The 72,089-nt window shown below is 39.5% G+C and overlaps 1 protein-coding gene and 2 long non-coding RNA genes across 3 annotated transcripts; 2 read left to right on the top strand and 1 right to left on the bottom strand.

Annotated features, from left to right (window-relative positions):
* The first annotated feature begins 12,259 nt into the window (after window positions 1–12,259).
* On the top strand, window positions 12,260–14,034 carry LOC147474417 (uncharacterized). Its single transcript, XR_015208094.1, has 3 exons — window positions 12,260–12,694; window positions 13,124–13,169; window positions 13,626–14,034. It is a non-coding gene; the product is annotated as an uncharacterized LOC147474417 (long non-coding RNA).
* Window positions 14,035–23,415: 9,381 nt separating this feature from the next.
* On the bottom strand, window positions 23,416–35,726 carry PEX5 (peroxin 5). The gene is made up of 15 exons (XM_086585448.1): window positions 35,549–35,726; window positions 35,330–35,464; window positions 35,090–35,255; window positions 34,090–34,283; window positions 32,899–33,153; window positions 31,719–31,841; window positions 30,719–30,889; window positions 30,315–30,508; window positions 29,008–29,254; window positions 27,151–27,235; window positions 26,792–26,901; window positions 26,442–26,666; window positions 24,491–24,556; window positions 23,938–24,032; window positions 23,416–23,832 (listed from the first exon to the last, which is right to left on the bottom strand). The coding sequence occupies exons 1-15, from the start codon at window positions 35,666–35,668 to the stop codon at window positions 23,754–23,756; spliced, it is 2,265 nt and encodes a 754-aa protein (XP_086441574.1). The 5' UTR covers window positions 35,669–35,726; the 3' UTR covers window positions 23,416–23,753.
* Window positions 35,727–38,085: 2,359 nt separating this feature from the next.
* LOC147474415 (uncharacterized) lies at window positions 38,086–40,426 on the top strand. The gene is made up of 4 exons (XR_015207234.1): window positions 38,086–38,400; window positions 38,530–38,611; window positions 39,690–39,789; window positions 40,176–40,426. It is a non-coding gene; the product is annotated as an uncharacterized LOC147474415 (long non-coding RNA).
* The last annotated feature ends 31,663 nt before the right edge of the window (window positions 40,427–72,089 follow it).

Below are 72,089 nucleotides of genomic sequence, written 5' to 3'. Positions count from 1 at the left end.
AATCCGCTATTGCATTCCGTGATCGAACACATTTGGCGGTTATCCTTCTCGCCATGAACAATCTTGTGGTGGTCATTTTAGTGGTAAGAAAACAGCCGCCAAGGTTCTACAATGTGGATTTTATTGTGGCCAACTGTTTAGAGATGCACATGAGCATTGCAAAGCAACCGCCTGCGGCAGCTAGGACTCATTACTCAACACAATATGATGCCCTTAAATCCCATTTTAATTGTGGAAATCTTTGATGTATGGGGCACGACTTCATGGGTCCCTTTCCAAATTCTCATGGTTTCCTTTACATACTCGGGTAGCAGTTGACTACGTGTCAAAATGGATCGAGGCATTGGCATGTCGCGGCTAATGATCATAAAATTGTCATTTTTCAGAAAAGAAAATATTTTCTCGATTTGGCGCTCCAAAAGCTATTATTAGTGATGGGGAAAATATTTCGTAATAAAATTTTGAATCATTATTAAATAAATATGGAGTCACGCACAAAGTGGCAACTCCGCGATCATCCTCAAACCAAGAGCCAAGTAGAAGTCTCTAATAGAGAGTTCAAATCCATTTTGGAAAAACTGTTAATCCATCTAGAAAAGATCGGGTTCTATGATTATCGATGCCTTTTGGGCATACAATGCCTTTTAAGACACCTATAGGGATGTCTCCTTATCGCCTGCTTTTGAAAACCTTGTCACCGCGGGTTAAACTTGAGCATCGCGGCTCTATGGGCCATCGAAAGCCTCAATTATAATACTAATGCGGCAGGCGCAAAGAGAAAATTGCAGTTAAATGAGCTCGAGGAAATTCAGAGTGCATGGAGCCTATGATCTCTCGAAATCTTATAAAGCCAACATGAAAAGAGTGCATGACAAGCACATATTGAGAAAAGATTTCAAAGTTGGTCAAAAAGTTTTGTTGTACAACTCAAGATTACACATTTTTCCAGGAAAATTAAAAACTCGATGGTCTGGTCCTTTCATTGTCTCTGCTATCACCCCTTATGGGGCTATATCTTTGAAAAATGTAAATGATGATAACGAATTTCAAGTAAATGGCCAATGCGTTAAATATTATCATGAGTTGCGCTCTCCAGATGTCTAAGAGACTCTTCTCAAAGATCCAGTCTACACAGACTAATAGATTCACTGGTGTACTTCTTTCCATGTGATATAAACAGGGGAAAGTATGCCATTAGGTAGCCGGCCCTCTTTTATTTTCTTTTCTAAAAATCCCTAGAGTGTGTGGTTGCAAGCGCCGGAACCTTAGTCCACAAAAACTCTACTTCAGAACTGAGTATAAATGTCTTCTGTTAATCGAGTAAACGTGCCTTCTAGTAAACAATGGGTACCAAAATTTTCAACTCCTTCTTTCTCTTCCCTTTTCTATTATCTTCCTCATGAACTTCAGCTTATCATTTGGTGTAAATCTCATCCATCTCGAATAGGTAATGGTCGTAATACTTTTGCTCGAAAGCGACGGGCGAAAAGGATGGGGTGGTGTATGAATTGTCAAACACCTTTCTGTCCAGGTATTGATCTACTATTCGATATGAGCCGGTATAAGGTATATTATTGTCTGACACCAGCTTCGATGGGATAAACTTGATGCTGCCGATCCGCGTTCCCTATTGGGTTGGGATTTGTCTTGAGGATCTGACGTTAAAAGACTCACATCGTCTTGAGGATCTGACGTTAAAAGACTCACATCGTCTTGAGGATCTGACGTTAAAAGACTCACATTCATCTTAAGGATCTGACGTTAAAAGACTCAACTTGTTTATACTCGTGTCTTTTATTTTCACCTTTGCACTAAGTGTTGTGCACAAAGAGAGTCGTGATATGCAACATCGGATGGTCCCTCATTCGCACGGGCAATGGATTTCACCAGGCCAACCCTGAATAGTTTTCTATTTGATTATAGTTCGGGGCGGTTTGAGGCTATACCATATGTACTAAGGGTAATATTATTATTAGACCATTACACATTGGTCAGGGATGGTACCGTCCTGAACCCTAGGCCCCCAAAATATAAAGGTTAAGCCACAGTCTGGCTGGATTGGGTTCGACCCAGAGCCGACATAACAGTTGCCTCATATTACAGTAATGATTTTCTTCTTGAAATCCGGTGTTGTTAACACATTCATCTCCCCTTGTACATTTGTATATATAATTTGTAAATAAATAAACTTCCTTTTAAAAAAAATAAAAGTGGGGGTTTGCGTTCTGTTTTTACAAGATTCAAACCCCCCCCCCCCCCAAAAAAAATGTTTGAATGTGATTTTGTCATTTCCCAGTGGATGGCATTTTTAATGTCGATCGTTTTGATATCTCATTCGTTCAATTTGGAGTTAAAACGAATCGAAATTCCACGTTTGACATTTCGGGACATAAGGGGAATTTCTGGAAATTATTTGGGCTTGGGCCAAAAATTGGACCTGATCCAAAATCACGGATCCCATCACAAAACACAACCCGCGGGCCACACCACGTATCAACCACTCACTTTTCTTCCCCCCTAGATTACGGATCTTGGTCCTCCACACAAACAACTCACGTACGCGACTACACAGCCTTTATTTGGACCCGCGCACGCAGGCTAAACACCCCCAATTCGAACCTCCTCGCTCCAGCACCATCTCCTCCATCACTCAAACCAATTTCCACCTTCAGAAAAACAGCTAGACCTCTCTATGGTAGCACGTCGCCGAATCATAGTTGAGAGGAATTTTCAAAATCTATTTGATTTGGGCATGTTTCATCCCTTTTTCGACGAAGAAATTGCAAATAGGGAGTTGGAGTATCTATTGCACAAAGTGCCGGCTAATTACTCGGAAGATTTAGTTTTAAAGTTTTACAACAATGGTGGTTTCCGAGGTGATAAATTTTGGATTACGGCAGATGGGTTGGAACGTGAACTCACGCTGGAGTTAATATCGAATACAGCACAAATTCTGATAAAATCAGATAGTCCGACCCTATTGTTGTCAGAGTATCCGACTACGATGGACTTAATGTTTGACACGCTTCTCGAGAGAGAGTACAATAATGGCTCGAACTGCGTGTACCAGCACTCGCTCAGACGAAACCAACTATCCGTCACTCAGTGGCTGGCTTACAACGTCATTGGAACTTCTAAGAGGTCTGACGTGAACAAGACATTCTTGCACCTACTGTGGATCCTCCAGGAGAAGAAGAATACTTTCTGTATGGTCCATTTCCTGGGCCATGTTCTTACGACTGCGTCAAACAGGCAGCTCCTCTTGTTGTACTTGTTACTCAGCTTATGCTTAACTTAGGATTCCAGTCTGCTACTCCTTTCATTCCAACAAGGTCTTTCGAGAATTTTGGAATTTTCGAGACTTGTGTTCTGGACCACTGGGACCCAGTAGCTAAAGATGATATTGAGCGTGATAACGTACCTCCTCCTCCTTCTTCACCACCCAACTGTTTTAATGAGGATATCATGCACCGAATCAGCACTCCCATGGAAGCTTTGAGACACATGAACACTACAATGCGCAGGATGTTTCTTCATCGGGGAAGAGATACTTACTTCCCAAAATGACTTCCAAAGAAGAAATGCGTGTCGCCAAGGCCGTTTCCAGGAGAATGATGATGGCAAATCAAGAAGAATTCAAGAACAACTGCTAGAGTCTTTGGGCCACATTCGGACCGGTCCTCGGCCCAGGGAGTTCATCGAAGTTTATTTAAGTAGAAACCCTGGTTCATCCTCTGCTAACCCTGAGGATTCCTAGTAGTTGTTTATTTTCCTTGGTTTAGAAATGACTATGTCATTTATTTCCCTTATTTTTATTTTTCTAGTGATAAAAAAAAATTATATATCGTTTGATTTCTCATAATTTTGTATCTCCAGACGGTTTGAATGAGAAATTGTTTATGATATGAAATTATTGTACTTTGTAATATTTTAGTTGTTCCTTAATGCACTGGGCCTACTCTCAAAGCCCAACGATCAAAACTGAACGGACTGATCCAAACGGTCAGATGCCCAACGGTCAAATTTCTAATTATAAATCCAACTCTCCTCTTCCACTTTTACTCATCCCTTTCGCTCACTCTTCACAAATTTCTCTTCACAAATTCTCATTTTCTTCAACATAATGAATCAACTTGAGCGATGGGAAAAGGAGCAACGCGAATGGGCTGTAACAATATTCATGATAACCGTGTTTATCATTGTTCTACTGTCGCTCATGCATAACATGCTCCAGAATATCTAGATATATGTAACCGACATCTTTCTTTCCCTTTGTCGCTTTGTATATTACTATGGTGTGTTAAATAATTCTCCATCATTTGTACGGGTTACGTATTAAATGGAGAAGTCCATATTAAATATTTGTGTGTATTAGTTGTATTTTTACCTATTAAAAAAAAAAAAAAAAAAAAAAAACAACAACAACAACAACAACAACAACAACAACTAAGAAAACCATAACAAAGAAATTACCATCTAATTCTATCTCTACTCATGGTGTTCAGAGAAGATCGCGCACGCTACACGATACGCATAATACTTGTCACACACGCAACTCAATTATTCTATCCATATTTTATTCTTCATCGGGGCATGATCATTAATTCTGAAATTATGGGTAGGTCTATCTGCCATGTGAAACCTTCCCCCATACTTTCTATCATTTTAACATCTCATTAATTGTTTGTGGAAATCTGACATGAAAAGAGTTACTATGGATAGCCATTGTTGCCGTTCATAAAGGTCGATTGCGGTCACAACAACACATGAGTCACTTGTGTTTTTCATATATTAATTTTGGATTTACCTAAACTTGGAATCCTCGATTAGTACTGGACTCATAGATTGCCTATAAATCTCTTCTTTTCAGCCATTCTCTTTCAAAGCGTTCTTCACTATACTTCCTCCGTAATACTTCCAAATGGATCAACTAAGAAAAATAACCCGAGAAAGACTACCTGAAATTTTTGAAGATGGCGGTTTTCTCCTTATTTTGATGACGAAATTGTGCGTCGAGGATGGGCCTCTTCTATATCATTCAAAGAACTAGTTATTCCCAAGAATTGGTTATGATGTTCTACCAATTTAGCGGAACTGAAAATGGAAAATGCTATTTCAATGCCTATGGACGACGATTGGAATTGACTAGGGAAATTATCTCCGACATACTTCAAATCCCAATGAATACCCAAGAGTTCCTTTTTCCAGAGTCATCATTTGATTCCGTCAAAACTTTACTACGAGCTACCGTATCCCATGGCGAAATCGGAAATAGACATCACGTTGTTCTTCAACGCTCTTTGAAACAGAATCAACAAGTTGTGCTCCACTGGTTAGGACACAATGTGGTAGGTACATCATACCAATCAGAAGTCACAAAGTCTCAACTTCACCTACTTTGGGTTTTGTAGACTCAAAGGGATGATTTTTGTCTAATCCAACACCTCTGGAACGCGATCACCAAGAAAACAAAAAGGTCAGCACCTCTACCTACTTTAGTCAAGCAGATTATGATGCGTTGGGGTTATCCAATAATTTCTCCAGAGACACCCCTTCAAAGAGCAAATATTAGTGTGCTCCAAACAGATGAACAGAACGACCCAAGCTCAAACTCTGAACTTTTCTTTGATGAAAATGCCATGATAAACATTTTTAATCCCATGGAAGGCATTCAATTTCTTCATCACGGCATGCGGGAACTATACGCTCGTCAGAATATCATCATTACAACTCTTAAGGAATTCCAAGAACGTCAAGCAATACATGATGTTGAACAGGAGGAAATCCTTGAAAAATCACGCTCTCCTAATGGAAAATCAAACTACACTCTCTGCCAGCCAAGGGGACATTCAGATGCAGCTCAGATAACAAATTTAAGAACTAAACATTGTGGTGCACGATATGCGGTCTCCAGTAGCATCATAATAATCCATGATTTTCTTATTGAATAAAAATGGAATAATAATACTAAGTGAATAAATAAATAATTATATAATTTTATTACGTTTTTCATCGTATTATTAATTTTGTTCTTATCTTTGTGTCTTCTTTTTGTAAGAAATGCTTGCTAGAATCATTTACGTTGTGACTAACTAATTTTAACATATGATTTTCAATGTCATTACAGGAGGGTTTATTTTCTTCCATACTCATTTATCCATCCAAATTGCCTTTCTCATTGCCCATTTCTTTACTTCATCCACCATGGCATCTTTATCAAACATTGCATCTTCATCAAACATGACACCTCCAAAACTCATTCCTGAGCAATCCTTTCAGTCTATGACGGATTCCAATACTTATGGCCATCTCTTCCGTGACTACATCACTAACATTGGGTGGTCTTCCCTAGTTCTTCAATCTGACCAAACTTATTCTCCGAGTTTGGTCGCATACTTTTATGCCAATATGGAGGACACACCAGCATTCAATCATGCGCATGGCTTCTACTTAGACGGGTTCACAATCCTAGTTGGTGACACACATCATATTTTTTCTGAACAACAGCTTGCCCTAACTTTGGATCTTCCATATCACGAACCGGCCGCATCATGGCACTACATCTATCATAATTCTTATCGTTCCTTTCAGTGGCAAGTGTTTTGCAAAACTTACGGTGATGGTCTTGAGATTAAACGAGAAGGAGATGGCCATGTACCATGGCGCGACATCACCATTCCCTTAGCAAGCATGACCATGAACATGGGGACTGCAATGTTGTTTGTACTCCTGAACATCATGGGAGATTGGCATTTTTCTCTCGCCAATGAGGGCTGCCGCGTGAGTATTCAGCAAGTAATGGCTCAAGGTCATACATTATTTAACATCTTAGGTTGTGTTATCTCCAACTGAAACGAGCTCGCACTTTTGGGGATCAAGATATTCTTTTACTCAGAACGCTTGCGAATCATGAAGACACATTTCCCACAGTTTGCAACTACTTTTCATGACTGGGTCAAGGTAGATTCTATGTGCCCAGCAAACAAAATCATTCGTTCATTAAGGTTTAGGCAATGGAAGCGTCCCGCTCGGTACCTGAGGCATGTTCGTTGTTACCCGACAGATGAAAATATGAAGAAACATTTGAGGAAATCCGGAGACAAAGAATGGGCAGAAATTTGGCAGACTATTATCTTTTGGCACGATGCTAAGGAAATGCATTTCCTTATTGAGGACGCCAGACCTACACATCCTGTTGGATGGTAAATTTAAGCTTGTCATTGTACATATATCTAGCTAAAAATTATGTTTCGTGTGCTATTGTCTTTCATTATTTCGTGTGCTATGTTTCGTGTGCTATTGAACATTTTATTGTTTCTTTCTGAATAATATGTTATGTTATCCAACCTTTCTGTTCCAGCAATCTAGCCCTAATTTTGCTCACGGTTCTCAGGTAATTTCTCTCTTTATTTATTGATACTTCGAGGACTAAGCATCATTCTGTTTGGGGGTGCTTTTAACCGGTAGCAAAAAAATTAGGCAAATTTGTTTGATATATAGTTTTATTTTCTTGTTAATAATTGTACTTAGTGACAAAGTATGGTTTCCTTTTCAATGATGAAAATTGTCTAGAAATCTCACATTAGTATCCAAATTAGGATTTGTTTTAAGAAACTTAAGATAATACGTATGCAATAATTTATACATCTTTTCATGAACATTCATGCAGTGAGTATCATTGATTGTACATAGCAGTAAGTTTCTGGAACCAACGGTTAGTTACTTAAACTATAAATCCTGTGAGAATCTAACCAAAAGCCTTGACATGAGTGATTTGTGTGTGATGACATAGAGGAGTAGTTTTTTCGATTAGAGAAAATCACGCGTCTACTTACTTGATCACCACTCGAACCCTAGGCGAGAATTTAGGCCTTCTTTGGATCGACATAGCTAAAAATTCTTACCTGTTACAAATTTTACCGCTAGTCACTCCACTGAACTTTTCATCAAACCTTTCACTTTCACCAAAAATTCCTTACCCATCTATTAAACCAAATAAAAGAACATACCTAAGTGAGGATGAGAAATAGGATGAAATGTGGAAAAATAAAGAGAAAGACTTTGTCCCAAATAAAAGTGGGTTACTTGCTTTTTAGGAAAGAAAAATAGAATCATGTTCTAAAAAAAAAAAAAAAAAAAAAAAAAAAAAAAAAAAAAAAAAAAAAAAAAAAAGATCCGCGAGGCTTAAGAACAAGGTTGGAAAATTCAGTTAGAAGAAGAAAAGAAAACAAGGAATTGTCTAGTATAAATATCTTAAAGACCCTATTCTCTCATACTAAGTAAATTTTGATTATCCATTTCCATTTTCTTGTACACTATCACTTAAGCCCCACAATACTATACCTAATAAAGACATCTAGCTCAATTAGGAGTAGGGTGGTGTGATAATAAGTAGTAGACGTGATTGATCGACATCGGCTCCTCTGACTGTCATTAAGATGTGAGGAAACATGTGCCCACTGCACACTGGAGTTAACAAAACCTGAGTGGTAAAATTTTGAGTGGAATTGTGTTTCGACACATACCTGTGAGAACCCATTTAGGTACGCTCTCCAAAGGATCCAGAAACGGCCCTGCTAGTACATTTCAATGCAAAGTTCACTGTATGCATTATCATATATAGATGTTTTAATTATTGGATGCATATTAACTTGAGTTTCAAAGAAATCAATCCTCGTTCCCTGCTAATGAGATGTATGGATATCTGAGATTAATTCACTCGCTGCCTCTAGTCGGCTGGTGCCATAGCTTGTGTTAGGAGAGCGTCCTCTGGTGGTTTGATCTCTGTGGCTGCACTATTGGTCGGAGGATTGATTGGACTTGCTGTAGGAGTTGGAGCGTTTTCTGTGGTTACGACCACAGAGTCTAGGATGACGTCTGTGGTTATGACAACATAAGCTGGATCATGCTACCCAAGCTGTTTCGGTGGTGGTGGATTTGATGAGGCGACCTCTGTGGTTTGCACAGGTGGAACGCTGGTTACGGAGGCGAGCCCTGGTGTCTTGACGAGTAAGTGAGTAGCTGCATTGACACTTTTCGGAGTCGGTTCAGATGGATAGGTCTTCTTGTTAAAGCCTCCAGCGCTCTGAGTTGGTGCGTGGCCTCTGACTTCGGTGACCAGGTCTTTGGCCATAGTGTAGCTGGTGGGCTCATCTCTTACGCTGATTGGGGCCTCAGCAGTCTTGTGTGCTAAGTGGATTTGATTACAGTGATAGGCTTCCAGCTGGTTGCTACGAAGCTCCATCATGCCCCTGGGGCCTGGAAAACGGAGTACTTGATGTAGTGTAGAAGGTAAGATGACTTAATGTTCAGGACACTGAATCGTGTGTTGAAGCTGACTTTATCCTCTCTTGATCCTATTGATACTGGGAGTATAATGCCACCCATTGGGTCGGCTCTGGAGCCATTGAACCCATAAAGAGGAGCGATAGGATCTATGAATACTAACTTGGGTAGGTTCATCTCTTGGATTGTGTGGTAAAACAAAATGTCGCAGGAGCTGCCCGGGTCAATCAAGATGCGCTTAACTGTCCAGTCGCTGATCCTGACGTGGACGACGAGCGCATCGTTGTGAGGGAGGCAGACCTTGGTGAGGTCGGCTTCTGTGAAGGTGATATCCCCTGAGTGGCGACCTGAATGTCGCAGGGCGTGTGCTGCTTGTGAAGAAAAATGGTAGACTTCTTGGAGAGCACCAACACACCTCCGCTTTTCTCTGAAAGAAGTAACAGAGTCATCTGGGAAAGTGATCATATGGATGGTACGACCATTGGTACGATCTGGCGAGTGGGGGCGACGATCATGCTGGGGACGGTCGACGGGGCGTCCTCTGCTGCGGGAGCGAGCTTGGAGGTCTTGTCGTTCCCTGCGGGGTGGAGATCTGCTCCGCACTCGTCGGGCCATAAGTTTATGGCGCAAGTCGCCGTCAGCAATGTTGGTGTACTGCTTGATTTGTCATGCTTCGATGAGATCTTGGAGATAATGTTTGAGCCCCCAGAAAATGTCGGTTTCGTGACATTTTGCTTTGTGGAACACGCAGTAGGGCATGTCAGGTCGGTCTGCAGGTTGCCGCACGCTAGGCTGGAAGTAAGAGGCCTGCTTGATCTTTTCCAGTATGTAGCTGGGAGAGCGTGTCAGGACAGCGAACTCTCTGTTGTTATCGAGGCAGTTGCCCAATTTAGGTGCTTGTGACCTGGGACGTTTTTTTGCAGGTGGAGTGTCATCAGAGATTGCCGCCACTTCTTGGTCGTCTGATAAACCATGATGTCGCAAACCCTCTTGCTGCTTGATGTACTTGTCGACCTAAGCGTACAGCTCTGATAGGGTTTCTAGGCGCGACCTCATCAGCGACCTAGAGAGGTCGGTGTTGCGCACCCAACAAGCGTTGGAGAATGCCAGTGTGGCAAAAGACTCTTTGAGGCCACTTTCCATGCATAATAGTTCGGCTTTGAACCGACCTAGGAATTGGCATATCGTTTCATTCTCTCCAAATGATAGCTGGAAGAGTTAATCCAGATCTTCTTTTTACGTCATTTGTGCATGTCTTGGTGGCAAAACGGATCGATGGAGCTGCTTTCGAAAGTCTTAATCGAGTCTGATTCGAGTGAAAAGAACCAATCAAGTGGGCCATCTTTGAGGCTGGCGGGGAAGAGCCGACAGTGAAGATGGTCAAACTCCGGGGAGCTGTAAAGGGCCAGGCTTTGAATGTAGTGGGCTATATGCTGGCCGGGGCATGTGCTGCCATCATACATTGGGAAACATGGCTGGACGAAATCTTGAGGAGAGGATTTACTGAGTACCTCTGTGGTGAACGGGGAAGCGCAATACGTTTTGAGCATTTTCTGGACGATCTGGGATGCGTCTTTTCGTACTGCGCTCTGGTCGATCCGTTGCGACAACTCATTAATTTGTTGATTAACTTCGTTGATGCCGTTCTCAGCAACGTTACCAGCTGGCTGTTGTTGAGCGTCAACTTGTGCCCGAAGAGCAACATTTTCTTGCCAGAGCAAGGAAATGCTCTCATTGGTTATGCCTAACTGGTGTGCGAGGCCTTGAACTTGAGCTTCGAGGCTTGCCATGCTTCGTGGGCTTGAGATATGTGGTTTTTGGTGTTTGATTCTTTTGATTTGTGTGAAGAAGATGTCTCAAGTAATCGAGACCACAGACTGCGCCAATGTAAAGCGTGATTGACTTTCCTTTACATATCTGATCGGATGGGAACCGATAAAAGGGATATATGAGGGGACCGAAGTTTGACTTAGGAAGCCGAATCGCCACATTATCTTGCTTGGGGTTTTTCCAGGGAGGCAAGAATCAGGTCTGGCGTAGTTCATGGGAGGGGTATTTATAGATGTTTAGAATGAATCCTCGCCCACCACGTGTAAAGGGTGCCACCAACGTGGGGTCTTGATCAAAGAGACATGTGAGACCTGTCTCTATAGGTCTGCTGTGATGATGGAGTTTAGTAGTCTGGGCAAGTAGCTTGCGGCAGTGGTCGATGGTTGGTGGCGGTGATCCTGCGGTAATGCGTGCTCTATGCTCATGATTGCTTCTAGAAGGCAAGCTGAGTCACGTTATAGCCTGGCTCGCGTACTGGTGCGAACTGTTCTGGAACGTTCTCTTAGCTTATGGGTGCGATCTGGTTCCGCAGGTCGGCGTGATAGTTCCACCTTGCTGAGTACTGATATTCCTAAGGGGGGATATCACTCCCTTACAGGCAAGTAGAGCAAGTTGCATTGTTGTAGGGCAAGACATGTCGGGTTCAAATAGATGAGGAAATTGGTGTATGTCTGAGTAAGTGTCCGTTGTTGTTATCAATTATTATCATAACTTGTGCAAATGAACAAAGTTGTGCACAGACAATATATTCAAGGGAACTCAATGGGAATTCACTATGAATCAAGGACCATTCAATGTCAAAGAGCATGTTCTAATAACTATGGACTTTGGATTTTCATATGCCTTCTTTCAGTTCATAACTATGATTCTTTCTGGTGATTCTGGTGATTGCAATTTGGTGTTTAAGGATAGACATTGAAAAAGTTTTTGCTAAGATGCTCAGTGTTATTGTATAGAATAAATAGATATGGGGAAAAGAGAAAAAGAAGTGAACCTTTCAATGAATCAGCAGGAAGAACGTTGAAGATGAAGATGAGCAGGACGATGAGTAGGAAAAATTATTGTTAATATATAGAAGATGAGTGGCACAATTCGATTGCTAATAGAATTTGTTCTAATCCGTGAGTGTAGCGAACAACCCCCTTCTTTTCTCATTTTCCCCTATCCTCGCCTCCAACCTCTCCCAATCTCTCCTCCATACCTGTTCTCACAATCTAGCCTGGATAAAATGTGTGAAGACCCGTTCTCTGAGCATGTGAAGGGATCTCAATTCCTGTATCTTCCACACTGACAACCAGAGTGACAGTGTATTTGAAGTTTCGTCATTACCCAAGTGATCAAACTGAAGTTTCTCATTTGCAACAAGAAGCTTGAAATTTTTCCAGTAGTTTCGATCATCAGCTGCTTCATAGCCACTCAAACAGCCACATCCGACCTCGTTAGATCTAACTCTCCCGATCGTCTCTCTATTCTCGCTCTCGGATTTCTCAAGGGAAGGTTGTTCCACTGGATTCTTCTTCAATTTCTACGACTCCCCATAGTCAAGACAAGAGATGCAGTTTCATCACAGTCAATTCGGGTATGAAGAATGTTGACTACTAATTTGTTTACCAAGTTGTGTTTGACATAAGATGCTTTATGTAATATCTTCGAAATAGAACTTTTACCGGCTTTTAGTAATGAGAAAAGGCCCATTTTTCCTTTGTTGTGGCGACACACTTGTAATGTTGATGCAGTCAGTCTGGGGCTCTAGGCCCTCTGTTTGAAAATTTTCATTTCAATAAAAAAAAATGTTGGAGAGTTTTTTAAATCTATAAAGATGGTCGCAGCAAAGGGAACTGGTAGTATTTTACTGGAGTTGTGGGGACGGATGGTGAAAAGGGAATCACTGATTCAAATAAACAAAGGAGACATGGTTTAATAGTTTAATGCCTAAATTCCTTTTCCCACACAAACGTTGTGAAAACATGGCACTAAACTAATTGCAAATTCTGTCATATTCTTGTAGGTCGGTATGGCATAAAAAAATCTGACTGACATTAGCACGTAATCAGGTATACCAAACACTGATTTCTTCTACTTGCAGTTTTTGCTTTGCACCATGCATTGCACATTTACATGTCCCTACTGCTTCGTCTATTGTCATGAGAGTCAGAACTTTGGGAAGAAGATGCATCTACAAAGCATATATCCGAGAAACCAACCAATACCAAATTATGTCAAGGGAGTGTTCGCCGTCATCATGAATGCATAATGATTGACCCTCCATTTAGGTGGAGGTCATCAAATATTATCTGTAGAATTCCATGTAGTTGAAAAGAGGAACTAGTGATGCTCAATGTACTCTATATCTTTCACCCCGCCAACGGGAAATGTGGTTCAATATATGGTATATGGATGAAGCTGGAAGTCGAATGTCTTGTGGAGTTCTTTATACATAACATAACAGTTTTTTGCAATGAATAATTTTTTGGTCATAGACTCATACTTATGTTGGATTTGATGTGTAGATCCTCTCGATGTTGCTTATCATGATGAAGAATGGGGAGTTCCTTTTCAAGTGGGTTTTCCTTCAAACCGAACCAATTAAAATCTTTTAAAAAACACATACTATATTTTCTTAAGATATTTCTCGCTCTTGGATTCGCTCTCGGATTATTATTATTATTAAGAAGCTTCACGAATCAGGACTCAAGCATCAATCAATTGAGGCTAAAAATTCTTTATTCAGAAGTCATCAATCACTGTGGATAGGTCAGTTCATTTCAACATCCATAGACGTTTTGACGCACTCCTTTGAAGATATATAAAATTCTGTAGCTAGATTTATGTTTCATGACCTAGCACAACTAGTGATGGAAACAACCCCCCATCCCATTTTCTCCCACGAAGCAAAAATATATAAACAACGGCCTTCTTAATAATTTTTATATGTTTTGTTGAATTCTAACCCTAGATATGTTACGATCGCAGGTATCTTGATTATATGGTCGTGTTCATGGCGTAAAAGTTAGAGTCTTTGTCTCCAGATTGCAGATACATAAGAGAGAATATAAAGAGACTTGGTGTACACCCTAAGATGTTAATCTAATTATAAATAATTAGGATGTTACTTAATAACTTTTCGCTTTTGAGGAATTTATCGATTGATTTTTCCAATAAGCCTTTCTTTTTGGTGAGGAGATCTTCTCTGAAAGTGACCCTGGATCATCTTTAGATGAGCATTAAGTTTTGTATTGCATTCTAATTTGTATAACCCTTTGTTTCTGCTTATCAAGTCGATTGTCTTCATGTTTTCAATGCCTTTAGGTCTCTTTGTTCTTGTTATTCCATTGAAATGTGTATGTTATCATAACTTTTTAATGTATATGTTCAATAGTTCATAAATAACAACTGACCTTAGTAGTTGTAATGCATCTTAAGCTTTCTAAACTAAATAAGTAAATAATATTTATTGACGAAGAAAATGGAATAAATGCATTGAGATATTGAAGAAGAAAAACTCTGTCTATGTAGGGAAATGTTTCAAATAACGGATGTTTTATTATCTTAACCTTTCTGACGTGTGAGATTTACAGATTGATCATTGGTTAGGTTGCCCGCAATCCCTGAAAATATTAATTTTCCTTTATTTTAAATTATTAGATCCGATATGAAGAGGAGAAAAGGAAGAGCAGTTCAATGAGCTTCTAAAGATTCATCTCATTTCCTTAGTGATCAGCCCCGGATCAAGCGAGAACTTCTTGAAACCTAAAGCCACTCCTCTGTTTTAAGCTTTGATTTGCATCACCGTAACCTAGCCCTCATTTTATTTTTTTTTTTTTTGTTTGATTGGCAAACCTGTTTTAAATGTGGTCAAGAACTAGGATCTTTGGCGAATTGAACCCAAGACCTCATATTCGGATGTATAGGTCCCGAAGTCAAATAATGGACATTGTGTGTCTATACTCAATACTCCTTGTGTTTCAAATGCTTGATGCATATGCCAAAGGAAGATATTCTCAGAAAATTACAAACTTGGATCGAGAACTCTTATCTCGTGTTTTGTCCCATGATCACTGTCTTTGCTTTATGTAATAGCACTTGAGGTCGGGTACATATCTTTTAATTGTTGACAAGGTCCTTACTAAGAGGCCATGTTTTACTTCTTCTGAGGTTCGATCGGATAACAATAACGATAAGGTGAGGGCCTTAAGGTTTCACAATTTCTGTCTTACTGTATATGCTTCCCTTTCCAGTCTTCAATAATTTTTTATCCTGAACATCACTCATTTGCTATGTGCAGAACTACTATTAATGGAATATGCTATCTCGCAACATTTGTTTTCAGCATCAACTCTGTTGGTCTAATTCTTTATTCGGGCCAACTTGCACTTAATTCATTCATGGATGGGTCTAAAAGTGAGGCCACATTTAGTCAAGACGAAGGGAAGCTAGGTACAAATTCAGTGACTACTGGTACTGTAGATGACAAGGAATCAAATGGCAGCGGTGATGATAAATCAGATACAACTCAATAATGAAGATATGGTTGCTATGTTCAAGCTGCAATATTTTTGGATTATACAGAACATTTGTTCAAGTCCAAGGTCGTCTAAGTCTAAAGGCATCTCCAAAGATGAGGTATTAGGCGTCTTCTTCTTCACATGGTTATCAGTTATTCAGTTATCACCTATCTTTTGTAGCATAATTTGTCTTGTGAATTGTAAAATATGAGCTACTGCACAATCTTCATTACATTCTCTTATAGATTTGAAATTTTTTTTCTTTTTCGAATATTTAAATTTGTTGATTATGAAACTCTATCCTTACAATCATATAGAATATGATTGATTACAAAAGGTCTGTTTCACCAAGCCAGCTGAATGAGGGTAAACCAGAAAAAAGATGTAACAGCCAAATGACCCTATCACAGTTGTATCCAGGCTACCAGGCTCTTCTCCGTCATAGAATTGATCAATTGAGTGATGGTTTTTATGACTGTTTCTATAGCACCCGTAATCCATACATGTACTAGAAAAAGAAAAGGGTTAACCCCCCGGCTAATTAGGTACCCCCTAGATCGGAAATTAGGGTCTCCCCAAATATACTACGCATCCAAGTCAACTTGAGTTGACTGTTAACTTTGTTGTGTGTAATTTCGGGGGTGGGGTTGGGGGTGGGGGTGTAATAAAGGGACCAAAACAAGGGTGGGGCAATATTAGTTCTGCCATGCCTTTGGGCTTTGCTTGAACCTTGAGGTATCTACCTAGTGTTCCCACTTCTCGAACTGGTTTTGATCTCTTTCGAGTCATCCACATGCAATCTTTTAATCGACACCGTTAAAATTGCTTTTTATCTCCACCATACTCGCCGATGTGAAGGAGGAGTCTTACTCTCATTTCCGATCTGTGAGTTTTAATTTGGGAAATTGATACTCATGCATTGGACATGAATTAGCATCAAGGGCGTATGGGGTGACACCATGATCAATGAGGAAGCAAACATCAGAATTGGGCCAAAAATTCATAATAACAAAGTAACAAACAAAGTAAAGAGCTCCAAGTCCAAGTGACCAAAATTACTTCTCCTTATCACATTCTGCTGCATGTACAATAACCGCACTTCAGGTGTTTGGTGTGCTTATTAAGAAGGTAGAATGAGCGAAATTACCTTGCCGATTGAATGAAAAAGGCAAACGCGACAAGAAAATAGGATGCTAATGTACTTGATGGTCACAATTGTTGAACTTCTATCGCCGTATACATTTGATGCTATTATTGATGAAGTTTTGGTCTGAGCTTGCAACTTGTGCACCAATGAATGAGCTTAGAGTAATGGGTATGTAGCGAAAGGAGGTCATTTGCACCGGTGTTACTTGAGATTCTGAAATAGCAATACTAATCTCTTTCGATCGATCTGGGAAAGATCCATTCAAGTTGTGAGAAAATTTGGCTAAGTTAACAACATTATTAGCATACACAAAAGACGATAAAAATTCTAGTCTTACCTGCATCATCACCCTCTTTACCCAAGCTCTCTTGCTATGATTCTCATAACCTATAGATGTACACCAGGGATGTTATATGATTCTGTAGAGAAGGAAGAAATGGTATCCTAACATGATTAACAAACAACTTGGAACCAACACCATATCGAGGTATTTCTTGTGCCACTCCATTTTCTCTCTTAATTAACTAGCTAAACGAATGCTCTAGGGTTGTTTTCAAAACCGTTGCAACTCTTTTTGGAGGTTTAGGCTGTCTTTCAACTTTAAAGAAGCCAAATCCAACTCAAATTCTTTCTCTTAACTCCATACTTCTAAGACTTTAAACTTATTAATTATGATCTGAGAAAGGCCCTTAGGAGTGTATTAGCTCGATTTAGAGACACTGTTTACTGTTTGTTTAAACAAAGTTTGCCTTAAACTTGATGAAAGCCACCAAGAATAGCTTAAAGTCAGATGGTTTTCTTGTACGGTAAATAATAACCAATTTGCCCACATATATGATAGTTGAAGTGTTGAACTAACTATTTAATATATATAAAAAAGGAGAGCCAAATAAATAATATACTACGCTCAGGCCACACTGCAATGCAGTATACTAGTATATTTAGTAGATTGTGATGTTATCTATGAATTGAGTTGGCTATTGTCTTGTGAAAACTCTATTGTCTCCTGAAAACTCTACAGTGTTTTAGTGGAGAGATGAGTCTATGTGGAAAAAGTCTACAAAGTTTTAGTGGAGAAATGAGTCTACCTGAGTCTACGTGGGAGAGCTCTGTTATAAGAAATTGTCACTTAGGATTGTGATTGCCAATATAGAGAGAGGTGATAGTAGATTGTGTAAAGTATAAATTACCCAATCTAACCACATCGAATATTTCCATCCCCTCGAACCGCTTGAGTACCAAATAGAATATGAAGTGTATAACTACTTGAGAAACCAATTAAATTCAACCTTTTCCCGTTACGGAACCGCTAACTATGCGCGGGCACCCAGAAACTTGTCATGAGTGACTAAGTATTACTTTTGTTAGTAAGGGTAACCTAGTAATTGTAATAACCAAACCTATTAGGATTAGGATGTGAACACGTGTAGGGCAAGAAGGGAAGTAAATCTCTTAGGTCATGTGTAATAAGAGCAGAGAAAAGGAGTGAAGGTGGCTACGTAGAAAATAGTTAAGAACTGAGGCTCTGCTGTATTCTTTGAATCAGAGAGATTGTTTGCTTATTATTCATTTCAAGTTACTGTTCCATTTCATTTGATATTCAGAACTCAGTAGTTTATTACAATTGGTATCAAGAGCGTTCGATTCTGGTGATTATGACGTTGCTAGAGGTAGAGAAATTAGCCAAAGGAACCCAAAACCAACTGACCGAGATGCAAGGTTTAGTGAATCAAGTGAATGACAGGTTGATCAGAGAGACCCAATCAAGAGAAGTGACGAGAGAAGAAGATGGATGCTAGATTTGAACTTGGACGAGAAAGTTTGAAGCCGATTCGAACAACCTTTTAAGTGGTTGGATGAAAAGGAATTAGAAATACAACAAAGAAATGAGCTACCATCTAGTTCCACTATTCGGGCAGAGAACTCCACCTATCATTCACGCCAAGATTTTCAAGTCAACCCGAGGAGGGATCCGGTAAACTTCTCAAGACCCCAAAACTAGATTTCCCTCGTTTTGATGGCTCCAACCCAGAGTTTGGGCAGGAAATGTAGTTATTTTTCCGATTACACCACGATGGACGACATTCAAAAATTCAAATAGCGTCTTTGTACTTTGAGGGTAAGGTGATTCATGGTTCCTTACCTACCAAGAAGGAAAGACACTACTAGATTGGGAGGCGTTAGTAGAAGTCATTTGTGCTAGATTTGAAACTGCCGGGCGGAAAATTATGTAGGAAGTTTCAACAAACTCGTTCAACTGGGTAATTGTGGATGAGTATTTTGAACAATTTGAAGAACTCAAGCCCTTATGGTGACCAAGAATAAGCAGGTTAATGAGGAGGAATACTTTGTGCTTAGTTTTTTGAGTGGGTTGAAAAGAAGAACTAAAAGCTTAGTCCAAATTTTTAAACCAACTCACCTTAGCGATGCTTTATACCTTGCCCGAATCGAGAGAGATGCCTATAGATGCCCAAGGAAAGCAAACCTCCAAACAAATACAGAAACCATTCCAAAACACGACAACTTCCTACTTCCACACCCCACCATTTCCAAATAAACAGACAACTCCTACAAACCCCACCCCAACTGCTCCACCTATTGCTAAGTTCACCAACAACCCCACCAATAACAACCAAAACCAAGCACCTACCAACTTACCCCCCATCAAAATACTCACACCAGCTCAAATGAAATTCAGATGAGAGAAGGGACTCTGTTATAATTGTGATGAAACATACAAACCAGGTCACAAGTGTAAGACTCAATACTTGTATATGCTCGTAGGAACAGAAGATGACAGTGAACTAGAGGAAGCTACTAGTGAAGAGGAACAACTTAATGTTGGACCGACACGACATGGAAATTTCTCTACATGCCTTGGGAATGTGGGCGTGAACACAATACATTATTCAGTGGTATGATAAAAAGAGGCCTATTACTATACTAATAGATACGGCAGATATAATACGGCTTCCTAGATTCTGGAAGTGGCTAGGCAAGCAGGTGTAAAGACGATCCCACACTCACACATGTCCACGTTGCTGGGGGGAGAAGACTATTAGTAAAGCGATATGCAACCATTTAAAATGGGACATGCAAGGTCACACTTTTGAGGAGGACATCTGGATATTACCTTTGGGTGGTTGTGATATGGTACTAGGTGGTGATTGGCTCAAACAATGAGGTGATGTGATAATCAATCTTGAAACTTGAGTTAACCTTTAAAAGAGATGGTAAAAAGATAGTGCTCAAAGGGGGACCAAAGCGGCTTCTCTTAAAATGATCACTGCAAAGGCATTGTCCAAATTTTTGCGGAAAAATACCCATGCACTGGTGGGACAAATTTTCTCTATTACATCCATCGAAGTGGAGTCAAACATGCCAGTGGCAGTAACATCCCTAATCCAAGAATTTGAAGATGTTTTTCAAGAACCAACTAGTCTTCCACCTTCCAGAAGTTTAGACCACCACATTCCACTCAAGGCCAATGCAGAACCTACCAACCAGAGACCCTATAAGCAACCCTACATTCAAAAGGCGGTCCTTGAGTCCTTAATGGCAGAAATGCTTCAAGCTGGATTAATTCAGTCTAGTCACAGCCCCTTTGCTTCACCAGTGTTATTAGTCAAGAAGAAGGATGGTACATGGCATTTTTGCGTAGATTATAGAAAGCTTAGTGACATGACAGTGAAGGACAAGTTTCCGATGCCTATCATAGATGAATTACTCGATGAGTTGCATGGAGCTCGGTTCTTCTCCAAGATTGATCTCCACTCAGGTTATCATCAAATTTTGGTACATCCAGCAGATGTGTACAAGACAGCTTTTCGCACTCATCAAGGACATTATGAGTTTAAGGTAATGCCCTTTGGTCTTACTAATGCGCCAGCTACCTTCCAAGCCTTGATGAATGAGATATTCACACCTTTCCTTCATGAAGCATGTCTTGGTCTTCTTTGATGACATCTTGGTATCTGATACCACCTTCGAGGAACATTTAGTTCACTTAAGACAAGTTCTGACCCTATTGCAAGCACATACACTTTATGCAAAACCTTCCAAGTGTACCTTTGCTAAGTCTCAATTTGGAATACTTGGGTCATCTCATCACTTCAATGGAGTAGCGGTGATCCCACTAAGGTGGAGGCAATGATTAACTGGCCCAAACCTACTACCATCAAGGGCTTGAGAGGATTTCTAGGACTCACGGATACTATAGGCGATATGTCCAAGGCTATGGCACCATCGGTCGACCTCTCACGACATGTTAAAACAAATAGTTTTAAATGGTCACAAGCCCATTTGAACTTGCTTTTATGAACTGAAAAAGGCTATGACAACAACACCGGTTCGGCACTTCCACGATTTCAAGCAACCTTTCATTGTCGAGGACGGATGCTTGTGCACGAGGAGTTAGGGCAGTTTAATGCGGAATGGTTAGCCCTATTGGTTTTTTCAAAAAGCCTTAGGCCCCAAGGCATTGGGATTTTCTACTTATGAAAAAGAACTACTAGCAATTGTGATGGCGGTTACAAGATGGAGATCCTATCTAACGGGACATCATTTCATAATCCACACCTGGTCGCAAAAAGTATTAAGTTTTCATGGAGCAGAGGATTACCACTTTACTCCAACAAAGATGGTGACCAAATTGCTAGGTTTTGATTACGAAATCAAGTACAAAAAGGAAAAGACAATATGCGGTACCGATGCTCTTTCTAGGGTTGTGGAGGAACAAGGAGATTGTCATCTCATTACCACCGCATACATCCACAATGGATAGTTGAAGCTTCATTGAGCTATGCTCGGGATGCCGCTCTCCAACATGTTATTTCACAACTCATGATCTCACCTAATAGTATACCTCCTTATTCTTATGATGCGGGTGTGCCGATACAAGGGCAAACTCCTCATTGGCAGCAAAGACTAACTTGAGATCAAGCTACTAGCAACAATTCATTCATCCTCTGTTGGTGGTCATTCAGGCATACAAGACACATATCTCAGAGCCAAAACTTACTTCTACTGGCAAGGCCTCAAAAAAGATGTGTTACACTTTGTCACTACATGTGATGTATGCCAAAGGTGCAAGGGAGAGCACAACCTTCCTGCAGGACTTCTTCAGCCATTACCTCTTCCTACACAAGCATGGCAACACATTAGTATGGACTTTATTGAAGGGCTACCAAAATCTGAAGGGAAGGAAGTTATTCTCGTAGTCGTGGACAGATTTACTAAGTATAGTCACTTCGTGGCTCTTAGTCATCCTTATACCGCATCCACAGTGGCCAAAGTCTTCATGGATCACATCTACAAATTGCATGGCCTTCCTCAAACCATAGTCTCAGACCGTGACAAGGTATTCATTAGCTCTTTTTGGCAAAGTTTGTTTAAATCACTAGGGACGAGTCGCATCTCAAGATCTGACCTATCACCCTCAAATGGGATGGGCAAACAGAAGCATAAAACGCATGCTTGGAAAACTACCTTAGATGCATGATTTGGAAACACCCCTCAACACCGGGGAAATGGCTCTCTCTTGCGGAATGGTGGTTCAACACTAATTTCCACACAAGCCTCAAAATGTCCCCATTTACAGCTCTCTATGGATACACCCCACCCCACCTTGCCATTCCCAATTACAAATAACACCTCTATGCAAAAGCAGTCGAGGACTACCTAAATGAGAGACAAAGTATAGTCGCAGTTGATCAAAGAGAGTTTAACTAAAGCTCAAGAGCTGTATGAAGTATTTTGCGCATCGTAAACGCATGGACGAGATCATTCCAAGTGGGGAATTTGGGTTTATTTGAAGCTACAACCTTACAGACAGACAACAGTTTCCATTCGGAAGAACCGTAAACTTTCGGCGAAATTCTATGGTCCATTTCAAGTCTCTACCAAAGTGGGGGCAGTAGCCTATAAGCTTCACCTTCCCCAAAGATCAAAAATCCACCCCGTGTTTCATGTTTCACTCAAGAAGAAACTAGGCACCACCACGTACCTATGCCTCAACTTCCACCGGTAGATCATGCGGTCGACTCTTGATGGAACCTCGTTGATGTCCTCTCTCGGAGAATAGTCCCTAGACACAACAAAGCTGTTGCTCAAGTGCTCATACAATGGTCACACACTCCACCAGAAGATGCTACTTGGGAGGATTGGGCAAACATTAGCATGCATTTTCCTCAGTTTAATCCTTGAGGACAAGGATTTTTTTTAGGGATCGGTATTGTCATGAGTGACTAAGTATTACTTTTGTTAGTAAGGATAACCTAGTAATTGTAATAACCAAACCTATTAGGATTAGGATGTGAACACGTGTAGGGCAAGAAGGGAAGTAAATCTCTTAGGTCATGTGTAATAAGAGCAGAGAAAAGGAGTGAAGGTGGCTACGTAGAAAATAGTTAAGAACTGAGGCTCTGCTGTATTCTTTGAATCAGAGAGATTGTTTGCTTATTATTCATTTCAAGTTACTGTTCCATTTCATTTGATATTCAGAACTCAGTAGTTTATTACAAAACTCAATCACATATTTGTTACCAATTACAAAGCTGTGAATGTGACCAGTTTGTTACCCACCTGGAGATGATAATTTTGGATTTTTATGGAATTTCAGTGAAACACACACACACACGCACAGAGAGAGAGGGGGAAAGAGAACTTTTCTATTAAGAGAAACAACTGTAACTTTTCAACAACTTTTCCCCACTACGGAGGTGTACACCATGCTTATTTTTAGTTCAGTGTGTCAATCATCTTCTTTTCGTTCTGTAATGGATGAACCTATAGAACATCCTGCTGACTCTTGGCAGAAACCCAAGGCTTATACAATAAAAGAGTAACCTTGAACCAACTTAGGAGCTCGGTGCACTTGCAGTGTTGTATAACATGAAGGTCCAGGGCAAAAGAACGAAACTTAAGGATTTGTCTTTGTCTCATAACCAACCTCGTCATGGTCCACTGCTCGTTTGTAGAAAATAATATCAGAGGGGGAATTCTTTCTGGAGGACGTCAAGATTCCGTGAGTCGCAAGCTTCCAGCATGTCATTTCGAGAAGCACAACTGCAGAATGACAGGACAGAGAGAGAGAGATGTTAGTCATGGTAATTTTAAATGTACTCAATACTTAAATTGAATAGTTGAAAAGGCAAAAAACTTGACTATAACCTGAGAGAGAGTCTCAAATAACTCCACGCATTATCTGCCTTGGGATTCATCGCAAGTGCTCGGACATAATAACGAATAGACTCTTCATACAAACCCTAAAGATAATGTTTCACAGGTAAATGAGTCATCTAATATATCGGAAAGTAACATGAGGATATAACCATGAATATGTGATCGGAAATAAGAAAAGAAGAAACAGTGAACGTGGTACGATTATCATATACACAAGCACCTCAAGAAAAGGTATTTCAATTTACAAAATATCCCGATTGAAAATCATGTTTTTGTGAAATCTCTCTATGAAAACTGAAAACAAACTTGAGATAAGAGTACTCTCTTTTTTTTCCTCTGAATTATATGTTAATCTTCTCATTATTTTCCAACATTATACAAATGTCCTATCAGGAGTGAAACCTCATTATTATCCATCATTATTTAATCATCCAGAGCACATCCCGTCAAATTGCCCAACATTTGAATTTAGTAAACTTATTCAGAATGAAGTCTAAGAGAAACATAAGCTAGTAAAGTTGGGAAAAAAGAAGAAACAAACCTGATTGGCGTAACTGATTCCCATATTTGCCCAAGCTCGAACATAATTCGGCTTCAAATCTAGTGCCTGGGAACCCAAGGACGAACCAGTAAGGCAGTGAAATAACTAAGTAGTATATATACATGCCATATTAGAGCAGTTAAATCGTGGAGATAATGAGAATATCAACCACAAAATTGCAAGTTTACTTGCACCATCCATAGATTGATGTAATCTTTTGTTCTTGATTCTATCAGTGAAGTTACCTTTTACTGATAAAAAGATACAATTACGTTATTCCTCCGAACACTTTTGTTTTCTATATTATTTTTTTCGACAAGTTAAGTTTTTTGATAAGGATGAAAATGGGATACAAATGTGACAGAATCTCACTAATAGGGTGCAACCAGTTATACACTGGAGGTCCAAACACCTCCCACATCCTAATGCCCATTCTAAAGAACTCATCCAATACAGATATACCCCTATGGCGACCCAATTACAAGCCCCCAACTAACTACATTTCAAATCGTAGACAAGAGACACAATTTTCTACCCAGACGCTAGCAAATATGACATCCCTAGTGATACATTAAGTTAGTCTACATGATCATCTTCATGTTCCCTCTCTTACGATAGGCTGACTATTGTCCAAATCAAGCCTCATTGTTTGCTTGAGCCTGTACTATTTACTGTTATTTCCATGTATTTCCCCTAGAGTATTAGAAGCTTGTTCTCCCCAGAGGCCCAAACCAGATGATATCCCCAAATCGCCTGCTAATGGCATGACCATGCATTTGATCCAATAGCGAGAGTCATCAGTGTTTTGGCAATTGTACATTCTATTCACAATTTCACCAACATTTCCTTCATTAAGGTTTTCATTCTGCAACTTCTGAAGGTGATCACCCAACACGGTGTTGTCAATTGAGCCAGCCTCTGCCCATGCAGTACCAAATCTAAGACCTCTTAATCTCCATATTTCGCATTGTCATCAATCGACATGAGAAAGATTGAAGCTTCTCGGTGTATTGCTCATTATAAATGATTTGGACTTTCATGATGATGATCAATTGATTTGTCATTCATTCACATAATACACAGTTGTAATCTAAAAAAACTAATAAAACATTTCAAATATCAATAGAAGCTACATAACATATAAAACAATAATGGGAAATTGGGAAATAACGTAAACGCGGGGGGGGGGGGGGTCAGATTAGGACATACAAAACATATAAAACAGGGAGTGCTCAACAAATTAGGAGCTGCAGATTGCAACACCTCTTTGTCACTAAACAAACTTAAATGGAAATATATTTGACGTCTTAAGTCGACAATTCCTAAATCTTAATAAATTGGGGGTTCCACCTTGGTCCAATACACAAATTCTTTTGCATCAACATCTTTCTTCGAACATCAAAACAAGTTTATTAAAAATAGAAGTTTGGATTAATACTGAAAATTGAAAAAGTACCAATTATGCAAGTGAGCTGTCAATAGTTAGGGAGGCAGGAGGCTGCTTCCAGGCTTAGCAGTTACTACTGACTTTTCCTAGATATTATTTCAGAATTTGACAAACTTTCAAATGTTTCTGCCAAACTGCCAATAGCTGGAAAATTCTAATGAATATGAAGAGGAGGCTCAGGGATAGAACAAAGGTGTGATACACCTAAAAATGGGGTGAATAATCTAGACACTTCTCGTCAACTTAAACAGGTTGAATATAAACACAGGGCACTTCTCTATTTTTGTTGCCACTGCACCTTGAAAATTTTGAACCCGAGACATCTCATAACCAAAACTCTGATACCATGTTAAATTGACATCTGCTCCACAAGCTCAACCTTGTAGAGCGGGAAAATTCTATGAATATCACGAGGAGGCTCGGGGTTAGAACATAGGTGGGTCATTCCTCGAAATGGGGTGAATAATCTCAACAGTTTCTATAACAGAGGATGGAAAATACTACCTGTTGATAAGCCACTATTGCTTCTGCACTCTGGACACTGTTAGCCTGTGTTGCACCCAGCTTGTTCCAAAGAGAATAATCACGGGGCTTAAGTTTCAATGCAGTCTGAAAAGAAGCTATAGCTTTGTCATACTCTCTTGAAAGGTTGTAAAGGACACCGAGAACTATGTGGACATCAGCATCATCTGGCGATATCTGAGCAGCTTCATTGAATAACCTAGCAACCTAGAAACAAAGTTACTAAAACTTCAGCAACAAATACATATTCCATGACGTGTTTTCTGTAACACAAACCCGTGGTAGAAGATAAAATTGCATCTGTTGAAAACGTAATTGAAAAGTAATCATACATCAGCATAATAAAGTGAGTCAGACTGCCCTGGAGGAGCAAGTGTCCCATACTTCTGGTGATGTTGAAGCCATCCATATAAATATTTCAAAGCTGCTGCCTGCTCCAACTCTGCAATATTATAAACGAGTTTCAATTGACAATAACACAATTTTGCACATGATACATGGGACTTCCCCACATTTAAGATACTGTGAAATTCACAAAATTCTTTCAATACGTACAAATAGATGTTGACACGTGTCTTAATGATCAAAGATCATTTTCGTGTGTGTTTTCACATGTTTTAATGATCAAAATCAATTTTGTGTTTCTGGATCTTCCCGTACATTACAGATTCATGGAGTTTCCTTTACTAACCATTAGTATGACTCACGCCAAGAGCAAGAAGAACTTCTAGATTTGTTGGATCAGCCTCCTGTGCACGCATCATGGATGCAATGGCCTGCGAGATTGACATTCCTCAATTCAGAAGGAAACAGGGAGTACCATTTGATAAAACATCCAATCAAATGTATTTCACTGAAGACATTAATTTAGCAGAAATTTAAAGAACATGCAAAAATTCAGAATCCAGTGGAAAACGTACAATGTAGAAGAGATTTAAAAGTTCACAAACTTCTTGCTTCATATAAATATAGATCTTATACCGTATCCCAGAAAAACCCATCCCAAAGACAGGCCACTCAGCCAAACAGAACTACATAATTTAATTAAAACGGGTCTAAGTTTCCATTCATGGGCATCAAACATGACGCCAACACCACAACCTCCGAGACTTGCTCTTACATTCTGCACCTAATTCCAACTTCATGCAGGTAAAGGCATAAAGAACATATTTAATTGATTTGCGTGAATATTGGTGTTATAGTATATTAGTATGTTCTTATGTCTCTAGTTTTACTTTGAGCAATAGATTGCATAAAAAAAAAAAAAAAATTATTGGTAAAACATGATGCGTATATATATAAAATGAGATGGAGGCCATTGTATAAACTGTTGTATAAACATTGTTGTATATTGATCTTGCCCCTATATATATAGGGGATGGTTATATGAACTCCACCTTATAGTGACTCCAAAGTTACTCCACTCTTAAAAATGAACCGAGGACTAATTTTTTGTGGATGTATATATCTCATGATGGAGAACACCCCCATAAAAAATCAGCTCAATTGAATATGTCTGTCAAAAGTTGTATCGAAATTAAAAAAATATAAACCATTGGATAATTTCATAACTTTCGAAACGATTTTTTATGAGGTTGTACATCTTCAAATGAGCTGATTTTTTGTGAAGATGATCTCTATTGTGTGGAGAACATCTCCACCAAAAATCATCTTTTGATTCAATGAGTTAAGTGGTGGAGTTTGTTTTAGTGGAGTTCATATAACCATCCCCATATATATACTCAGATACAACAAAAGGAAAAACAAATACAAAAGGATGCCATCATTCATGGCCGAGCAAGGAACCCCATCTAAACATAAAGTCCCCGAACGATGTATCTGTCCACTCATCCAAAACTTCGACCATAGAAAGACAAATCCCTTGATTGCTACAATTGGATAAAATACTTAAATAGATACTAAAAGTTTTGGGGCTAATAAATAACTCATTATCATTCTTTTAGCGGTACAAAGTATAATTCATTCATTCAAATAAAGGACAAAAATTACAAGAAGATAATCCCCACTTAGCAGGTTTCTAATTCACAAGATTATGCACACCCCAAAGAAAAAGAAAAACGCTTCTAAGTCACACTACACTGTTACCCAATTACACACAAATAAATAATAAAAAGAAAAATGATATAACTAGCCATATAGACAGAGAATTCCTCCAAGATCAAATAGGTTGATGTTAATCAATAGTTTCATGATCTATTATATATAGGTTTTTCATTCAACTTTCAAGCATCTCCCGTGTTTCTACAAGATACACGGTTGTTTAACATGTACAAGATGGGGGTAGTGGGCCCTAAGCATAATAGTTGGAGATGCTCTTATTTGTTATTGTTCTCTTTTGAAATTGGATCATTTCAGTTTCGATGTCTTCGCCAGAAATCATGCTACTCCACACACTGAATGCAAATTTGAATAATAAAAACGAAAGAAAAACAATAAGGTCCAATGATGGTAATAATGTTTTCCAACTATTTTGCATTCTTAAAATATAAATGAACTTCGGAAACAAATTCAATGGAAATATTAAAACCTGCTGATCATCATCATTCTCTGCATGCGTTATTCCAAGTAATCTCCACCCTTCTGAGTTGTCAGGGTTTTTCAAAACTTCAGCTTCTAAAGCAAGCACCGCTTCACTCAGAAGTCCCCTACGAAAAAGCTCCTGTCCTTCTTTCAGTGGATTAGGATGACCAACATAAGGGTTTACATCAGAAAAGACATAAACGGCCCTTGAAGAATCTGACCGTTGCTTGGCAGCTGCTTGCTCATTCAGAAACCTACCAAATAATGCCAGATCAAATAGATTCATCATCATCCTTCTCCCCGATCGAAAAAAAAACTTCAAACAGATTCACGAAAACATAACCACAACATAGGGAGAAAAGAGAGAGAGATGTACATAAAGAGTCAAGGACATTTACAGAAAACTAGATTAAGACCAGGCCAAAGGTCACTACTAGAAGTTATAGAAAACGCTTGGTTGCTAAGGGTTTGAAGCAATATAATATGGCACAAATTGACATTCCCATCTTTTTAAATTTCTAGGAATTAATCGAACTCAAACCCACCTGTCTGTAAACTCACCATTGGGACAGAGACCAAATCGTAGAAATACACTAGTCCTAGGAGGTTATTTATGAAGTCTCCTTAGGGACACATCTGCTTCTCATAAACTTGAACATCATATCAACTATTGGTACTGACTTTTACTTCCACAAAAACAGTGCTGATGAGAAAATACCACAGGAATACATTGAAATAAAAACCAATCAATGAGAACCTACGACTGAATTCTAGAGCTTTTTAGACAAAGAAAATGACAAAGCATAAACTGCCCTTAACAAATAATAACATCCAACACTTGGTAACACCCATCAAGTAGATGATCTCTTACTACAGCTTTTCAGTCACCCAAAACCCAAATTTCAGAAAATACACAATTAAGAAAAACTACTACATCACCTTTACAGCAAAAAATAGCATCAACTTGAGGAGAAACTGCTTCATTCAAAACTGATGTAGGAGTTCAAGTCAAGCCCATGGGATGCATTAGGTGGCCCCCTTTTAGTTGGTTTATTTTATGTAGTTATTTGCCATGTGGCATATTTTCATTGGTTTACTTTGTTGTCAATTAGTATAAATAAGGGGTTGTAGTTAGGGTTTCAGTAGTTGTTTTTGTGTTTATGAATTATTAAGTGAGATTCAATAAAAGGTGAAACTTTTAGGGTTCTATAAAGTATAAATTTTGATTAAGTGTTGTTTCCGCCGCTTCAATCTACATTAAAAACACTTGTGACCAATTATTTGTTTATTACACAAAGGCTTAGCAAAACTTACTCATCATATGCAGTAGCCCAGTTGTCAGATGAACTCTCCCCAAAAGCTCCTTCACCAACTTGATGCCCAAACTCATCCACCCAATCGTCAACATGCAACTTGGAGAATTCGTTGACCCACTGATCATCATCCATTCCATGTTGCTCACGTCCAGCAGAGAACTCATTCACCCATCTTTCAGTCCCATGAGAAAGCTACAATGATTTAAATATTAGGTAACAGATAAATGTAACAACCTCAAACAACTAAACTAGAAAGCTCGGACCACTTCTCTTTTAAAGTCAAATAAAAAAGGGAAAAATAATCAGTCTTTAGGAATTATATATAACGGCACTAATAGTAGCATTTTCTTAAACGGATATTCAAGCATCTCAGAAAAGAAACCGCTTATTCAGTACACCTACCTCATCACGTACAAACTGATCAGCCCAAGAATTTGGAGCCTCTTTATACTGTTGCTGATACTCTTGAGCCCAATCACCAGGGGCGGATTCCCCAGCTGACTTAACTTGATTGTCGTCAACAATAAGTTCTCCGCGACTCATCTTTGACACAAACTGAAGGAACTTTGAATTCTGAGGCAAGGAAAAACGAAAAAAGGAAATTGAACGAATGGAAATGCTGGAAGACGACGATAACAGAAAAACACCTCAAATTTTTTAATACCATAGTGGATACACATCAGGACTCCTTCAGAGTGGTATTACTGTAGAAACTCGTACATCTTTGTTACGTCTTTCATCTATGCTTATCGTACCCACAATACTCACCATATAGTCTTAAAGATACGCATGACATAAGTTCAATATAAATGTATCAGTATAATGTCGATCCATTATGTCTTGTAACAAGTCTGAACTTACACACAGAAGAAACCCAAATTTTATCAGACTTTTCATCTTCGAAAGGCTACAAAGTCTTTATTCTGGTATATACCCGTGGCTGAGTTTTTGTAGAGCTGGTGGAACTATGAGAACCTCTCGTGGTTTTGATAGGGTGCTTTGTGCATGAGGGTTAGGAAGTTAAGTTTTTATCCTGGTATGGCCATTCTCAGTAAAACCTTCGTTAGGAGGTGTACAAGTCAAAACAATAAAGCGTTAAAGAGTCAAACTTTCGGGCTTCACAGGAATGACTTTGGCTAAACCTCGATCTCGTGAATTACACCTCATGAATTACATGTATTTCTCATATTGGATATTTGCAATAAGAAAACCTGTATTTACAAACTGAAATTTTGCAAAATTTCAGGGCACATGGTTTGATACTCTATATCACAGATAAAATACAGAAATACACCGTAAAAAGATCGAAACTTCTTGTTTCAGTATCTCGTAAAGACATCATAGTCTGGAGTACGCAAAGTTGCAACATGAAAAGTTTAAAATCATGAAAACATACACGAACCTGAAACTTTGGGTCGTCATTTTGAGCCAATGTATGTGCAAGCATACGAGTCTGCTCCATTGCTGCGCTACTTGGAAGATTAGCACCTCTCATTTGTCCGATAGAAGTCATCTGCATTTGCTCCTATACATGGACCACACAACCAGTCAATACAGTTAAAGTTGCACGTACAGTTTGAGCAACAAGAGGCCCTGAGCACAATGGTTTATTAAGTTAAACCACCATATGAAACAGTATGCTTAGCTTGTTGGAAAGAATCCAAAACTCTTATCCCTTATATAGGGGGTTTGAATTTGTTGCCAATCTAACTAGTCAACATGACATAGTGGATGACAATGAAACAGTCTGATACAGTAAGCTGTCAAGACAACTAAAAGCCAGACACTGATCATCAAAGTTGATCAGAATAAACATGCAGAAAAAAGTACAATTTGCAGGAGTTTGTCTTACTCATAGTTACATTATGAAAACACATTTAAAGCTGCATCTTCTGTTAAAGCAACAAGAGGCCCTTAACACAATGCTCTTAGTATAAAACAGTATGGTTGCCATATACAGAACAATCCAAAACTCTTACTCCTTAAATATGGGTTTGAAGTTTGTTGCCAATTTTTTTTACTAGTAATCATGACATAGTGGATGACTGGATAATAGTTTGAAGAAGTCAGATGTCAAGACAAATCCCATGAATATAACAAGACGCTGAGCGGAATAGCAAAGTCTGATCAGCATAGTGTGCAAATTCGTCTTACACTTGACTATACTTTAAAAGAACTAAGTCTCCCCTTACCAAAAAAATTTACCCCACTTTTTTTTTTTTTTTTTTGTATTTAGGGGAGACCCTAATTTTTTGGGGAAATCCTAATGGCTCAAGTGGGGGAAACTAGCTTTAAAAGAATAAGCATTTTTTAGGAAGGAAATGCATAAGCATTCTTTTCACCTCTGTGATTTGGACTGTGACGTGCCTTTTTCACTTTACTTTACAATTATTGTTTTCTTGATTATTTAAAAACATAAAAAGGAAAAAAAGAAAGAAGCTCAACCATAAATTTCAGCACATCTTTATCACAATACTGAAGTTAGGCACTTGATGCCTAAACTCAGCTGTGCTAAGAATATTTGGGGGAAAAAAATAGATAAATTATAAGACTGGAATAAACAAATCAAAAATTATCCTTACCTGTTCAAATTCTGACACCCAACCGTTAGCCCCGTGTTGTTGCTCAAATGAATGGATCCAGGCTTCAGGATTACCCCGTGATGCTGCATGCTGGTTATATTCTGCAACCCATCCATCTGCAGAATGAGGACCTCCGGGTCTTAGGGTTCCTTGGGATTCATTCCAATACTCTTCCAACTCCCGAAATCTCCCAGGTACAGGCCCCTTAGCTCGAAAATCATTATCGATTTCTAAAGAATGTAAAAGCGCATTTACCTAAGAAAATAATCATTTCTGATAAATTCGGCAAACAGTAAACTATATTTATTCACATTACATAGAACTTGGTCACTAAGGAAAAACATGGCTCTGATATCAAATATAGAAATAAACAAAAAGCACATAGCATGACGAGATTGTTTAACGCAAAAACATGGGATTCCTCGTTGAGTTGAGAATACAAGATATATATTGTCTGTAAGCTCAACCTTTACAATGAAATAAACTTGAGCCTTACAACTTTAATGCCAGACAAACAAACATAAGAATGGGAAAGGGATGAAGCCCAAGTCTGTATCTACGACGGTAATCTAACTGTTCCTAAATGACACAGCTTCTGATTGTACATCACTAAATTTTTATTCCTTACAGTGGAAGCTTGAGGCAGGGATAATATCCAGTCAAACTATCAACGCAAAAAAAACAAATTTAACCCTAGTAAGTATGAGAAAAACAGCGTGCCCTCTAAATAATGTGTCTCTGGATAAGCAACTGACAAACAACTTCATTTTCTTTTCCATATTTTATTTTCTTTTTGTACTTTTTTCAGTCTTTACCTTTCAAAAGAGGCAACTCTCGAGAAAAACCGGACAAACTACTAGATCTAAGACGACGGGAAATATGGACTCATTTACCAAAAGGAGAGAAGCCCTCACATCCCATATATGGATCCTTTGAGGGTCTGAACACAACAGTACACAAACTCCCTACAAATATATAAATAAAAACGGACAACTGGAATCTAGTGGATCCCTATAAAAGTACCAATGGGGTCATTATAAAGGTGGGAGAAAGACTCATATGAAGGAAATATATCCATGCCGGGCCCCTTGGGGAGAACTGGAATAAGACACATTGGAAAAGGAATTTTCCCTGAATTTACTCATACTGGAGCTGATCTTGATAACAGAAATGAAGAGAACAATTACAAACCTGCGAATTGATAAAATCTTCACTCTTATCAGCAAAAAAGTGGCGAGCCATAATGCTGCTACGATCACGTATGCATTGTTTATCACCTTGAGACAACCCCAAAGCTGGAAGCATCGTAGGGTGAAAAGGAATACCAGCATGGCTACTTTCCACAAAAGAGTGCAAAAAACTTGACAACACTCTCTGTGGGGGTCCTACAAGAAAAAGGTAAGATGTAAATCACCGACTATTGACTTCCAAATTTCAAGTCTTTGCACAATGTGCATCCTCCAAAGTGTAAAAGGTTATAACATAGCTAAGTAACTCGAGGAAGCACCAGATCCCGAACTTTGTACCAAGGATAAGTTATTAACCTTTATTTACTCCCTATAGTAATTTTATTCGGCAGGTTTAGGCAGAATTTCAATAAAAAAATTGGTCCAAATCAACTAATTTACGAAAGTAAACTGAACCTTAAAGTTAAAGTACAGATCTATTACAATACAGACTAATGTGCTCCACCGTCCTTTCCTCTCAAAAAATCTGTCCTTCAGTTACATGAAACTTCTTTCTTCAACTCCTTAACAAAGGGAAATAGTGATCGGTTCCCATCAAGTTTATTGGAGCTAGCAACCTAAATGCAGAAGGTTCTAGTGCTTCTTTAATACTCTAAGATCCAATTGTGGGCTTTTGTATAAGAGTTCATTCTCAACATATCAATGACCGTTTATTTTCTTTTTGGCACCAGTGAAACTAACTTTATCAACATTAAGGCAACTTATTATACATTTCCACTGCACGGGAGTGTGAGATAACACAATAATACCATCTCTAAATTGACTGAGGGTGATTTTTTTCATCCTATTGATTGGCACTCTCACCGGGTGAGGTTTCTTCAAGAATAGGATAAGACTTTGAAGAAAGAGACCCTCTATCCCTCCACTATTCATAAGTTCTCAAGGTGGCAACTACTAACTCGTCTATTACTTCATATAAGAATCACGAAAAAAAAAAGAATTACCATCAAAAGCGGGTTGAATAGCAGCTCCATTATCATAAATACGATCAAATTCGGCAAAGTGTGGCTGAAGGGCGACTTCCGGATGATGCTGTATCTCATTCCAAGCATCGGGCAGAGCGCCTACATGATGATCCCCAGAGCGGAAACTGTCCAGAAATTGCGAGCCCTGAGGGAAAGAAAGAAAAACATTAGTATCCAATAAACATATATATATATATAAATGAATAGATTGGGGAGTACCGGAAGAGGACGGTGATGATCGTGGTAAAAGTCTTGCTCTGATCCAGGAAGAAGTGTTGTGGGGTCAGCTGTAGAAGAATAGAAATCCGGTGCACCACCTGTTACTGTCGTTCCAGGTAGTTCCTTGATTCTATCCTGTTTATTTATAAAAAAAAAAAAAAAGAGTTAGTAGGAGGAGACTTAAAGCGTATAGAGAAGAAAAGAGAGAGAGAGAGGGACCTGGGTTTTGGAAGAAGAGTTGAGGAGATTGTTAGCGAGGGAGGCAACCGGATTATTAGAAGAAGAGGACCCTGGAACTGCACAAGCTGCTCCTCCTGTAACCAAGTCTCTCATCGCCATATCGCCCACACAACTTTTTTTCTTTTTCTTTTTCTTTTCTTTTATTTTTATATATATATATATATATGATGGCATAACTTACTAGTGCCTCTTTGAACGTTGTTGAAGTCCTACTTTTGTTTTTATCCAATTGTTATCCCTTTGACTACTCCCGCGCCACCTATAAATTGTTTCTTTGGTTTGCGTGCCCACTGTCTTGTGTCCCGCCCCTCAGAGCCTCAGAGGTACTTCGGTTTCAGCTTATTTTAATATCTAGCAAAACCAGGGAGGTGATTCTAATATCTAGCAATAACGAGATTTAGTTTAGTTTGTGACTTTTTGGGTTCGTTATATATGTGTACTACAAATTCCCATATGTATCGAGATATATCGAAAGTATCAATCTTTTTTTTTGTCAAACAGTCAAAATATCAATATATATCAACAATTGGAAATATTGTCGATCTGTAACGAGATTTATCGGAAATATCGGTCAAACACTCAAACCAAGTAAAAATCATACAAAACTCTATTTCTATTAATTTAGTTAATTTTGTCTTATTTGAATTTACTAGTTAGAATACTATAATAATCAAACAAAGTAAAAATCTTTCTTTCTTTCCCATTGATTTTTTTTCCACATGTTTTGATATGGGTACGAAACTCTTACTTAATCTATAATACAACGTTTTTATTAGAGAGTAAGATATTGACTATAATCTAGTTTTGTTTGTGTGTGTTTTGTCTTTTATCTCATATACGTAAAATTAGGTTATATCATTTCCCGCACAACCTGATCACCACCTTCTATTATTCCTTTAAATATTTTTTTACGAACAGATAATGAATCTCACCGATGGAATCCTAAATCTCTCGCTTAAAGCTCGAATTGGACAGTTTCAATTGCAATCAAACACTAGTTGAGGCCCTAATAACCAACCCGTATAAAAGCTTTGGAAACCGAAAGTCAAAACCCCTAACAGTTTCAATGATTGTTTACAAGGTAAAATTATTCTTTCCTGTTTATAGTAAAATTTATAGTATACAAAGTAAAATTATCTATATTAACAATAGATAGCATTGTGAGGGCCCATAGGGCCCCCATCCTACGGTCCAAATCTGTTCTCTCGACTTATGACGGGGCAGTATGTAGTGTTGTTAGGAGTATCTTTGTTTTACTAAAACAAGTGACGATCCGTCGGATCTTAATCTTCTCTCCCCAAACCTAAAACATCATTTTGTTATCCCTTTTCCTCTCCTCCTTTGAAAAGCTAGAGCCTTCTCTCGGCACTCTTCTCGTGTTCAATCGATCCTTATTTTGTTAGTAATTTTTTCACATTAAACACGGGGATCTCATTATCCCATTTCAAAAGTTAATGAATCTCATTAGTTTGTCTTGTTTTTTGTTCTCCCTCTGAAATTTGAACTCACTTGTTTTCGGTCTTGTAGAATATATCATTAGTGTGAAATTGGGTGGTCCTATCTAACTTTTTGTTTGGTGCCAGCACAAAAATAGCCTTGAAAAATACTTAGGCGCCGATTCTGATAAAATCCAATTCTTTTATATAGTCAACTTGTTGCAAGGAGGAAAAGGTTTGTAAACTTGAAGCTAGCAGATTCGGCTTCACGTGTAACTTCTTGGAATTGCTCCTTTTTACTTGGTCTACAACTACATAATTTCTCGAATGGAGTAGAGTCAAAGTTTTTTTTTATGGAAATCTTATCCGTCTTTTGTATTTTATATATTTTGCCAACTTTTATCATTTTAAGATCGTGTGTAATTTGCGGAACTATTTCTCGGCACACTTCTAAGGGTTTACATTGCTCAAAAGGATGATAAAATGTTAAAATGCCATCAATTGAAGTCTTGCTTGCACCAATCGAGGGAAGATCGAGCTTTCGGGATCGGAGGTATATTTCCCCTTTTTTCAAGTTATCTGAAACCTTATGGCATTGTCTCTTTTGACAAAATTTGAAAGGAACCTTTCCTATTATGTTCTACTATTTTTTTTTGCAGATAGCAGTAACTGCAGGATGATAATGAATCATTATATCTTCAAAGTTGGTTTGCTTTTTATGAGTAAAGGAGGCAAAGACCTCTAAGATGGATGATCTTTAAATGGAAACCAGGCGTCATGAAAATGATTGCAATCTCAGGTATTCAATGATCATATATGCACTTTCTTCTTCAAGTTAATTAGATAGTGTTGATCTATTGTGGGGGTAACATTTCTACCTCTTGTGTGAATCAGGAAGTAAATAAGATCTTGGACAAAATGTGCCTCCAAAAAGCTGAAGTTGAAGAGATTGACGAGTCGGAAGAAGGTTGTTCTTCCTGGTGGTTCGCCGTCAATGCTTTGCGGCGATTTTCAATGCCAAGTTCGAGAGGATGAAAGTAACTCCTATAATTGATTGTATTCTCTTAACATAGTTTCGGGTTAAAAGGTTTCTTATGTTTTTATATCTAGGGTTTGTAACAGGTTTTTTTTTAAACTAGGGTTATCATTCAATGTGATAAAAAGGCATAGGAAATCAAATACTATAGGGTTTGATTACCTGTTTTTGAATTTTTAAACCGATCACTTTGATTATTTTTTGTATTTTGAATATATATTTTTTCTTTTTTTAGGTTATTTTCTCTTTGGAGCTTCGGATTGAGTAATTTGGAATCGACACCCGTGTGATATAATTTCATTGCTTTATCTTTCACTCTTCTTCGCTGCCTTCGCAAACACTTGGACTTTGTCAAACAGGTAACATCTCTTCACTTATAGCTCAATCTTTTTGATTTTCCATTTTCCCCTTAATCTATTTAACCACTCAAACACTTTGTAAGATCTATTTAATTACTTTTGGGGTTTTTTTTTTTTTTTTTTTGTTAGGTTATTATCTATTTCATGGAGATGGAGTATTCGTAGGGGTCTTCTCATATCCAACATGATTTGGCGTCCTTAATTAACTTAGGTATCTACTTTTCAATCTCGGTTTTAGTTTTGTTTTTAAAATGTACCTGTGATGTATGAACTTTTGAAGTATTCGTTGTTTCATGCCTAACATTTAATTTATATTTTTGTTAATGTAGTTCCTGAGTTGTGATTTTATTTTTTGGAAATGAATATCCCCATGTTTAGTTGCCTTGGAACTCATCAAATTAACTTTGTATTCGTTGGATACTTTCTGAGCTTTGCACTCTCCTATTGTATTCATTGGATACTTTCCGAGCTTTATGTATGACTATAATTGAAAAAAGTATTCGTTGTTTCATGCCTAACATTTAATTGATATTTTTGTTAATGTGGTTCCTGAGTTGTGATTTTATTTTTTGGAAATGAATATCCCCTTGTTTAGTTGCCTTGGAACTCATCAAATTAACTTTGTATTCGTTGGATACTTTCTGAGCTTTTCACTCTCCTATTGCATTCGTTGGATACTTTCCGAGCTTTATGTATGACTATAATTGAAAAAAGTATTCGTTGTTTCATGCCTAACATTTAATTGATATTTTTGTTAATGTGGTTCTTGAGTTGTGATTTTATTTTTTGGAAATGAATATCCCCCTGTTTAGTTGCCTTGAAACTCATCAAATTAACTTTGTATTCGTTGGATACTTTCTGAGCTTTTCACTCTCCTATTGTATTCGTTGGATACTTTCCAAGCTTTATGTATGACTATAATTGAAAAACGAATGATAATGAGCAAGCAAAGATGCTCAAGTGCATACCTGACATGCTAACTTTGCTGATGTATGTATATCTTTTAAAGGATTCTTTTGTTAATCAAACTTTGAATCTTTGGAAGACATTTTTGTCATTTATTTATACAGGGTTTATTGGTCTCTGAAATTTTTGGTGAAAATTGGTTCTTATACAGTTATACCTGAATATTGATCTTTAGGTGTACACTAATTTATTTTATTGTTATTTTTTATAGAGGAGGCACCACATTTAGTGGCTTCTCAGTTGTGACTATTTTTTAATTTGAAATTTAAATAAAAATTTGTCCTAAAAGTCATGTCTCATCTATAATCCATGATCACTCACAGGAGTGGTATTATATCAAGAGGTTTTAGAGGAGAATTCGGACACTTGGAATTAGTTTCGGGTTTATGTGAAGCTTCTCCTGTTCTGGCGAATCGATTTACTGTAAGTTTCTACCGCTCATTTTATTACTTTTATAACTAGGTGGCTTTTCCATGCTGATAGTAGCAACATGTCTATGCCAATGTAGTCATTTGGTTTTAATCAACTGTTGAACACACTTTTGATCTAACCATAACCTTATCATTCACATCCAATATCTAGGGCTTTAATTTATTGCATTTGCTGATAATGCTCAAAAGTGCTCTAATATTGTTCAATGTTATTAAATTAATAAACTTTAGATTCTCAATTGTAATTTGCACTATTTTTTGTTACTTTCATGTACTTTATTTGGTTCACATGCAACTCAGTGTAGTAACTTCTAGCATACATGATGTATGAACTTATTCGGCTCATTTTGTTGATAATGGTTTTTATATAATTTTCAGAACGATTTTTTGGCTTCTAAATGATTGGTTGAACTTCATGAAGTTCACATCTGAAAACACAAACGTCCTCGGGGTAGAAGCAATAATCACCCAAGATACTGCTATGTACAGGTTGTGTCAAAGGAATATTTCGACCTTTGATTATGAGGCCCTAAATGAATTCCTAAACCAGCTGATGTATAGAGTGTCGATCAAGGTGCCTGCCAAAGCTATGAGGGAGGCTCAAACCTACTGTAGAGCTTCCTATAAAGCATTGGTGGTAAGTAAGAAGTGGAAATACTTCCAATTAAAAATTTCATGTGTATGTTATTATTGTTCTCTAATTGATGTCAATGGTGCGGGCAAAGATGGCTAACATGAGTTTGGTGAACCATGGCAGCTCATTCTCTGGAAGCCGGATGGCATCAAGTGTGAAGGCGTTGGTTGTTTGCATCTTATTCCCAAAGAACTTTCCCCTGAAAATTTTAAGTAAAATTGAATTTGGAGAAAGGTTTCTTGTCTATGTTGTGGTCCCAATGTGGCGGAAGGGATACCGAGAGAGAGTAGATCTGTTCGGGCAATCTTAGAGGCGCGAAAAGGACAATGGAGATGATGTACGACATTATTCATTACATAAATGGTCTCTGTTTCTACCGATGGCAATAAACTAATAATCACATCTTCCTTTTTCGTGTGTCTCGGCTCACTGCATTAGCGGTAGCAATAAGTTGGCCTTCTTCCCCCTTCCGGTTTGAAGTTGCTCATATCGGTCATACTTTGGACCGATGATGCTTACATGAGTTTGCTTAGAATTAAGCTTTTTTCTCGCCAAGTAGCTTCGGAAAGCTTTGATAAATGTTATTGTAAGTTTGGTTGTGTAACCGTGGGTTGGTGTACTTTTAGCTTGTTGAATTCGGTTGTTGTTAAGGTTTACACACCGCCAATTCTTGTTTAAAACAATAGTACCGCCAAGATGATTGAAATATGAGAAATTCTACTATGGTAGTCTTTGTAGTGTGCTATCGTGTTAATCTCTTCTTTTTCTTTTGGTTAAAGATCCTTCATTAACTTTAAAATGAGGAATTAGTCATAAACCCGTCGCAGAGGTACAAAACACGGCATCTATGGCCATTTGCCCTACTTCATGAGTCTACCCGGTTGATTGCCCTCATGGGCCAAAAAAGAAAATAACTTGACTGCCATAGATTACAAAACAATAATTAATCGGCTAAGTCCCGGTCGGATGCCTCCTCCAATCGATTAGAGAGTCTTTATAAGCTCCTCCACCACTTGTCTCGGTTGTTGTTTTTTTGTCTTTGAGTCTAGCGGCTACCACCTCAGCTTCAAGCCTCCAAACATTTATGCTTGAATGGGATTTTGAGCACTAACCAACTCAAATTCTATGCCCTAATCTTTCGCCCATTCAAATAGTCCTTGACTAAGATAACCTCTTCTTAATAAGAAAAAGTAGTTGTTGTTACATTTGAACAAGGTATTTGTCTGTGCCAGGGGGGTCGAGCGTCGAGGTAGCGCCACAGGTGTGTCGACATTGATTGTTTATACCCAAAACATATATGAACAATAAATGTTCATACCTAAAACAAACATGAACATTGATTGCTCATACCCAAAACATATATGAACAATAAATATTCATACCCAAAACATATATGAACATGATTGTTCATTTTTCAGGTAGCGCCGCAGGCGCGGCGAGGTCTCGTGGGCCGTAGGCACGGGCATACCCTAGTTGTAAAAATTGTAACCCTAATAGACGAATTAATGAAGTTCAATTTTCATATAAAAAACCTAAATTTGATGTTTGGGAGATTTTACAGTAAACAGTGCCCAATGGGTAATCCTATGGTGGAGACCCATTTCTAGTGCGTTGACTACGACTTCTAGAATAGTAAAACCGCATAAAGCAGCAAATTACCCAATCGGTTTTTTGGAAAAGAAACTCTTTTTCCCCAAGCACCGGGCTAGATATTTTGATATGGCCTACCCCAAGCGTAAATAGTTAAGTTATAGTACATAATTATTACGGATAAAATTGAAAATCATAGCTAGTTGTTTCACAGTTTTTCGCATAGAATTACAGGGGAACTAAAAATCTTAACTAGTAAAGTAGTTACTAGTCAATAAATTAATAATTATATTCCATTTTCAAAATCATTTATCATTGTTATTGTTCATACAGTTTTTTAGCATACAAATATGTAATAAAATGAAAATCTTAACTAATAAATGAACAATTCTATTCCATTCTTAAAATCACTTATCATATTGTTACTGTCCATAAATTGGCCTCAAATGTTTCCAGTAGAGTTCTTATACATTTACTTCTTAACATCATTGTTCAACACAATTGCAAATGTAAAATTATTTTGCATGATGTAAACCACGATGGTGATTGCAATTGGAGAATCGACCAAACAAATTGGAGCTTTAGAGTTATGGAACGAAATTGGAGAAGAAACTGCTCATTGCATATTTGCGACCTGCTAATGGCTATTTCTTTTCTTAATCTTGTCTTTAATTTCACAGATATGTATAATTAAAATCCTTTTATAGAGTTTAGATGAAACCCCATTAATGAATTTGTTTCAATTATTTGTCTATTGAATTCCCTACGAATTATATGCCTCAATGTTAATGATTTTTTTTTTTACTTCAATCGGTTGTCAAATCAAACTCCATTTTTTACATAGAGTATGTCGACTGATTGTTTTGACAGGTCACTTGTCGAATTCGGAGTCCAGAATCAAAAGATATAAGTGTCAAAAGTTTGTTGAGTTTTCTACATGTTTATTCTATTTGGACTTGGAAATGACATATTTTGAGTCCATGGGCTTTAATTGAACCTTTTTGAGTTTCAAATAGGCTGAGAATGAAGATTTTTTGTTCAAGCAATATTTGGATGTATTTTCATGCTAAAAATACCGGTTTTATTAGAATTTATTGTGATTGCCGAAACATATAAAAACACGAAAATATAATTATTTCACGATTATTAAACACATAATCAACCAAAATGAAATTTCTTTACGGATTAGGGTATGCACATATAATGTGAACTCCAAGTATGCATAGGCAATATGCATACATATATGATATGTAACCACTCTTTTTTTACCCAAATTTAGGTATGCACAAACAATGTGCAGTTATGCAAATACGCTGTGCATACCAAAACGACAAAAGAGTAAAGAAGAGCAAAGCGTAAATATTTATTTCAAATCCAGGCTATTTGTCTTTGGCGAGTTATTTTCACCATAAATTTGCCTTTTTGGGTTATTTGCATTTGAAGCGTGTCCTTTTAGTGATTTCAAAACTGGGCTGCCTTAATTAGTGAGTGATTTTAGGGTTGTCCAATTTTTTGTTAAAATATTAGGGGATTTTCTCAAACAATTCTCAGTTATGCCACACTAACTTGCTCATTTGACCCGTTGATTATAATATTTTTCTTGTCTCTAATTGATCAAATCTGGGCCGTCCATTCCAATTTTTTGAAGTTCATCTTATAGGGACTCCAAAAGAATTCCACCACTAAAAGTGGACTTACAACATGCTATTGAGATTATCCTAAAGAAACTGGGGTTCTCAGATAAATGGGTGAGTATGGTCTCTTTCTACTTGTACTTGTCCATGCACTGTTTAGTACAAAATTATTTTGAATAACTCTCCTCTCAAAATCATCTCTTAGAGGGCAATAGTGCAAGGGGGGGAAAACTATCACCTACTTGGGTCCAAAGAACTCTTTGTGCAATGAGGTGATAATGAAGGTGATTCAAAACAAGGTGAAACCTTCCACCGAAGTTTTTCATCGATTAACCGGACGGGATGTTGGATTTCGCGTGTTTTTTTAAAAGAAAATGGTTTTTTTTGGACGGGATGTTAAATGAGACTTTTTTACGGGTTTTTAAATTTCAGGCGGGATGTTTCATTATCCGAGAGTGTTTTTACGAAAATCCAACATCCCGTCCGAGATATTTTTATCACCTTTGCATTGCACAGCTTCACCTTGTTTTTCACCGAGTTGGTGAAAAGGGGGTGAATAAGTGATGAGGTGGCGGTGATAGAGGGGGGGGAAACTATCACTTGCATTGCAAATGCTCTTGGGGGGGACTAGGCAATGGGACTCTCTTGTAGAACTAGAGGATTCAATTCAATTCAGTGTATATTTACTTGATTGAATTCTAAAGAGATTACAATTGTTTATATAGAGTTTACAAAATAAGAAACAAAACAATTTGGTGGCTTGAGAAACACGGGGCGCGGGTCGCGCTCTGTTTGTGCTAGAGAATAGTGCGGGTCGCGCTCTAGCTACTGGACATCTCAAAAGCCTGAGGCGTAGGTCGCGCTCTATACACACTATACCTGAGCATAGGTTGCGCCCTATACATGGAAAGCAAAATACAGCTTTCTACACTCCCCCTCAAGTTGGTGCATAGATGTCAATCATGTCCAACTTGTCAACTGAGCTATCAAACACCTTGTGGGATACACCTTTGGTAAGAACATCAGCTAATTGCTCCTCAGAGGTTACAAACGGAAAACGAATTAAATAACCTTCCTGTCAAAATTTTCTTTAATAAAATGACGATCAACCTCCACATGTTTTGTCCTATCATGCTAAACTGGATTATGTGCAATTTGAATGGCGGCTTTATTATCACAATGTACATCCATAAGCTTTTGAAGCTTGAAGCCCAATTTCATCAAGACAATACGGATCCATAACAATTCACATACTCCCTGTGCCATACCTCGAAATTCAGTTTCTGCACTCAATCTTGCAACAACTTTCTGCTTCTTACTACGCCAAGTTAAAAGTGAAATATCATGATGTAGACCGTCTATTAGTTTTATCACCAGCCCAATCTGCATCTGTGTATCCAACAATATCCAATACATCATACTTTCCAAATAGTAAACCTTTGCCAGGTGCTTTTTTAAAATACTTCAGGATACGAAAGACTGCATCCATATGTTCTTCACTAGGACAATGCATAAATTGACTAACCACACTCACAACATAAGCAATATCAGGTCTAGTATGAGAGAGATAGATTAACCTTCCTACAAGACTGATACACGCTTTTATCGATAGGGAACTTGGTCGAATGAATGAATGGCGAGTCTGTGATTCATCTCAATGGGTGTCTCCATCGGTTTGCAATCCAACATCCCGATTTCAGCAAGCAAATCAAGGACATACTTCCTCTATGAGAGTGAAATCCCCTTTTTAGACCTTGCAACTTCAATACCCATAAAATACTTTAGTTGTCCTAAATCCTTCATTTCAAATTCCTTCGACAAATACTTCTGCAATTCATTTATTTCCTTTGGATCATCTCTTATAACGATCATGTCATCAACATACACAATTAGAGCTGTAATCTTACCATCTTTGTGTTTGATAAACAAGGTATGGTCAGAATTTCTCTATTTGTATCCAAAAACTTTCATTGACTGTGTAAGTCTTCCAAACCAAGCTTTTAGAGACTGTTTCAGGCCATACAAAGTCTTCTTCAGTTTACACACCTTTCCAACATCTTTGGGATGGTTTTTCACACCTGGAAGCATATCCATGTATACTTCCTCCTCCAAGTTCCCATTCAGGAATGCATTCTTCACTTCAAGCTGGTGCAAGGGCCAATCTCTATTTGCTGCAAGTGAAATTAAAATCCGGACTGTATTGATTTTTGCTACAGGTGCGAAAGTCTCCTCATAATCAATTCCATAATGTTGTGTGTATCCCTTGGCAACCAATCTCACCTTATATCTATCAATAGTTCCATCTGCATTAAGCTTTACAATAAACACCCAACGACATCCAACAATCTTCATTCTAACAGGCATATCAACGACCTCCCATGTTACATTCTTTTGAAGGGCTTCCAATTCTTCATTCATTGTTTTTTTCCATTTTGAATCTTTCAAAGCATCTTGCACGTTATTAGGAATAGATACAATAGACAATTGATTTATGACAAATGCATGGGTTTCAGAAAGGCTATGGTTAGACATAGAGTTAGCTATAGGGTATTTAACATTGACTTTGATGTATAGTTCATATTGTTTCTTAGGAACTCCCTTACTAGCTCTTTGTGATTGTCTTGGTTCAAGACTTTCTACCCCAACAGACTCATTAAAGGTTATAGGAGGTACCTGAGGTGGAGCATTCTGATCGAGATCTTCAGTTATTTATGTAGAAGGGGAAATGTCGTGTACTACAGTTTCAGATACATCCGGATCATGTGCTTCTGTCTCTACTATTACAAGATAAATTTCTACTTCAGGAACTTCAAATCGTTCCTCCAAGTGTTCCAATTCTCCAAAGACATTAGGATTCCCTTCACCGTCACTCTCCCCCTGAAGGGAAGACTGGGACACTCCCTTTGAGTAATATGGGTCTGATTCATGGAATGAGACATCAAGAGATATATACATCTTGGCAGTAATCGGATCATAACACATATACCCTTTATAGGACTGTTAGTCTAATAAATCAACTAACAGTGAACAAACAAAACTAGGACTAAAGTCTAATATTCAAGTTTTTCTGGACCAAAATCTAATAAACTAACTATGCGTAGGACCAAAATCTAAAAAACCATTACTTTTTCTTTGTTGTTTTCTTTGAACAAACATTACATTGGAGTAATATTACTTGTATTTATTACGCAATTGAAGGAAAAGTGTATACTGAATCACTATTACTTTTAAAACATGTTATGGTCTGCCTTAATTAATATTAAAAATAATATTAATTTCATTTATTATTCTATTATAACAAACTCAATCATTTAGATTTAATTTCACATACAAAACGCTTTTGCATGGATGCATGTATATATACCACAAAATTGTACACATACTCTACCTATCATTCCACCAACAATCATCAACTCAAAAGAAAACAAATTCAAAGACAGAAAACAAAGAAAATGGAAAAGAGTACAAAAATTATAGTTGGAATACTATTTGTTATATTAGGGTTGACAATCACTTCAGCTGAAGATAAAAATTGTTGGATTACAGACCAATGTCTAGGGGAAATAGACAAATTAAACTAGAAATGTTGACTTTAGAAAGTAAAATTTGTTAAACAAAATATAGAGTAAAATCCTTTGTATACATGCAGAGGGAATTAATGATAGAGAGTAAAATATGTTGACTTTAGCTCTACTTTTAAGGGGATAGGGAGCCATTGGACTCAGCCTTAGTTGTTGTCGAGAAATCATAATTTCAAATCCAAATAAGTGTTGGGGATACTTTCTTGAAAAGTTGGAACAAACTAAGAATGAAGGAAATATTAAGTGGGGACATGGTTTATGGGATTAATGTGTTGATTTGGTGAACAAGGGTGGAATTTCCCCAACCCTTGATACACTTTCACCTTCATCAATTTAGGTAGAATAAGTATATTAATATATTGGGTAATTTCCCGATTAGACCATGATAATGTTAATTCCTTTCCAATTCGAACATTATCAGCAACTCAGTGCAAAAAGTTGCTGACATTACCCCACTAGTTGCTGACAAAATGCACTGAGTAGCAATTTGTGGTCTAATTGGGAAGGAATTGACATTATTATGGTCTAATGGAAAATTACCCTAATGGAAGGAATGTATTTGTGATTCTTTTTTTCATAATATAGTATTATAAGAATAACTCTCTCTCTCTCTCTCTCTCTCTCTCTCTCCTTTTTAATATATATATTTTTTGTGATGATACAAAATTTACCCACCAACTAACGGACGAGTCAATTTGGACAATTCTTAGTTCGGAGGACCAAAACCTAATAAACATATTAGTGCGGATCAAAGCCCAAACATTGTATTTTTAAGAGGACCAAAACCTAAATAACACTTTCTTATTTTCTTTCCTGGCCTCATCTTCTTCTTCATTTTCTTTTGGATTTCACTTGGACATGAAAGCTCCATCACTAGTTTCAGTCATAATTGAAATTGGAAATCAAGAAAAACTCATAAACTCCAATTGAATCCATAAGTTTAATTTATGATTTAATTTTCTGTTCCTCCAATTATTTTGAAGAAAACTCAGGTTCTTTTCTTTATTTGAATTAACTATTGAGGACACAAAAATAGAAAATATTTAAGACCAACTATGAAAGGGGAATGTTGATATAATTTTTTGGTTCATTTGAGTGTTTAATTATTCTTTATTTCTCTGAGAGTTGGATTCTTTAATATAAACATGCAGTATTGTTTAAAAGAGAAATTGGGTTTGCCAAAAATAATTCTAAATCAATGAAGGGTTCTGCAACTTTTCTCCCGTGTGTGTTTTTTTTAATAAAAAATGTTCTTTTTCTCTTTTATAGTTTGCCACTGAAGATTGTTTTCATCCTTTGTTCTTTCAATTTATAATTTTATAGATAAACCCAAGTTTATCCACTTTAAAATAAAACTATTTTGTTGATTTAACACTGTAAAGGCGTGATTCAACTTTTCTTTACATACACAGTTGAATGAGAACTGGAATGGATGATAGAAAAGACCGAGTTCGGCTTGGGAGCGAACAGCCTACGTATCTTGCTCTCAATTCTGAGGGGAGAGAAGAAATTAGGTCTGGCGTAGTTCATAGGAGGGGTATTTATAGATGTTGAAAGTGAATCCTCGTCCACCACGTGTAAAGTGTACCACAAACGTGGGGTCTAGATTAAAGAGGCGTGCGAGAACTGTCTTTATAGGTCTGCTGTGATGATGGGGATTAGTAGTCTGGGCAAGTAGCTTGCGGCAGTGGTCAGTAGCTGGTGGCAGTGATTTGTGCATGTGCATCTCTATTCATGATTGCTTCTAGAAGGTAAGCTGAGTCATGTTATAACCTGGTTCGCGTGCTGGCGCGAACTGTGCTGGAGCGTTCTCTTAGCTTGTAGACACGATCTGGTTCCATAGGTCGGTGTGGTATTTCCATCATGTTGAGTACGCGCCTGATATTCCTGAAGGAGGATATCACTCCCTTACACGGCCCTCTCGGAGGAAGTCGCCGGGTCGAAGGCGCGACTTCTTTGAGAAAAAAAGATGGCGTGTGGATCATGCTAGATGTGGAAATATCCAACGAGCTGGGGAGAACGATCTGTGGTATCCTGTGAGTTGGTGGGCGTAGATGTTCGACACGTGTTCCGGACGTGAGAGGATCTAAGCAGTTGCAGAGAAAACGTGCCGCCCCGTTTTTTCAGGATTTGAAAAGATAGGACAGTTTGTTGGAAGTCGTGTGCGGCTAGGGCTAGGGTGTAATCATGATGCCTTGGAAACTGGAGGGGCGGTTGTTCAAAGATTACGCTTGCGTTTTTTTGAAACATCACTTTGCTACTTCGCCTTGTAGAAAACACTTCACTACCGCAACAACCTTCAGGTTAGTTTTCTACCATTGTTGAACTCCTGCCTTGCCGTGCTTCATGCTTAGTCTTTGTTCTAGAGTTGTTAGGACATTCGATTAGTTACTAGTGGCTAGAACTGTTAGGGCAAAAGGAGAGATGTCTGACTCAGATAATACGCGATCTCATGAGGTTCGCAAAGTTTCTCTTGGTTGGGATGATGAGGAGGAAGAGAAAGATGAGTCGGTATGTGGGGTGAGTGAGGGTGGTGATGAAGATGAAGCAGTTGAGGAGGCTGGAAGTGGGGAAGATGAGGCTCTATCTGCGTCTGTGGGTGCTGAAACGAGCACTTTAGGTCGCTGTGAGGGGTCGGCGTCTAGCGGGCTGCCGCCTAGGGCTGTGGACAGATACACTTTGAGGGCATTCCCCTATTTAAGGAAAAAATATGGGATAACCGTAAGCGGTCTGGAGATCCATGAGCCCGATCAGAATGCTCTGGTCTATAGCAATAGGTATACCCCACCGAACTATGGGGTTATCATTTGTGAGGGGTAGCTGAGGGCGCATATGACGATACCATTCTCGAAGATGGTTTGTGAGTTCTTGAACCGCTGTGGCAAAGCGCTTGTTCAGTTTGTGGGTAACACGTGGTGGTAGTTCAAGGTGTTTGACCTGCTGAACGCCAGCGGTGAATACCGGATAGAAGTCGCTGATATTATTGAGCATTACTCATTAAAGCGATCTCAGTCGCTTAACTTTAGCTTGCAAACCCGAGCTAAGCTGTCGAGCATTCTGGATGGTGTGAGTAACGAGTCTTGGGATAAAAGACCATTTCTGCTTGTTGGAAACTATTGTGTGAGCAGGTTCAGTGTGGAAAATAAAATATGCGACTTTACTGGTGGGTACCAGTACGCTCTCTGAGAATATTGATCTTGCGTTAGTTGAGCTTGTACTGATATTACTGTTTTGTTGTCTGTGCAAATATCCCCCTAGAAAAGGAGACGAGCCGAAAGGTGATTTAAAGAGTTTGCTAGGTTGACTCGAGCTGAGAAACAAGCGAAGCTTCCGGAAGTCGCGCATTTCTTTAAAGAACGGGGAGGACCTGCGATTAGGGAGAAGAGGGAGGTGCAAAAGAGCAGGGCGCGAGGTAAGGTGAGCGGGAGAACATCGAGGAAGCCTGTGATGGAAAAGCGTAGGAGTGATCTGGTGACTAAGGAAAATAAGAACCGAGGTCGTACTGGGGTGAAGCGACCCCCCGGAGGTGCTGGTGCGTCTGGGTCTGGAGTTGGGAAGGGTTAAGAGGACGCTCCGATCGATTTGGAGGACTCTCTCTTTGAAATCCCTGAACCTCGCTTGTCGACGAGGAAGGGTAACGACCCAGAGTCTCGACCTTCCAAGGTTGCGAGGGTAGCTGAGACCGCACTAGGGGGTGGTGAAGGGCGAACCGGGGGAAGGGCGGCTCGTAGCTCGAGAGCGAGGCCGATGCCCGACTTCAGCGTTCTGGGTGAGGATGCCCCGAAGGTTGCTCCGACCAGGGTTGTTGGAGATACTTCCAGCAAGATGAAGGGGAAGGTTGGTATGAAAGAGACTGGTAAGGGGCATTCTAGTGCTGGGAAAGATGAGCTCGAACGCAACCTAATGTATGTAGATGAAGTGACTGGTAAGAAACGTTATGTGAGGAGGTTGGATTGTAGCTACAAGTCCGCACCGATAGCTGCTTTGTTTCTTTGGAGGGATGATATTTGGACGGTGATAGGAAAGACCTGGATGCGATGGAGCTGGAGTCGAATCTGAGGGGGATGGATAAGGCGATGTGCCTGGTGAGTAACTTTTATGTTATTACTTGTCTACTTTATTGTGTTATATGTTGTTGTTTGATGTTAACGTAATATATGTCGCGGTTATGTTGTCGTGAGGTGATTCTTTGGGTACCGGCCGAAGACGACCGCCTTTCTTTTCTTGATTTGAGAAGACGGAGGTCGAGTCGCTGTGGGACGAGCTCTCGACTCTCCGAGATGTGCAGCAGTCTGAGAAGAAAGAACTGGATTCTTTGAAGACGGAACTGGTAATGTTGTCGTTGGAGAAGACGTCAACTGTCAATGAGGCGGTCGGGCTGAGGCATGAGGTGGGCGACCTGAAAAGAAGGTAGCGACCGCAAATGCTTATGCTGAAAAGTGTAAAACTATTGCGCTGCAGGCGAAGGACGCTTATCTTGCCATCCGTGCTGAGATAGAGGAGCTGGAGAAAAATATTTTGATCTTCTAGAGGAGAAGGAACATGGGACTCTGGTCGGTCATGGGGGTGAGCCACTCGAAGATGCGAGTATTGTTCCTGCAGTTGTGCCTCCTTCGTCTACTGATGCGGTGATTGAATAGCCTCCAGTATCACACAAACTGGATACGACCGTGATCAATGCAGCCGGAACGACCTCTGGTGACCCGGGCTCGTCGCAAGTTTTGGATGTTATTGTTAGTGAAAGCTTTAACCATGTTGTTTAAAAGTGATTGTAAAAAACTGTGTTTGTATGTGGCCTTAGGCCTGAAACAATAGAGTTGGTTTCCTGGGGTAACTTGGGCAGTTCGACATTCTTTATGTTTGTGATAACAATAAATAGTGACTAACTGAGTTGGATTTCCTAAGTATCCTCAGCAGCTCGGTTAATCTGCGAACTGAGGCTTCACTGAGGTCGTCAATTCTCTCCTTTTCGTGAATGGGAAATATGTTGTCTTACTTTATTCAAGTAGGATTGTGTATGATATGTGTGTTTGCATTCTGTAAGCGTGTGTATGCTGTTGCGACTTGTCGTACGGAGGGTATGGTCTCGACGACCTGTGACTTTGCTGGTCTGTCATGCTTGTTATCTGATTTAAACGTTGTAGGTCGCACATATCTTGAGGACGCAAGGGGCGTTCTCTACCCTAAAGCTGCTTGAGCTACAGTGCGTGCGTGGCACGTGTAGGAATATGGGCGGTCGGGAGACATAAAATAATGGCTGCCAGGTGGCCTGCCGTTTTGGTGTCTCGATGCCATCATGACCTGTCTTGGGAAGATACGTTACTTCACCATAAGTAGGAGTGTTCTTGGAAGAGCAAAGGCATTTGCTCTTCCTTTGCTTTTCTTCTTCTTTGCAACTTCTTCTCTTCTCAGAAGCGTGATCGTCGTTTGCTTTGTCGGTTTTTGTCGGTGCGTTTGGCTTCTCTGTTTGGTTCTCTCTCTCTCTCTCTCTTTTTTTAAAAGAAACATGTGGTTTGTTTGTTTAACCTGCGTTCTGCGTAGGTTTCCTTATGGCCAGGTGTCGCAAATATGTTAGGGGAGAGGGGAGTTTGAGAGAGACCTCCCCTCTGATAATGGAGGAAATGGAGTTCCACCCGCATGTGCATGGAGATCGTGGCAAAAGAAAGGCTGTAACTTCAGGGGCCAAGAGCAACAAGCGACCCAGGAGTTCAGGTCATTCGATGGGTGGCATTGTCTTCAGGTCGCCTCGGCAAGTTGATGACACCGATCGGGCTGCTGAGAGAGCTAGCGACCTGGGGCAAGGTCACCACGTCGCTGGTGAGAGTTCGCCTCCTCGTATCGGGGATGTGGGGAGCGAATTCTACTATATGGGGAGGACGGGGAAGAAGCGTGCTGTGAAACGTTCTGACTGCAGCTTCCACTTCAGCGCCCATAGCGACCAGTCTTCTGAAGGGAATCGTGTTGAACGGCAACAAAGCTGAGGTTGAGGATGAAGATATGGACACGCTACTGGGAACCATGGACATGGCTACTTGTTTGGTGAGTGTTTATTTGTTAGGCTTGTCGCTCTGTTTCGTAAGGGATCGTGACCTTGATTTTGTACTTGTAGTTTCGGCGAGAATGCGACAAAATTGAAGAAAAAAATTTGCAACACGCCGATCATCGATGTCAAACTCGAAGTTTTGGGATGTCTGCGAGCTGCGTGGGGAGTTGACAACATGAAGCTGGATGTGATGACAAATAAGTACAGTGCGGCTGTTGATGAGAACACTAAGCTTGTTGCAGCGATGACTGATCTGCAAGGGAAGTTAGCGGAAGTCACCGAGTACGCCAAGCAATGTCAGGGGGTCGCACGCAAAACGCAAGATGCATATACCATGGCCTATATCCAATATGCCGAACTGGATGAGAAATATTTCCAGTTGAAGAAGGCACATGGGGACCAAGGTACGGGTATGCGCATTGTGCTGAGATCTGCAAGGCACACTCCGTCGACCAGTGCTGCCCCAAAGGATAAGCGCTGCCCCAAAGGATAAGCATGTTGTGGCTGCTTCTTGATGGTGATTTCTCATCTTGTTTTTGAAAAGTGTTTAAGTTGGATGATTACTTTGTCTGTTCTCCTCTCTATGAGAGTTAAACAATAGAGCTGTGTTTTCAGGCTTGCCTGAGCAGTTCGCCTTAGTTCATACCAAGAACTGGTTTCTACGAAAGTGGCAGTTCGTTAATTTTGCTCCCATTGTTCAAAGAACCGATCTGGATTTTTTGGGTAGACCCAGCAGATCAGTGGATTGGAACTGGCTTCCTGGCATTGGCCGGGTAGTTCGATTGGTGAATGTATATGTAATGCAATCTTTTGCTTGACTGTTGTAGTTATTATTCTGTTTATGACGCTTGTGGTCTATAGTGGCTATGGAATCTGAGATTAGTTTAAGAAAGCGTTATGCTTGTGAAGTATTACTTAAGAGAGTGATCTCCCTGAGCTAATCTTAGAGACATAGGTCCCCGACTAGCGAGAATTAGGGAGGTCATGAGTCTGTAAGCTCCTAAAAGCATTCTCACAGAGTTGACCCTATAAGTATAGGTGTTCAAGTTGGCGAGGTTTGGAGAGGCTACGAGCTTGTAAGCTCCTGAGAGCATTTTGCTCACGAGGAGTGTATTTAGCCTATGAAGGCGTTGCTCGCTGAGAGCGTTTGTAGCCCCTGAGGGCATATTGCTCACTGAGAGCGTTCTCTACGAAGTTGATCCTAGAAGTATTGGTCGTCAACTTAGCGAGATTTGGAGAGGCTATGAGCTTGTAAGCTCCTGAGAGCATTCTGCTCGCGAAGAGTGTATTTAGCCTTTGAAGGCGTGTTGCTCGCTGAGAGCATTTGTAGCCCCCGAGGCGTCTTTGCTTTTCACCGAGGCGTTCTCCGCGGAGTTGATCCTAGAAGTATAGGTCTTCAACTTAGCGAGGTTTGGAGAGGCTATGAGCCTGTAAGCTCCCGAGGCGTTACGCTGCATGAATAGTGTATTTAGCCTCTCGGTGTTGCGTGTTGCTCGCTGAGAGTGTTTGTAGATTTGGAGAGGCTATGAGCCTATAAGCTCCTGAGAACGTTCTGCTCGCGTTGAGCGTATTTAGCCTCTAAAGGTGTGTTGCTCGCTAAGAGCGTTTGTAGCCCCTGAGGGCGTATTGCTCACTGAAAGCATTCTCACGGTGTGATCGTAGAAGTATTTGAATAGAGTGGTTGACAATACAAATATAATTAAACTACCTGAATTAACAAAGATTAAAAACATGATTGTGTACAAGACTGAATCTTTATTGATAAAATATCTTTAACAAGTAAGTGTTCTAGGGTTGTGGTAGTGGTTTCCCTTCTTGCGTCTTGATCCAATAAACCCCATTGCCAACAACTCGGTCCACTATGTATGGTATTTCCCATGTTGCTGCTAGTTTGGAGTCATTCTGTGTCTTTTTCAGAACTAGATCACCAAGTTGGAAGGATCTAGGGTGTACTCGTTTGTTGTAGGACCTCTTTAGAATCTGTTGATACGATGCCACTCTAATAGCTGCTAGGTCGCGGCATTCTTCCAGCAAATTGACCTCTCGGGCTAGGACTGAGTCATTGTGTCCTGACTCGACAAGCTCGGATCTAGTAGTTGTGATTGTCAGTTCGGTGGGAATAACAACTTCTGTGCCATAACATAAGGAGAATGGTGATTCGCCTGTGTTGGAGCGAGCTATGGTGCGATGAGCCCACAGAATGTTCTCTAGCTGGTTTGGCCATTGGCTCTTGTTCTTTTCAATCTTTTTCTTTAAGTTTTCTAATATGGCCTTATTGCTAGCCTCTGCTTGACCATTGCTTTGAGCGTACTGTGGAGTGGAGAATGCGTGAACTATCTTCCACTTGGCCAAAAAATCTTTGACCGTTTTGCCTTTGAACTGGGAACCATTGTCCATCACCAGGGTGTGTGGCAGACCAAATCTGGTGATAATGTGAGTCCAAATGAAGTTTCTAACATGTGACTCCTTGACATGTGTCAAAGGAACTACTTCGATCCACTTAGTGAAGTAATCGGTTGCAGCTAAAAGCGGCGGAACCCGGTGCTTTTTCGTGGGATGAATGGTCCCATGATGTCCATGCCCCACGCGTGTGGAATGGCGGGGACTTGCAATCTTGATCAACTTCATGAGCGGTTGGATGATGTTGTGGCCAAAGGTTTGGCATTTGATGCATTTAAGAACATATGTTTTGGCGTCGATCTGCATGCGAGGCCAAAAGTATCCTTGAGAGATTTCTTTATGGGCCAAAGAACGACCTCCAGCATGATTGCCGCATTCTCCTTCATGAATCTCAACAAAAATCAATTGACCTTGAGTTGGACTTATGCACCTCAAGTGAGGTCCTCCAGCAGATTTTTGAAATAACTTGTTATTCATAACACAATAGTGACGTGCTTGATATGGTATATGTCTGGCTTTGCTCTGTTTTGTTGGGAGTGTGCCATTCTAAATATACTCTATGATGGGCTACATCCATGTCTGGCTCATCTGATCCTCAGAGAGTGGGCATAGGTCGCTGACTTCTAAGACGTGCTCTACTTGGTAGGCAAGTCGATCAACTACTTCAATGAGGAGTTGTCTCGGGGCGCAGCTCGGTGTTTGAGTAGCCAAGTAGGCTAAACTGTCTGCGTGACGGTTCTCGTCGCGCAAAAAGTGGTGCATGGTATTTAGAAAGGTATTTAGAAGTAACTGATTAACAACTTTAAGGTATTTAGAAAGATAGAAGTAACTGATTAACAACTTTAAGGTATTTAGAAAGGTTATCTTCGTGAGTAGTGTACTCTTTAGCAATCTGGCGAACGACCAGCTGCGAGTCACTAAAGACTTGAAGCTCTTGTACACCGAGCTGTAGTGCCATTCTAAGTCCCATAATTACTGCCTCGTACTCCGCTTCGTTGTTGGAGGGCTCAAAGTCGATGCGAACTGATTTCTCCATCACTGCTCCGGCGGGCGATACTAATACAACACCAACGCCACTTCCGCCGGGGTTGCTGGAACCATCTACAAAGAGAGACCAAACAGTCTTGTCGTTGTGTACTTGGGGGTAGGACGTCTGTCTCTGGCTCCCAATGTAAATCGTCCACAGGGAAGTCGGCAAGGAAATCAGCCATGACTTGTCCTTTCGAACTCGATGTGATGTTCGCCGAGCTCTTCGGCCCAAACCGCCATGTGAGTTGTCTTATTTTTCTTATGAAGTATTTTCTTCAACGGGAGGTTGGTGAGTACTTTGATTGGGTGCGCTTGGAAATATGGCCTGAACTTCCTTCCAGAATATAGTAGTACTAAAACTGCTCTTTCGATGTAAGAGTAGTTCTTTTCGGCTGGAGTTAGTGTCTTACTTGTAAAGTAGATTGGTTTCTCTGAGTTGTTGTCCTCCTTGAAGAGAACCGAACTAATAGCAAAGTCTGATATTGCTAAATAAAGCCCCAGCGTTTCGTCATCTGTTAGTTTGGCAAGGACGGGAGGTGTGGTAAGATACTCTTTGAGAGTAGAGAAAGCTTGGTGACATTGATCGTTCCATGAGAACTGCTCGCCTTTTTTGAAGAGTTGCAGGAATTGTCGGCATTTGTCTGATGCCCTGGATATGAATCGGTTGAGTGCAGCGACCATCCCTGACAGCTTCTGTATTTGCTTCTTTGTCTGCGGGTCGGGCATATCCAAGAACACCCGGATTTGATCTGGGTTAGCTTCAATTCTGCGTTGTGAGACCTGGTAGCCCAGAAATTTGCTGGAGGACGCTCCAAAAAGGCATTTTTATGGGTTCAGCTTCATGCGGGTTCGTCGTAACCTGGAGAACACTTGCTCAAGGTGAGTGAGGTGGTCACCTGCTTTCTTGCTCTTGACGACCATGTCATCAATATAGACTTCCATGGTATCGCCTAACATGTCCTGGAACATGTCAATTACCATTCGTTGATACGTCGCCCCAGCGTTTTAGAGGCCGAACGGGAGGATGTTGTAGCAATAAACTCCCTGTTCTGTAATTAAAGACATTTTCTCTTGATCTTCCTCAGCAAGTGGTATTTGGTTGTACCCACTATAGGCATCCATGAAGGAGAGGAGCTCGTGGCCGTAGGTTTGGTCCACAAGTCGGTCGATCCTTGGTAATGGGAAGTTGTCTTTGGGTGTTTCTTGGTTGACATTGGTGAAGTCAACACAAAGGCGGACCGTGCCATACTTTTTTGGAACTGCCACTATGTTAGTGATCCAATCTGGGTAGTCGACCTTTCGGATGAAACCGACTTGCTTGAGTTTATCGACCTCGTCATTGATTGAAAACATAATGATAGTCTTCTAGGTCGCGTTGTCGAACTGGTCTGACACTAAGGTTGACATTCAACTTATGGCAAGGCTAGGATCTATACCTGGCACATCAATATACGACCAAGCAAAAACATCTTTATTCATGGATAAAAAGTTTACAAGCTGGGCTTTGAGTGTGGGGTTGAGGTTAGCCCTTACATAGACGAACTTAGGGTCGTCTTCCGTTCCTAGATTCACTCGTTGCCTCTCTTCGTTTGGTGTCGTAGCTTGTGTTGGGAGAGCGTCCTCTGGGGGACTGAGCTCTGTGGATTCTTTGTTGGTCTGATGAGTGATGGGAGTTGCTGCAGGAGCCGGAGCGTCTTCTATGATTACAACCATAGGGTCTGGGATGACTTCTGTGGTCATAACAACAGAGGCTGGAGTACGTTGCAGAAGCTATTTTGGCTGTATGGGATCTGGTGGGGCGACCTCTCCGGGGGGTGTGTGGAGCACTAAGCGCGGGAGCTGCGGGGGCGACCACGGGGTCTGACGAGTGAATCGAAGAATCGGCTTTGGTGACTTTTCGTGGTGCAATGCGGATGGATAGACCTTCATGCTAGAGCCCCCAGCGCTCTGGGTTGGTGCGTTGCCTCTGACTTCAGCGACCAAGTCTTTGGCCATGGTGTAGCTGGTGGGCTCATTTCTTATGCTGATGGGAGCCTCAGTGGTCTTGTTCGTTGAGAGGATTTGATTACAATGATAGGCTTCGAACTAGTTGCTTCGGAGCTCCATCATGCCCCTGGGGCCTGGAAAACAGATAACTTGATGTAAAGTAGACGGTATAGCCTGCATCTGATGAATCCACCGTCGTCCTAGGATGGTGTTATAGGACGACTTGATATCCAGACGCTAAAACGCGTATTGAAGTTGACTTTATTCTCTCGGGATCCTACCAAAACTGGAAGTATGATGTCGCCTATTGGGTCGGCTTTGGAGCCATTGAACCCATAAAGAAGAGCAATAGGATCTATGAAGACTGACTTGGGTAGGTTCATCTCCTGAATTGTGTGGTAAAACAAAATGTCGCATGAGCTGCCTGCCATCAGGATGCGCTTAATTGTCCAGTTGCTGATCTTGACATGGACGACAAGCGTGTCATTGTGAGGGAGGCAGACCTTGTTGAGGTCAGCCTCTGTGAAGGTGATATCCCCTGAATGGCGACCCGAATGTCACGGGGCGTGTGCTGCTTGTGAAGAAAAATGATAAACTTCTTGAAGAGCACCAACACGCCTTCGTTTCTCTCTGGAAGAAGTAACAGAATCATTTGGGAAAGTGATCATATGGATGGTTCTGCCGTTGTCACAATTTGACGAGTGCGGGCGTCGATCATGACAAGAACGGTCTATGGGTCGTCCTCTGCTGCGGGAGCGAGCTTGGATGCTTTGGCGTTCCTGGCGGGGTGGAGATCTGCTACGCACTCGGTGGGCCATAAGCTTATGGCGCAAGTCACCATCGGCAATGTTGGTGTACTGTTTGATCTGTCCCGCTTCAATGAGATCTTGGAGATAATGCTTGAGCCCCCAGCAAGCATCGGTCTCGTGACATTTTGCTTTGTGGAATGCGTAGTAGGGCTTGTCAGGTCGGTCTACTGGTTGTCGTACGTTAGGTTGGAAATATGAAGCTCGCTTGATCTTTTCCAGTATGTAACTGGGAGAGCGTGTCAAGACAGCGAACTCTCTATTGTTATCCAAGCGGTTGCCTAATTTGGGTGCTTGCGACCTGGACCGCTTTTTGGCAGGTGGAGTGTCGTCAGAGATCGCCGTGACTTCTTGGTCGTCTGGTAGACCGTGGTGTCGCAAACCTTCTTGCTGCTTAATATATTTGTCGACCGCGTGCATCGACTCGGGCGGGGGTTTCTGGACGCGACCTCATCAGCGACCTGGAGAGGTCTGTGTTACGCATCCGACAGGTGTTGGAGAATGCCAGTGTGGCAAAAGACTCTTTGAGGCCACTCTCCATGCATAACAGTTCGTCTTTGAACCGACCTAAGAACTGGCAGATGGTTTCATCCTCTCCAAATGATAACTGGAATAGTGAATCCATATCTGCTTTTTTACGCCTCATTTTGCACGCGTCTTGGACGGCAAACAAATCAGTGAGCTGCTCGAAAGTCTTGATCAAGTCTGACTCGAGTGAAAAGAACCAATCAAATGGGCCATCTTTGAGGCTGGCGGGAAAGAGCCGACAGTGAAGATGGTCAAACTCCGGGGAGCTGTAAAGGGCCAGGCTTTGAATGTAGCGGGCTACATGTTGGGCGGGGCATGTGCTACTATCGTACATTGGGAAACGTGGCTGAACAAAATCTTGAGGAGAGGGTTTACTCAGTACCTCTGATAAAACATAAAATTGATAGTTTACCTACGAAATGAATGATGAACTCAAAACGTAAGTAAACTAAAACTATCTTACGTGCCTATATTTATCAAAGTTTCTACTCTCAATCCTATAAGATATAGTGGAGTAGGAAATTCGTTCCACTCCTAGTCCTTCCGCGATGTTTGTGTTCTCTACGTTATATAAGTAAACTTAACTCTAAAGTCTAATGAGAGATTTCTTTAAATGGCAACTAGACTACGATGCTGTTGCCCACAAGATGCAACTAGTCGACTATTTAAACACTATGGGAATGCTACGTTGATTCTATGATAATGAGTTAGAGGGGGATTGATTCCACCTTAACTCGACTTAATCCTACTAACGATGAATCGTCGTTATCCGAATTGAACTGCTTCGCAGAACAATCTGGTTACTCCTAATCCCTAATTACATATGGCATTTCTACCAATTCATAACTAGCATGTGAACAATTACACCCATTCTCATGGTGAACTAATCGTTTCTAGAGTGAAAAGGAAATTACGACGACTCTACGATAATCGGAATCAAACCTTCATCAAGGCTTCTCAGCCCCCTCTAATGGAGGTTTAGCCGAGAATCATTACGCAATCATTTCCGATTAAATTAAAACTAAACATAATATAAAGAATTGAATTTTACTAATCTAAATTAAACAATACTTAAATTCTAATTAATAACTAAGAATTGAATAACAAGTAATAAATGAAATTGGATCTAACAATTGTAAATGACAAGAATCGAAATTGACAAATAACTATTTTATTTATCAAACTAATTAAGAAGAATGATTCTAAGAGTTTAATCTAAAACAAGAATTGAATATAAACTAAACTTAATTTAATTAAATAAAAACTAGATCTATAATTATCTATTGTTTTAGGTCTAACTAGATACCATTAACAAAGAGTCAAGCTCTTGTTTTTATACTTTCAGATCAAAAATCGTGCATGGGCTTGGAGCCATGTTTTGGGGCGAGAATCGGCCCAAAACCCAATTCTTTCAAATCAAAAAGGCCTCTTGGCTGCAGTTGACTTCAACAGACTTTTCATCCACTTCTGCTCTTCTGATTGGGTCAAGGCTTAGACCATTGGAAATCTCTTTCCGAGCCGGTTGTTTTGACATAAGGTAGGCCCAATTCCGAGGTCTGAGTCCAAAGATAGGGCCTTTGGAAATTCTGCTAACTTTGTGTGCTATTTCTGCCCGTGTCGACTTTTCAGCTTTTGTCCAGGCTTTAGAAAGGCTTTGTCTTCTTGAATCTTAGCCTTTAATTATAGAACTCCTTAGCAACCAACCTTTGCTCCTTTATCTCGCTAAAGTGGCACATTTCTGCACATAATGGACTTTGAAGCCTGAAATGCATAAAAACACGTAATTAGTACTAACTCTTAATTATTACTCACATAATTGGTCTAAAAGTATGATGGTTAAGGGGTTAAAACTACATTTTTGGGCTCTTATCAAACCACCCCCAAACAGCATTTTGCTTGTCCTCAAGCAAAGATGAGAAATTAGAATAAGTGACCAAAAATGGAGTTCTATCTACTCCGTTTATTTGAGTCGCGATTGCATTGACCATATGCAACAAGGCGCTTAAACCACTAGGAATTCCCTAGTGGACGAGTTATAGCCTCGTGAGAGTTTTTCGAGTGAAGGTACTCACAAACTTCATCTATACTACAACGACTAAGAAATAAAACTATTGTTTCCTTATTCATGCTCTAAATTAACTATACCTCTCACTAGCAATACATATAGAGTAATCAAGTCGAACCCCTAAGCTAATATATGCATAATAATCAATCATCTACAATAAACATATATACAATGAGTAATACTATGAAATGTCTAGCGGGTTAGTTTCGAAACTTCGAATAAGCGTCCTTAAGTAGGTTCTCACAATAATAGTCAAGATACAACACTCGATTTTTCTACTCAAGTTTTCGTTACTCCGATTGTGCGGTGGGCACACTTTATCTTACAATCTCAATGACAACAAGGAAGCTCGAGTCGATCAAACACATCTGCTACTTACTATCACACTAACCTATTCCTAATTGAGCTAGAGGTCTTTATTAGGTGTTCGCGGGGATTAGGAGATGGTTTAAGAAGGAAGGAAATGGATATTCAAAAGGACAAGTCGAGATAATAGAGTTTTCCTATTATGTAACTAGAGAAAACCTTGTTATTTACTTTTGCTTCTACACTTTGTTTCCATCCTTAGCCATATTTTTTTTTTTCTTTTCTTTGGCTTTTGACTCCCTTTTATTCTATTTTTGGAGTTTTTATTTATTTCTATTTTTTTTTCTTTTCTTTGGATGTAAACTTCTTTTCTTTATTTTATGAAGCAATTAACTAACTTTTGTTTACACCAGGTTTTTCTCTTCTTCTTTCTTCCTCATTCTATTCTCAGACTTATCTAAATTGGGTAGGTTGAATTTTTTTTTTATTTTGTTTTGTTTTGTAACGGGGTAAAAGGATTTGTGGTTTATGAAAGACTAAAGAAAGGCTCGAGGAGGCGACTAGCGGAAAATAATTCATAGGTTTGAGTTTCGGCTATATCGATCCAAAGAGGGCCTAAATTCTCGCTTAGGATATGACATAGTGATCAAGCAAGTGGGCGTGTGATTTCTCTATCCGGATTTTACTTCTCCCTTGTGTCATTTCTCAAATGTTTAATTTCATATAAGGCTTTAGGCTATATTCTCCACGAGATTTTATAGAATAAAGTACTCTAGCCTAGATTTCAGAAACTTCTTGCTAACAATCATAGATACTCATGTAATATATTTATAGATAGATGTACAGATTATTACCTACATATTAACCTAAGTTTCTAAAAATTATTCAATGCAAAAGCTACATTGAGACTTCTAGATTATTAGGAGCATAGAGAAGGAAAACAATACCACTATTCCTAAGTGTATAGCATGAACTTATTTATTTATATTTTTGAATTTTTTGAAATTTTAACTAAAAACAAGTGCATATTATACCTATCTATATCATCTAGGATGCCTTTAATTACGCGTGTTTCTATGCCCCCAAAACAAGAAGCATGTTTTGTCATCAAAGCATTTAAATAAAGAGGGTAGGAAAAATACCATTGAAGCGCGTAAAATTAGGAAACATCGCAAAACAAGGTTAGAGCATTACTAATATAGGAAATAAAAACGGCGAACTCTATACGAAGTTCTACCCATTATGGGGTTAACAAGAATGAAATTGCTTGGGATATAAGCGGACACTAACTAGAATTAAAACTTACTTTATCTCCCGCTTTACTCATCATCTTCCTCATCCTCTTCTTCTATAAAAAGTGAGGTTCCTTGGCGATCTGCCATGCCATGATAATTTCCCGGGCTTCCGCCATTTATCATCTATTATTGCTAACCTATTAAAAGCCACTTGAATTACGTGGGTGTAGGGGTGCAACCTAATGAGGTTGTATCCTCCACCCTTGCCAAATCGTTACGCGGAAAGATCGAATAATACTATTGGTGGGTCGATGCGATTGTCGACCGTAATCCAATCCGTGAAACATGTACAAAAATAGGAAAGAAACATAGCATAATACGGGGAAATTAGAACGGGCATAAGAAGGTACTTATGCCTCATGCTATGGGATCGAGCTAAACTAGACATCAAGGTTCGAGGAAGGTCATGACACATCGTCCCGTGGCTAAAAGCAAGGAAGGAAGACGCCGCAAGTGGCATCATTCACGTAAGAAAACGTCATTCCCTAAAATGTTTAGCATGATCCAAAACATAACAGTTCCTATGTTCATGGACATGCTACCAAAGCGACGTTATATTCCCTTGGTCCTCGATCACGGAAAATGCAGCGCCATCGACTCATGCAAAACTTCGTAAGTGTAGACATACATATTATCTACCCAATAGCACCATGGGTCTTGTATCAAATGGGCATAGCAAGTCCAAGAACAAATGCTAGCAAGAACACGGTAATTTCCATTGGTTCATTATCAATGTTGATGGAGAACACTTGTTCTCCATCCGGTCTCTCAAAGAAAATGCAGTTATCGTAAAAATAAGATGCTAGTGTTGGAGAATCTGATTGCATCGGGTCTTACCATGGAGCGGTTTCGATAGCGTATGTGATTGCCTCATGAAACCAAGCACCATAAGTAGTGCTTTGGAACAAATCTTGAAAGACTGTTCGGTATCAATGTAGGAGATGTCATCTCAAAATTACGCTCTGAAATAGCTGCGAATGATCCGGAAACAACCCGCAGAAAACTGGAATTTTTCTGGTCCACGGAAGTCGAGTATGGAGTCGCTCTTCTTAGAGCGAGTGTTCTAAAGATTTTGGGATTCCAGTGTTTGGCGAAGTGCACTCTTGGGCGAACAAAATTATGAAAAAATTCTGAAAATGTGCGAGGCGAAGCTCCTCGGGGAAGCCTTGGCGCTCAGGTCTTGAAAATCGGAAAATGAGACGAAACGTGGGAATCGTGGGAGTGAAAGGTGAGTGATAGAGGTTAGGTGTAGTGTGAGTTGTGATTGTAGAATGTATGAAGTTTATATAGGTTTTAAGTTGCTAAAACGGATCGGAAGTTGCCAAAATTTTTTTTACGGCGGGTTCAGGAAATACCAAAATTTCCAAACCCGAAAACGGAAACAACTCATTTTCTTGATTCTAAAACAAACCTAGCATCTTTTAGATTGAATTTATGATAGAATCTACCTATTTAATCGAGATTTCATCCTACCATGATACTTATTCATAGATATGCCTAAACGGCCATATTTTCACCTTGACTCTGCAATAAATTCTAAGACGAGTGCTAGAATAGATAACACCACCCCAAAACAATTTGGAAAGGTGGGATCAATATTAAACAACCACGCACAATGAAAATAACCGCATTATATTAAAATTTTCATTCGAAGTACATTTCACTACAAAATTCAAATTATGGAAATAAAACTTACATTAAAATAAATAACAATAATGAAACTACAAATAAAAATAGAAACATCAAACGATACTATCCCTAACCACTCCGGTACTGGTAGCGGAGGGCACCTTCCGGGGAGATGGCTCACGAAAGCTCGATCAAACCCGACACCATTCGTCTTTCGGTGACGACACTCGTGCCTCGATGGTGTGTCCTCAGAAGAAGAATCCCCGTGAGGTGGGAATCATGCAAGCATGTCGGCCGGCTGGTGAGCATCTAGCTCGGCCCTCATTTGTTCCCACCTCTCATCCTCTCTCTGGGTACGGATCTCGAAGTTATGATGGATAGTTGTTTGTCGAGTCCGGAGGTCTTCGCAGATAGTGTTGAGCGAACGCATGCCACGATGAATCACATCCATGCGTTTTGCATCTGACCAGCACCTCTCCAAGGCATCCGCATCAAAACAAGTCAAGTCCTCCTCATCCTCCAAGGCATTCTCATTTCCACCATCCTCCTCGTCCTCTACCCTATCCTCAGGCAACCTCCAAACTCGTTGGACACACTCCTTATAGATGTGAGGATTTCGGTGTAGGGTTATGTAAGACCTATCAGACGCCGGAGCTGCTCTCAACTTCAGCATGATCTTGGTTATCAACACAGGGAGAGGTGCAACGGACTTCCCTACTCCCCTAATCATGCTAAGCAAAAACTCCAACATCTGAGAACTTCATACTACGCTCACGGAGTATCCATAAAATGTGGAGGCGTTTAGACCGATGTCGCCGACCTTTTCCTTCCCGGGGCGTTGAGACCCAATCCATCGAGTTGCATTTGGTTGGTTCGAGGGATGCGGCAAAAACAATCGCGATCTCGCATTGTAGTTCCCTTCGATGCTATCCACGTTCATCAATGGCTCTACCCCATTATATTGGGACTCCTGCAGCGTGACATCGGATGGATTCTAGGCGGAATGCCTAGAATCTCGACCAACAACCCGATAGTTACTTCCTTCCTCCCTCTTCGCCACCATAACAAAATTCTAGTCCCTCCACCTCCTTTGTGTTGTAAAACCGTCGGACTAAGTCTTCGTGGTAAAAGGCTTCGGTCGAAAGTACCACAAGCTATTCAGTCTCTACTAATCATTTTCGTCACCGAAAAGCGGTATGAAGTGGTCGCCGATAAAAGCTTGCTCCGGCAAAATTCGACGTTGTTGAGCCATTTTAGTGTTTGGAATGTAGTGGGGGTTTAAATGGGATGTGGTGTTGGAATTTGAATCGACCGACTGAAGCAAACAGTGGTGGTGGTGGTGGATGGCTTGAATTTGTAAATTTTCGTGGGTTTTTGGTGATGTAAGTTGGTGGATTTGGTGGTGATTTGGTTTTAGAGGAGATTTGAATTGGATTTTTGATGGTTGGTGTGGGTTAATTTGGTTTCTTTTTAATATATTTTTTTTTAGGTTTGGAGCTTTGGTGGTCGTTAATGGTGATTTGGAAAGATGAACGGTTGTTGGGGAAAGGTAAAGGTAGCGGGAAGCGCGATTTTTTGCGGTCTTGTATTGGTGTAGAAGTGATAAGAGCCCAAATTTTGAATTTTTAACCCCTTAATAATCATACCTGCGTTATTAGACCAATTATGTGAATAATAAGTAAGAGTTAACAGAATACCGATTATGACAAAGCGTTTTATGCATTGAGGGCTTCAAAGTCCATTATGCGTGCGATTTAATGTACCATATCTTTTTAGTGGAAAAAGATAAAGGACAGCAAAAGAAACATGAATAACGTTATGCGAACTCGAAAGCCGTATCTTTGGACTTATGACCCATGGGACTTAATGGGAATTGGGCATACCTTATGTCAAAACGACCGGCTCTAAAGAACTCTTGGCAATGGTCCAAGCCTTGGACCCAAATCAGAGGAGCACCAGAAGTGGACGAAAAGTCTTCGGGAAGTCAACTAGCATGCAATTTCTTTTTTTTTTGAAGAGGCCTTTTTGAATAAGTGTAGAAAAAAGAATGGGGTTTTATGCGATATTCGGCCCCAAAACATGGCTCCAATATATATATGCACGAATTTTGGATTTGAATGTATAAAGAAGAAAAGCTTAAGTCTTTGTTAATGGTAGATTAATTTGGTAGATAGTTAGGTTAGAAAATAAATTAGATTAGTTAATTCATCTCCATTAATTTCGTCGAATTGGTCATCTGATGACCTTAGTTCTAGATCTAGTTTTTATATTAAAGTAATTAGTTTTGTTCTTGTTTTAAATTTAGTATTGAATGATTGTTCTCCCTTGAATTAGATAATAAAATAGTTGTTCTTGATTCAATTTCGATTTGTCAATTACAATTGTTAGATCTAATTTCATTTTACTACTTGTTATTCAATGCTTGGTTGTTAATTAGATTTTTGTTATTGTTTAATTTAGATTAGTTAAATTTCATAAAGTTAGAATCTTTATATTATGTTTAGTTTAGATTCAATGGGAAATGTTAGTTTAATGAATCAAGGCTAAAACCTCCATTAGAGGGTTTGATGAAGCCTTGATGAAAACTTGGTGTTTGGTTAGTATAGAATTGGTTGTAGAATCTATTCCACTCTAGAAATCTAGTATAGCAGTGTTGGGTAACTTAGGCCTTTGTTATGAGAATGGGTGATGGCGACTTCACATGCTAGTTAGTTGCACTTGGTTGTTTTAAGAAATGCCATGAACACTAGGGATTAGAACTTGGGTTTCTGCATTAAGAAGCATTGGAGAATCGAGATACAAGAATCTATCTAGGTTATTAAGTTGGATTCCAAGAGGTGGGTTCATTTTTAATGGAACAATCCTTTATCTAGATTCAAAACAAGCATATTTCCATCGGGTATTCGTGTTATAAGTTAAATTCAACGTGACTCATTTTAGTTTCATCGTAGAGGGTATAACACCCTTCGTGAAAGCCTCTCACCTTGAACTTAAAGTGATTAGTTAGAGTTTTAAGAAAACAATCCATGCTAGCTTTAAGAACTAGAAGTGGAGCGAACTTAATGTACTCCATTTAGTGCAATTAGCGAGTTTTAGGGATGGTGAAGATTTGATAATAGATAGCGTATTTGATGAACTAAAAGTACCAAGTTTAGTTTACTTACGTTTTGGATTCTAAAATAGTTCAGAGGCTCCTTTGCTTAGAAAACTATTCATTTTACATTTTATGTAGAAGTCCTTTAAAAGGCACAAACTAGCGTGTCTTTTCGCTAAGTTATGATGTGGACACTCTATAAGGAGATCGGTGAAGCGATTCAAGCCTCACGAAAATGATTCATGGGGATTTTGTCGAAAGAAATGAATCTTGGAAAGTATCTCATCCGTCTTTAGGGGTGGGTAAAAATGTTTCATAAACAATTTGAACAAGTTTAGCCCACGAGTCCGCAATTTAATTTGGGCGAGTTAACAAGAGCCTTTATCGCCTTAGGTAAGGTGAAAGGGAATACCCTTAGTTTAATTTGTTCGCACCAACCGTAGGATGGTGGAATGTTGTTAGGACTTGTTCAATCCTACGCGTGTGTGCTGATAAGGTTTTCATGGTCTAATCCATGAAAAGCGGGTAACAAATAAAAATATTTGGGGGATTCGAAATCCCCTACTTGAAGTCTGCTAGAACGATGCAAGATTTGGGGCTATCGCTCAAGGCTTTGTAGAAGTCAGAGAGAGGAGTCTCTTCGTCTTCAGGCATTATATCAGGTTGTGTGTGTGAAATAGTAGCTAGAGGTGTAGTGGGTGGTATACTAGATAGACTTGTTTGTTGACGTTGTTGTGTAATTACGTTCGGTGTTTTTGTTCGGCCAGACCTTAATCTCATACAAGGCTAAGACCAAACTTAGCTAAACACGTCAACACTCCAAACAATTACGATATACTAGTATAAACCTCTAACGGGAGATCTGCGAGGTGTGGAAGAAAGGAATACGATTGCGTCCTTGCTTAAGCTTATGAATAAGCGTCTTGTTCTGGCGTGTTTAGTGTATATAACAAGTTAGAACAACGAAAAACTTGAAAATTCAAAGTTCGAATCAAAATTGTAGAAATCCGGAAAAATCTAGCTTAAAGTGCGGCTCGCTTAGGAGTCTTCATGCGCTTCGTGTAACTTCAAGTTCGGTGATTTATGGGTCGCTTTCGATTATTCTGATCTTTTTAGGCGTAGGTGCGCTCCGTTTGGGCGCGGGTGCACTCAGTGTACTTTTTTCGCGGAACTTTTCAACGTTGAATCGGAAAACCATAGTATGAATCAAACAAGGGTGGGTGGGTGAAATAGGACTTTAAGAAAAGTACTTACACTACGAAAACAATGCGAAAGTGAAACTAAGATGGCGTGGTATGCATTTGATAAAATATAAAATTGATAGTTTACCTATGAAATGAGCGATGAACTCAAAGCGTAAGTAAACTAAAACTATCTTACGTGCCTATATTTATCAAAGTTTCTACTCTCAATCTATAAGATATAGTGGAGTAGGAAATTCGTTCCATTCCTAGTCCTTCCGATCTTTGTGTTCTCTATGTATAAGTAAACTTAACTCTAAAAAGTCTAATGAGAGATTTCTGAAATGGCAACTAGACTACAATGCAACTCTACCCACAAGATGCAACTAGTCGACTATTTAAACATTATGGGAATGCTTACGTTGATTCTATGATAATGAGTTAGAGGGGATTGATTCCACCTTAACTTCGACTTAATCCTACTAACGACGAATCGTCGTTATCCGAATGAAGCGATTATGAGAACAATGCAGTTACTCCTAATCCCTAATTTACATGGCATTTCTACCAATTCATAACTAGCATGTGAACAATTACACCCATTCTCATGGTGAACTAATCGTTTCTAGAGTGAAAAGGAAATTACGGCGACTCTACGATAATCGAATCAAACCTTCATCAAGGCTTCTCGGCCCCCCTCTAATGGAGGTTTAGCCAGAGAATCATTCTGCAATCATTTCCGATTAAATTAAAACTAAACATAATATAAAAAGAATTGAATTTTACTAATCTAAATTAAACAATACTTAAATTCTAATTAATAACTAAGAATTGAATAACAAGTAATAAATGAAATTGGATCTAACAATTGTAAATGACAAGAATCGAAATTGACAAATAGCTATTTTATTTATCAAACTAATTAAGAACAATGATTCTAAGAGTTTAATCTAAAATAAAAATTGAATATAAACTAAACTTAATTTAATTAAATAAAAACTAGATCTATAATTATCTATTGTTTTAGGTCTAACTAGATACCATTAACAAAGAGTCAAACTCTTGTTTTTATACTTTCAGATCCAAAAATCGTGCATGGGCTTGGAGCCATGTTTTGGGCTAGAGAATCAGGCCCAAAACCCAATTCTTTCAGTCCAAAAAGGTCTTTTCAGCTGCAGTTGATTTCAACAAACTTTTCGTCCACTTCTGCTCCTCTGATTGGGTTAAGGCTTAGACCATTGGAAAGATCTTTCCGAGCCGGTCATTTTGACATAAGGTAGGCCCAATTCTGAAGTCTGAGTCCAAAGATACAGCCTTTGGAAATTCTGCTGACTTTGTGTGCTATTTCTGCCCGCGTCGATTTTTCAGCTTTTGACCAGGCTTTAGAAAGGCTTTGTCTTCTTGAATCTTAGCCTTTAATCACAGAACTCTTTAGCAACCGACCTTTGCTCCTTTATCTCGCTAAAGTGGCACATTTCTGCACATAATGGACTTTGAAGCCTGAAATGCATAAAACACGTGTCGATCTAACTCTTAATTATTACTCACATAATTGGTCTAAAAGTATGATGGTTAAGGAGTTAAAACTACAGTTTTGGGCTCTTATCAACCTCTGTGGTGAACGGGGAAGTGCGGCATGTCTTGAGCATTTTCTGAACAATATGGTTTGCGTCTTTGCGTGCTGCGCTCTGGGTGATCCGTTGCGACAGCTCGTTAATCTGTTAATTAACTTCGTTGATGCCGTTCTCAGCGATGTTACCAGCTGGCTGTTGTTGAGCGTCAACTTGTGCACAAAGAGCAGCATTCTCTTGCCTGAGCAAGGAAATGCTCTCATTGGTTAAGCCTATTTGGTTTGGGAGGCCTTGAACTTGAAACCGAGGCTTGCCATGCTTGTGTGGGCTTGAGATATTTAGTTTTTGGTTTTTGGGTTGTGTGAAAATGGTGTCTCAAGTAATCGAGACCACAGACGGCGCCAATGTAAAGGCGTGATTCAGCTTTCCTTTACATACATAGTTGAATGGGAACTGGAATGGATGATAGAAGGGACCGAAGTTAAACTTTGGAGCTTAAGCGCCACGATATCTTGCTTCTCGATTACGAGGGGGAGAGAAGAAATCGGCGTAGTTTATAGGAGGGGTATTTATAGATGTTGAGATTGAATCCTTGCCCACCACGTGTAAAATGTACCACAAACGTGGGGTCTAGATTAAGGAGGCATGCGAGAACTGTCTTTATAGGTCTGCTGTGATGATGGAGATTAGTAGTGTGGGCAAGTAGCTTGCTGCAGTGGTCAGTAGCTTGTGGCAGTGATTTGTGCATGTGCATCTCTGTTCATAATTGCTTCTAGAAGGTAAAAGGCGAGTCCGTTATAGCTTTGGTTAGGTGTCTTGGCGCTAACCGTCTTTGGAAGCGTTCTCTTAGCTTGTAGACGCGATCTGGTTCTACAGGTCGGTGTGGTATTTCCATCATGTTGAGTACGCGCCTGATATTC

This window comes from Coptis chinensis, chromosome 9, assembly GCF_015680905.1.
Source record: "Coptis chinensis isolate HL-2020 chromosome 9, ASM1568090v1, whole genome shotgun sequence".
In the NCBI taxonomy this organism is placed as follows: domain Eukaryota; kingdom Viridiplantae; phylum Streptophyta; class Magnoliopsida; order Ranunculales; family Ranunculaceae; genus Coptis; species Coptis chinensis.
Note: the sequence above shows the minus strand (reverse complement) of the source record. Positions and strands in the feature narration are given on the sequence as shown.

Bases quoted from the DNA above. Each gene is read 5' to 3' on its own strand.
- PEX5 (XM_086585448.1), bottom strand. From the start codon at position 35,668: ATGGCGATGAGAGACTTGGTTACAGGAGGAGCAGCTTGTGCAGTTCCA. The intron at 26,902-27,150 runs GTTAGTAAAGGA...ATAATATTGCAG, and splicing joins TGGCGTGAGTCATACTAATG to AGTTGGAGCAGGCAGCAGCT. The intron at 24,033-24,490 runs GTTTGTTTCTTC...CATTATCTTTAG, and splicing joins GAATCAGTTACGCCAATCAG to GGTTTGTATGAAGAGTCTAT.